Source organism: Arachis ipaensis, chromosome B9 (assembly GCF_059453495.1).
Source record: "Arachis ipaensis isolate K30076 ecotype BB chromosome B9, ASM5945349v1, whole genome shotgun sequence".
NCBI classification, from domain to species: Eukaryota; Viridiplantae; Streptophyta; class Magnoliopsida; order Fabales; family Fabaceae; genus Arachis; species Arachis ipaensis.
Window position 1 is genome coordinate 114,365,708 of NC_142444.1, and position 72,089 is coordinate 114,437,796.

General features: G+C 38.2%; 1 non-coding gene and 3 pseudogenes across 1 annotated transcript; 1 reads left to right on the forward strand and 3 right to left on the reverse strand.

Annotated features, from left to right (window-relative positions):
- Nucleotides 1–850: 850 nt before the first annotated feature.
- On the reverse strand, nucleotides 851–957 carry LOC148545977 (small nucleolar RNA R71). Its single transcript, XR_015901014.1, has one exon. It is a non-coding gene; the product is annotated as a small nucleolar RNA R71 (small nucleolar RNA).
- A 3,621-nt stretch (nucleotides 958–4,578) lies between these two features.
- Nucleotides 4,579–9,590, reverse strand: LOC148545978 (uncharacterized; annotated as a pseudogene).
- A 2,450-nt stretch (nucleotides 9,591–12,040) lies between these two features.
- LOC148545979 (uncharacterized) lies at nucleotides 12,041–13,304 on the reverse strand (annotated as a pseudogene).
- A 47,576-nt stretch (nucleotides 13,305–60,880) lies between these two features.
- Nucleotides 60,881–62,684, forward strand: LOC148545980 (1-acyl-sn-glycerol-3-phosphate acyltransferase 2-like; annotated as a pseudogene).
- Nucleotides 62,685–72,089: the final 9,405 nt, after the last annotated feature.

Consider the following 72,089-nt stretch of genomic DNA (forward strand, 5'->3'; position numbering starts at 1 on the left):
CTCATACTCCCAGTATTTTATTTCTAAAATTTGTGACAACTCTTTTCTAAATTGACAAGTGGATTTTTGCTGGTTAAGAGCTGTACTTGCAACGCCATTTTTCTTAATAATTCTTAATCTGCAAATTTTTGCCGCGTCAATTTTTGGCGCCGTTGCCGGGGAGTTGCAATAGAGTGCTAATTTATTGGTTAGAAATTTATTTATTTGCATTTTATGTTATTTTATTTTGTTACCATGAGCTGTATGTTTCTTTCATTGAATGACGCGTTCACTGCCTGATCCGAGCTTAGCCACTTTTGATCCTGAAATTGAAAGAACTCTTTCCCGTATTAGGCGAGCTCGGCGTCGGTTAGCCTCTGAGGGTGGTAAAGTGGTTGTTGCCAATTCACCAGTCTTATCTGAGAGCGAATCTGAACCGCCATTTGAGGAGGAAACAAGCTCCTCTACTACTGATTCAGTTGATTCACGTGCAGGTGACATGGCAGCACCTAGGAGGATTACCCTCCAGGAGGCAGGAGCCCCAGATTTTACCCTGCAAGCGTGTCAAGCGCGTCACCCATATCTGGCTACAGATTTTGAACTGAAGACGTCGCTAATCAACTTGATACCCAAGTTTCATGGCTTACCTGCTCAGGAGCCAATAAAGCACCTCAGGGATTTCCAGACAGCCTGTTCTACTGTTAGGCGTCATGGTGCAGATGAAACTACTATTTTGCTAATGGCCTTCCCGTTTTCTCTTGAGGGAAAGGCGAGGGAATGGTACTACACTCAACCGGAGGTAGTAGTTACCGATTGGGACGCGCTCAAGAGGGAGTTTCTGGACAAATACTTTCCAGCTGAAGTTACAGACAGACTAAGGAAAGAGATCTCCTGCATTATCCAAGGAGAATTAGAGACCCTCTATGAATATTGGGAACGTTTCAGAAACCTCTTGGACTGATGTCCCCACCACAAGATTGATGAGATGGTGTTGATCAGTTACTTTACACAAGGTATGAAGCCTCAAGATAAAACTACATTAGATGCTGCAAGTAATGGCTCTCTGAAGAAGTACAAGACGGCGACAGAAGCGTGGCAGGTGATTGGTGATCTGGCTGAATCTACCTGGAACACTAGACACAGAACCAACCATCCTAAGACTGTTGCGGAGGTGTCCTCGAGTGGTGAGACTGCTGCTTTCACTAAAGCTCTGGGAGAGGTGACCTGTAACACCCTAACTATCAAAGTTCACACTTCCGGCTGCGCGACTCTGATAGCTCGGATATTACGACGACTTTTATACTATTTAATACTAAAATATGAGCCTGTTTAAAACTTTAAACCGCAATACCGCTCCCAAAAAGTACTTTTGTTCGATAACATACATCCATAGATACCATACAACTTACAGAAACTCATAGAGAGTACATCCATATATATACATACATATATATAAATATTATTACAAACATTAACCAATACAATTCCTATCCCTCTTACAGAATATATCAAGATAAAGGCGAGGGTACAATAAACCATAACTAAAACAATACAGAGTATCTCAACAACAACTAAATAAACCCTTCGTAACTTCTGCGCCCATATCCTGAAAGGGGAAAAATGTAGGGGGGGTGAGAACATCATCCTCGAAAGGGTTCTCAGTAGAGGGTTTTTGGGAATTACTGTAATAGGATACATGAAGATAAACCGTACCAGTGATTAATAACCTTTTTATGCTTCTTTTCAAAAACACGGTTTTCAATAAAAGTAAAGTCGAAAATCTTTACTGAAAGAGAAACCATTCAATTCTCAAAACTCAAAAGCCCTTTCAAAAAGCTTTATCTATACTGAACCAAAATAGCCTTTCATATCCTTCCAAACCGGAAACACAAACAAAACCAACCATCGGTCCACCTCATTTCAACAATGGCCCTAGGCCCAAACAATCCAACCATCAACCAATCACTACAATCCAACAGAGTCCCAGTAGCAAACACAAATAGGAAGATACAAGCACAAGCAAACAGTTATTGCAAGTAGAACAATTAGCAATTAATCACATAGGCAAACCAAGTATAATATGCAGACCCAAACAATGTCACATAAATGCATATGATGCATGCCTGTCCCTAGTGGCTGATGATATCATCTGTCGGTTATATAGCCAACCCGACACGTCCTAGTAGCTAACCATGGACAGAAACACCCCTCGCGGAGCAAGTAGGTTTGAGCTACAACCCCATTGCTACTACCCGCTCAACCCAGAGCCAGTGGAACAACCGCTACTGCGGCTACTACCCAGGCGGGTGTTTAAAAGCTCAACCTGGAGCGAGTGGAATCACCACTACTACCGCTACTACCCAGGCGTCACAATCTCTGACCTGGAGCAAGTGGGACGAACCACAACCCTTGCTACTACCCAGGTATCTCAAGCATATATTCATTTAGTCCCAACCATGGATCAACGTCCATCTTAGCCATCTGGCTTAAATTCATAATTCATAGTCAGCCATACGGCCCATAACTCATTCGGCAATCAGCCATAAATCAATATCATACACAGCCATTCCGGCTCACGGTTCAATCCAGAACCAGCTAATATTCATAATCATACACAGCCATTCCGGCCCATAACAAAACAACACTTCCACCATCCAACATCATCAAATTCATGAAACCGGCATTTAAGCCATAAATCACTTTTTCTCAAATTGCTTCACTTTGAAATCAAGTTTGAACTCTTTTCAGCCTTGGCTTTAGAAATCTCGTTTCTCAAATCATCTCAGGCTCATAAGCCAAATTTACTCAAAGTGAGTTCCCTTTTTAAAACAAAGCCACTCTCGGCATTCTCTTTCCAAAACTTCCAAAACCATGGAAAGTTAAGAATTTATTTCAAAGTATTCAAAATCACCCATATAACAATGGGATTTCATAACAAAAGTTTCTCGGCAGAGTCCCAAGTCTTTAGGGGAGAATAACATAACTCATTTCGCCAAATTCATTTAAAATCATTAAAACATTGGCTTTCTGATTTGAGTAAGCAAATAGGATCTAAGCCAAACCGAGTCATGTAATCATTTACTTCTTTCAAAGACGTTTCCTTTACTTAGGCAAAACCAACTTCAACCCCCATGATAAATTCTAGAACGTTTCAACTGTTCAAAATTGTTTTAGTCTTGCAAGAATTTAGAATTCAAAGAGTACTTAAAACCGTTCTCAAAATATTTCAAAATGAAACTTGTCAATAGACATTCAGGTTCTTTCAAAGTCATTGAAACTTCTTTAATTGAAACCCCCAAGTCAAATTCAAAGGCATAGGCCCTTTTCACATCCAAACAGCTTTAAAACACAAGTTTCATCTAAATAACCTTCTCCTGAAAGAGATACAATGCCTTTCTTAAGAAGCAAGACTAAATCACAATTTCCTCTTTATTAATTCATTTCGAAAGCATGAATCATCCTTTTCTCGATAATTCAAATAAAATAGTAGAAGTCTTTAACTCATCATTTTCCAGACAACATTTCAATAAAGACTCGGATTTTATAGAAATTTCGGCAGCACCTCCCCTAAAACTTGGACTTTTGCCACCCGGTTCGGGTCCTAACTAAACCGTTTCTCATTCCTTTTCAACAGCTCAAAACCAGAAATCAATTCAAAAGCAAGCTAAATCCAACAGTCACCTCAATGGCATACCTCAATGAAACCATTTCAAAAATTAACTCAATATCAACCGATTTAACTCATTTATAAAGCTTTAAAGAATCGGTTCAGCAATAAATCATTTATCAAAACCAGAGCAATTAAAGCAACCCAGGCTGAATTTCAAGAGCATTCTATCTTTCACATCATCAAAATAATTGACTCAATTCAAACCAATCCTCAACGGATTAAACTCATTTCAAATATTTAAAGAATCAACTTCAAACATTACATTTCACAAGCCACACAACAATTCAGCCAAGCCAACATCCATAATCATTCGAGTCAATCAAATAATACATAAGGCAGATACAATCACTAATTACACCATATCTCACATGAGTATCCATATGTAATAATTTCAATAATAAACTGTAGTTTTCGGAAAGCGCCCCTACCTCAAAACGCAAATTCCATAACTCAAACGCGTCACCGAGTCCCTTCCGCATCGACCCGAAATCAACAATCAAAATCCCGGCTACCAAAACCTCAGCTCCAAACCGTTTTCTCAGCAACCACAACGACTCTAATCACAATATATAATAACCGAGATTAACTCTCATAACAACAAATGCTACAACTCCTCAACGTATAATAGAGCAGTAACTGGAGGGCTTTCAGATCGAAATGCTTACTGAACCGAAGGAACGGCTGAATCGAAACAACGGCGGTCTCCGAACCGGTTTGGCGGCAGCCCCAGGAGCCATCCTAGGCAGCAACGGTGATCAGACACCGGCGACTGAAATCAATATGCAGTGATTGTAACGTTTCCGAAAACTCAGGAGAAACGAAACCCAATACTTAAAACCTTACAGGCAGGATTCTCCGGTGACAGCAGAAACAGCCAGAGGCTTCGGCAGCGGTCCCAGAAGTCACGGAACCACTCCCGGCGGCCGGAGTCACAGAGATGCAGCTCCCTTCTCCGGTAGCGACACCTGCGGCGGCATGAATCCCTTTTTGCCGGTGGCGGTTTGGGCTTGCCATCATCAACAGCAGCGAGCTCAGATGGTGGCAGCGGTGTGAGGCGGCGGTGCACGGAACTCCTCCAGTGGCAACGAGGGTCGAGCTTCTTCTCAGTCCGTGGCTCGCAGCTCGCGGTTTCCCTCTCAACGGTGTTCTTCTTCCGTTCGCGCCTCCAACGGCACCGGCAAAAGCCGCTTCTGTGGCAACGGCAAGGAAGCTCGCGACGGTGACAGGCGGCGTCAGACCCGAGCACTGGCGGCGGCACGGCGTGAACCCTCCTCGCGAGGCCTTCCCATCAGTCTCTTCCCTTCTGATTGCAGCTCCGTTCTGGATCTCTCTTCCCTCGGTGTGCAGCAGCGACGGCACAGCGTGGAGCACAACGGCACAGCGCGACGGCGGTGGTGAAGCCCGACGCGCTGGTGCAGTTCTCCTCCCTCCCCTTGTCTTTTCCTCCTTCGGCCAACCGTGCTTTGTGGGTGTGTGTGTGTTGCGTTTCTTCCTCATTTGCAGCGTTACTGCTGCTGGGTGTTGGGGGAGGGTTTCTGGCGGCTATAGGGTTAGAGAGAATGGGTAACCAGATTAGGGTTTAGCTGGGGGGTAATTTGGTAATTTTGATAAAATTAGGGTAATAGGGTTAGTTTTGTAATTTCCAATAAAAATAGGGCCAATATAGTAATTAAAAATAGATTTTAACCCAACAATAATAAAGCATAAAAATACTATTGGCTCATCAATTTACAAATTATTTTCAATAAAATGTTCAAATCAGATAATTAGAAATAATATACTTAATTTCTTCATTTTCCAAAATACCAGTATTAATATTTAAAATATTAATTATTTAATCCAAAACATATAGAAATTCTTATTATTTCACAACTACCAATTTTAAAATTTGAATACAGGAAAATAATCCAATAATTGTAAAATTGGATAATAATCATAACTCATCTCAATTTCAATAAATCAAAACTTGCCTTAATTATCTTTAATAAAATAATTTCTGAAATTAAGGCTATAAATAACTATATGATTTGAGACTTGATCATAAAAAGACTTTTCAAAGATTCTGGGTCTTACATTCTACCCACCTTATAAAAATTTTCGCCCTCGAAAATTGATACAAAATGAAAGAAATTCCATAACAGTTCACCCTTGAACACATTTAAGAAAGAAGCAAAAAAATATCTCAATATAATCATATATACGATTTTCAAATACTTTGATTGTCATAAGCATAAGGATGTAAAGGTAGGAGTGTGATTGCAAAGCAAACGTTACAAGGTAGGCTCAATGCAAAAGATAACATGGGTCAATCATGTGATAGTAGGGCAAGACATCAAAGGCTATAAAACAGGATGGAGTTAAAGCGATGTGCTCAATATCTGCACACTAATCTCATATCAACCTCAAGGTTTCAACTTTCCAACTCCATCAAGCACTTTGCAATCCCATACTCGATCACAAGCCTTACAACTGCAAACCCGTCCGCAAGGAACAAAACACCCACAACTCATAACGTTGCACACCTACCGCTTCAACTTCCATATACACATATCACGTCTTAAAGAACTAACGCATTGCGCTACTACGTCTACAAGTCGCACGTGATATCAAAATAATTCTCGAGTCTACTCAGAAGGATACAAGACTTTAGAAAGGAGAGTCAAATGTCAAGGATAGTACTCAAAGATTTTGGGAGAATGTATCTAGATCCAGATAAACAAGGACTCTCAAGCAATGAAGTTTGCTAGACTCAACTCAATTGACAACTTCAATGATGACCCTTGGATCGAAGAAGTTCAATAGGATCAATAAGAAGAAAATCACTGCATCAGTTTGAACAAATTCAAGCTGAGTCGAAGAAGTATGAGGTTCACAAAAGAGAATATCTCAAACCCAAGGCAAAGCTCACAAAACTCAAGAGCATAATTAAAAATACTTCTGAATACATTGTTCTTAAAAGAATCGAAAACTTGCAGGAAAATCACCTCGCAGTCTAAAAGAAAAGTTAAGCAACAAATATCCTTCAAGAGAGTAACAAAAGCATAAATGTGGCTTTACTTCAATACAATTTCATGTTGAAGTAGATCATGTAGAGTTTTAAAAACAAAATGCACACAAGTTTGGCTAAGAGCTAAAATATTTTCCTCAAATATTTTAGAAGGATAGTTAGGTGCATAACTTAACCAAAAGCAGTTCATAAAAACTCGGAAGTAATCAAATGCTTGTTTAAAATTCTCAAAATTTCATATTCAAACAAGCGTGTATAACATTTATAGCAAGTACGAAAGAGGAAGTTAAACTCTTTTTAGAAAAGAAACTCCGAAGTAAAAATTTGCTTACAATTTGGTAAAGGAAATAAGTGGTGCGTTACAAACAAACCGATTCCCACTAAACAAGGAAGCTTTCCAAAACCTCATTTAAAATAGTGCATGCCACTTTAAAACAACTTTGTCAAAGTTGAACAATGGTTTCCATTACAATCAAGCAGTTGAAAAATAAATTTAGTTTAGAACTGCTTTAAAGAGAATTCAAAACTTCTTTAAAAAGTTCAAAACAAGACTCCAAAAGTGTTCTTGAAATCACCATCTCAGAAGAACATTCAAGAAGTTTAGAATGTACTTAAAAGGAGTCAAGCCATACAAGAAAGGATCTTAAATTAAAGTAGTTCAAACAAGATTCACTAGGCATGAGTCATCAAACAAGATTTCAATTGATCCAAAAGAATACAAAAGTCATAGGAAAAGACAACTCAATCATTAGTAATTTCTCAAGGATAAATCTTTAACTAAAAACTCTTGTAGAGAAAATGAGAGAATAAATAATGCACTAATTTGAAACGAATCAAACTGACTCACATACGGATGAGATTCACAAGAGAGGACAAACCAAGATCAATGGTAATTTCACAAGATGTAAAAGATTAGTTAAAAACAGGGTCACGTATGACATTCATAGAGGTGAAAAGCTTAAGAAGGAACGAGTCCGTTCATAAGAATAAAGCTGAGTCCAACATTTTCAAAAGAACAACAATGGCATAAACCATGTAGTATGCTATATCAAACTCAAATAAAAATGAATTAAGTAAAGTTTATCAAATGAAACCCAACCGGGATAAAAGTGAAAAATTCCCTTTCTTTCCAGAATTTTGAAAAATACCCCAAATACATAATCAAGTGAAGATGTGCATTGGAACCATAGTAAAATTACTAGAAAGTCAAATTGTATTTGAAGTAAATGCGGTTCCGCAAACCAGTAAAAGTACAGGTGAGGTATTAGAAATAAATAGTTGTTAAACTGTATAAGAAATTTTCGAAGTTCCACGTATAGATAAGTGTATATCTAGTCAACAGCAATTTTTATAAAAATCTTAAAATTAGCTGTAATCACTGTCAAATAAGAAGAAAACTGAATCAACAAGTTCTCTAAGAATGAACTCGGAACCCAGAGTTAAAAGTCACGGCACATTAAGACAAGTTCAAGACTATATCAAAGAATACTTGAATCAAGAAGAACTCAAACAGGGGAAGAGAGATGCAACAAGGATTTCAAACAAGCATATGCACTTAAGATCATTCAAGAAGGCATATGAATAGAGGAATAGAGTCGAGAAAATCAAACTACTTTTCAAGAGGATTAGCAAACAAGAACTTCAGGTTAGGGTATAAAAGAACAGATCGACTCGAATAAAATTCAAGACACACAACTGAATAGCCTCGAGAAATAGTTTTTAACGTTCCCAAAGCCCGCGATTCGCTTTACTCAAAACTCGTATAACATCTATGATAACCCATCAGTGCTTTCACGTACATAATTCACTAGTATTAAGCCGGCCAAACTTAATATCAGGAATTATGCAATGCAAGACTAACGGCGTTAATCAATAGATCGTCATGTGCATAAAGCTCTAATTCTCGCCATTTGACAAGACCTATTCCATGACAAACGCTCAGAGCATGCAACTGAAGCATAGTCAGTCCATTCCTCAGGCTCTACAGGAAGAACTGCTCTGATACCATAATGTAACACCCTAACTACCAAAGTTCACACTTCCGGCTGCGCGACTCTGATAGCTCGGATATTACGACGACTCTTATACTATTTAATACTAAAATATGAGCCTGTTTAAAACTTTAAACCGCAATACCGCTCCCAAAAAGTACTTTTGTTCGATAACATACATCCATAGATACCATACAACTTACAGAAACTCATAGAGAGTACATCCATATATATACATACATATATATAAATATTATTACAAACATTAACCAATACAATTCTTATCCCTCTTACAGAATATATCAAGATAAAGGCGAGGGTACAATAAACCATAACTAAAACAATACAGAGTATCTCAACAACAACTAAATAAACCCTTCGTAACTTCTACGCCCATATCCTGAAAGGGGAAAAATGTAGGGGGGGTGAGAACATCATCCTCGAAAGGGTTCTCAGTAGAGGGTTTTTGGGAATTACTGTAATAGGATACATGAAGATAAACCGTACCAGTGATTAATAACCTTTTTATGCCTCTTTTCAAAAACACGGTTTTCAATAAAAGTAAAGTCGAAAATCTTTACTGAAAGAGAAACCATTCAATTCTCAAAACTCAAAAGCCCTTTCAAAAAGCTTTATCTATACTGAACCAAAATAGCCTTTCATATCCTTCCAAACCGGAAACACAAACAAAACCAACCATCGGTCCACCTCATTTCAACCACGGCCCTAGGCCCAAACAATCCAACCATCAACCAATCACTACAATCCAACAGAGTCCCAGTAGCAAACACAAATAGGAAGATGCAAGCACAAGCAAACAGTTATTGCAAGTAGAACAATTAGCAATTAATCACATAGGCAAACCAAGTATAATATGCACACCCAAACAATGTCACATAAATGCATATGATGCATACCTGTCCCTAGTGACTGATGATATCATCTGTCGGTTATATAGCCAACCCGACACGTCCTGGTAGCTAACCATGGACAGAAACACCACTCGCGAAGCAAGCAGGTTTGAGCTACAACTCCATTGCTACTACCCGCTCAACCTAGAGCCAGTGGAACAACCACTACTACGGCTACCACCCAGGCGGGTGTTTAAAAGCTCAACCTGGAGCGAGTGGAATCACCACTACTACCGCTACTACCTAGGCATCACAATCTCTGACCTGGAGCAAGTGGGAGGAACCACAACCCTTGCTACTACCCAGGTATCTCAAGCATATATTCATTCAGTCCCAACCATGGATCAACGTCCATCTTAGCCATCCGGCTTAAATTCATAATTCATAGTCAGCCATACGGCCCATAACTCATTCGGCAATCAGCCATAAATCAATATCATACACAGCCATTCCGGCTCACGGTTCAATCCAGAACCAGCCAATATTCATAATCATACACAGCCATTCTGGCCCATAACAAAACAGCACTTCCACCATCCAACATCATCAAATTCATGAAACCGGCATTTAAGCCATAAATCACTTTTTCTCAAATCGCTTCACTTTGAAATCAAGTTTGAACTCTTTTCAGCCTTGGCTTTAGAAATCTCGTTTCTCAAATCATCTCAGGCTCATAAGCCAAATTTACTCAAAGTGAGTTCCCTTTTTAAAACAAAGCCACTCTCGGCATTCTCTTTCCAAAACTTTCAAAACCATGGCAAGTTAAGGATTTATTTCAAAGTATTCAAAATCACCCATACAACAATGGGATTTCATAACAAAAGTTTCTTGGCAGAGTCCCAAGTCTCTAGGGGAGAATAACATAACTCATTTCGCCAAATTCATTTAAAATCATTAAAACATTGGCTTTCTGATTTGAGTAAGCAAATAGGATCTAAGCCAAACCGAGTCATGTAATCATTTACTTCTTTCAAAGACGTTTCCTTTACTTAGGCAAAACCAACTTCAACCCCCATGATAAATTCTAGAACGTTTCAACTGTTCAAAATTGTTTTAGTCTTGCAAGAATTTAGAATTCAAAGAGTACTTAAAACCGTTCTCAAAATATTTCAAAATGAAACTTGTCAATAGACATTCAGGTTCTTTCAAAGTCATTGAAACTTCTTTAATTGAAACCCCCAAGTCAAATTCAAAGGCATAAGCCCTTTTCACATCCAAACAGCTTTAAAACACAAGTTTCATCTAAATAACCTTCTCCTGAAAGAGATACAATGCCTTTCTTAAGAAGCAAGACTAAATCACAATTTCCTCTTTATTAATTCATTTCGAAAGCATGAATCATCCTTTTCTCGATAATTCAAATAAAATAGTAGAAGTCTTTAACTCATCATTTTCCAGACAACATTTCAATAAAGACTCAGATTTTATAGAAATTTCGGCAGCACCTCCCCTAAAACTTGGACTTTTGCCACCCGGTTCGGGTCCTAACTAAACCGTTTCTCATTCCTTTTCAATAGCTCAAAACCAGAAATCAATTCAAAAGCAAGCTAAATCCAACAGTCGCTTCAATGGCATACCTCAATGAAACCATTTCAAAAATCAACTCAATATCAACCGATTTAACTCATTTATAAAGCTTTAAAGAATCGGTTCAGCAATAAATCATTTATCAAAACCAGAGCAATTAAAGCAACCCAGGCTGAATTTCAAGAGCATTCTATCTTTCACATCATCAAAATAATTGACTCAATTCAAACCAATCCTCAACGGATTAAACTCATTTCAAATATTTAAAGAATCAACTTCAAACATTACATTTCACAAGCCACACAACAATTCAGCCAAGCCAACATCCATAATCATTCGAGTCAATCAAATAATACATAAGGCTGATACAATCACTAATTACACCATATCTCACATGAGTATCCATATGTAATAATTTCAATAATAAACTGTAGTTTTTGGAAAGCGCCCCTACCTCAAAACGCAAATTCCATAACTCAAACGCGTCACCGAGTCCCTTCCGCATCGACCCGAAATCAACAATCAAAATCCCGGCTACCAAAACCTCATCTCCAAACCGTTTTCTCAGCAACCACAACGACTCTAATCACAATATATAATAACCGAGATTAACTCTCATAACAACAAATGCTACAACTCCTCAACGTATAATAGAGCAGTAACTGGAGGGCTTTCAGATCGAAATGCTTACCGAACCGAAGGAACGGCTGAATCGAAACAACGGCGGTCTCCGAACCGGTTTGGCGGCAGCCCCAGGAGCCATCCTAGGCAGCAACGGTGATCAGACACCGGCGACTGAAATCAATATGCAGTGATTGTAACGTTTCCGAAAACTCAGGAGAAACGAAACCCAATACTTAAAACCTTACCGGCAGGATTCTCCGGTGACAGCAGAAACAGCCAGAGGCTTCGGCAGCGGTCCCAGAAGTCACGGAACCACTCCCGGCGGCCGGAGTCACAGAGATGCAGCTCCCTTCTCCGGCAGCGACACCTGCGGTGGCATGAATCCCTTTTTGCCGGCGGCAGTTTGGGCTTGCCATCATCAACAGCAGCGAGCTCAGATGGTGGCAGCGGTGTGAGGCGGCGGTGCACGGAACTCCTCCAGTGGCAACGAGGGTCGAGCTTCTTCTCAGTCCGTGGCTCGCAGCTCGCGGTTTCCCTCTCAACGGTGTTCTTCTTCCGTTCGCGCCTCCAACGGCACCAGCAAAAGCCGCTTCTGTGGCAACGGCAAGGAAGCTCGCGACGGTGACAGGCGGCGTCAGACCCCAGCACTGGCGGCGGCACGGCGTGAACCCTCCTCGCGAGGCCTTCCCATCAGTCTCTTCCCTTCTGATTGCAGCTTCGTTCTGGATCTCTCTTCCCTCGGTGTGCAGCAGCGACGGCACAGCGTGGAGCACAACGGCACAGCGCGACGGCGGTGGTGAAGCCCGACGCGCTGGTGCGGTTCTCCTCCCTCCCCTTGTCTTCTCCTCCTTCGGCCAACCGTGCTTTGTGGGTGTGTGTGTGTTGCGTTTCTTCCTCATTTGCAGCGTTACTGCTGCTGGGTGTTGGGGGAGGGTTTCTGGCGGCTGTAGGGTTAGAGAGAATGGGTAACCAGATTAGGGTTTAGCTGGGGGGTAATTTGGTAATTTTGACAAAATTAGGGTAATAGGGTTAGTTTTGTAATTTCCAATAAAAATAGGGCCAATATAGTAATTAAAAATAGATTTTAACCCAACAATAATAAAGCATAAAAATACTATTGGCTCATCAATTTACAAATTATTTTCAATAAAATGTTCAAATCAGATAATTAGAAATAATATACTTAATTTCTTCATTTTCCAAAATACCAGTATTAATATTTAAAATATTAATTATTTAATCCAAAACATATAGAAATTCTTATTATTTCACAACTACCAACTTTAAAATTTGAATACAGGAAAATAATCCAATAATTGTAAAATTGGATAATAATCATAACTCATCTCAATTTCAATAAATCAAAACTTGCCTTAATTATCTTTAATAAAATAATTTCTGAAATTAAGGCTATAAATAACTATATGATTTGAGACTTGATCATAAAAAGACTTTTCAAAGATTCTGGGTCTTACATGACCAATCTACTAAAGCAGATAAACCTGAATCAACAACAGTCTCAACCTCCCTCACCCCAACATAGTCAACAACTGGTTCCTCAGAGGGTATGCGGGATATGCGCTGATTATAGTCATTATACTGATGAGTGTCCACAGCTCCAACAAGAGGACAACACCTTGGCAGCCACTCACAATTTCTATGACCGCCCAAATCAAAGCTCCTACCAACAAGGCGACAACTACAACCAAGGTGGGAACTATAACCAGAATTGGCAAGACAACTCCAACCATAGCTGGAGTGATAATTCCAACCATGCTGGAGGGACAACTCTAACAGAGGAGGCAGAGACAACCAGGGAAATCAGAGGTGGAATAATAACAACAACAGACAGCAAAACCAGAACCAGCCTTACAGAGCACCTCACCTAAGGCAAGCCCAAGCACCTCAGAATAACCAACAGCAGGTCCCTCAAATCACTTACCCCTCCTCTTCCAATGACGAGTTGCTTCAGTCCATTGCACAAGGACAAAAGAACATGGAAGGTACACTCAACGGTCTAACATCTGCTATACAAGCTCTCGTCTCTCAGATGGGATCATCCAGCACTTCTAACACTCAACCTGCAAGCTCCAGTGGAATTCCTTCTCAACCCTTACCCAATCTAAAGGGTGGCATCAATGCCATCACCCTAAGGTCCGGAACCACACTGCAAGAGAGGAATCAGGAGGAGCCAAGCCCACAGGAACACGCCCCAGATGCAGACATGGTTGAAGTGGAGGATGTGGAAGAGGAAGATGAAATACAAGACATGGTTGAAGAAGAAGCAGTTCAACCAAGGAATGAAGAACCAAAAGATGCAGAAGTCGTAAGAGATGCTATTCCTATCCCATTTCCACTTTGCAAGGAAATCCAGGAAACAGATGGAACTTGACCCTAAAATAGTAGAAATCTTCAAAAAGGTTGAGGTAACTGTTTCCCTTTTTTATGTTATTCAGCCCTAAATATGCAAAATTTCTAAAGGATCTGTGCATACATAAGGATAAGATTAATGAATTAGAAACTATTCCTTTAGGTAGTTCCATATCTGCTTTAATGGGGGATATACCTGAAAAATGTAGTGACCTAGGACCATGCATAGTTAACTTAACCATTGGGGTGTAATATTTTTTGACTGCATATGTGATTTAGGCGCGTGTGTTAGTATAATGCCTTTGTCCATATATGATGCTTTGAGGATCCCTCCTTTAAAAAGGTCGGCAACTCGTTTTGTGTTAGCAGATAAGAGCATTATTACAGTGGTTAGAATTGCTGAAGATGTATTAGTGAGCATTAAGGGGCTCACATTTCCCATTGACTTTTATATCCTGGAGATGCCCCAAAATGACTCAGGGAAGCCGTTATCAATCTTGCTTGGAAGACCATTCATGAAGACTTCAAAGTTCAAGCTGGATGCCTTTTCAGGAACCTACTCTTTTGAAATAGACGGCCGAGCAGTAAGCTTCAATCTGAATGAAGCCATGAAGCACCCTCCGGAAGATCATTCTGTCTTCTAATGCAACATCATTGATGAGACTGTAGTTGCAGTTCATCAGGAAGAGATAGAAGAGATGCACATGGAGCAAGGTTCAAGTGTGGGGAAACCCACTGAACACAATGAGGACACCTTGCCATTTTCACCAGCTCCAGAAGACCCAGTGCTCGATCAGGAGCAGAAATTGGAATTAAAGCCTCTACCACCCCACCTCAAGTATGCTTACCTTGAGGATGATCAGAAGCTCCCAGTAATCATTGCAAGGGAACTCACTTCCCAACAAGAGGAGCAGTTACTTAGTGTGCTGAGGAGACACAAGAAGGCAATTGGGTGGAGCTTGGCAGACATAGTAGGCATCAACCCTCAAGTTTGTGAGCACAGAATATTTTTAGAAGAGGGAGCAAGGCCTGTTCGTCAACCCCAGAGAAGACTGAATCCCACTATCTTAGAGGTTGTCAAAAAGGAAGTGACCAGACTACTTGAGGCAGATATCATCTACCCTATCTCAGACAGTGAATGGGTAAGCCCAGTACAAGTGGTGCCCAAGAAGTCTGGAGTCACTACAGTGAAGAATAAGCATGGAGAGCTCATAGCAACCAGAGTACAGAATGCCTGGAGGGTCTGCATTGATTACAGGCGCCTCAACCAGGCCACTCGTAAGGATCACTACACCCTGCCATTCATTGATCAAATGCTGGATCGCCTGTCAGGTAAATCACATTATTGCTTTTTAGATGGTTACATAGGCTATTTCCAGATTCATATAGCTCCTGAAGATCAGGAAAAGACTACTTTTACATGTCCTTTTAGGACTTATGCTTATAAGAGAATGCCCTTCGGCTTGTGCAATGCACCAACTACTTTCCAAAGGTGTATGATGAATCTTTTCTCTAATCTTATTAAGAACTGTATGGAGGTTTTTATGGATGATTTTAGCATATACGGTGATTCCTTTAATCTTTGCTTGGATATTCTATCTAGAGTGTTAGACAGGTGTGTTAGTTCAAACCTTGTTTTAAATTTTGAAAAGTGCCATTTTATGGTCAAACAAAGTATTGTACTAGGACATGTTGTCTCTAACACTGGTATTTCTGTAGATCCGGCAAAGGTAAATGTCATTTCTAGTCTGCCTTACCCCTCCTCTGTGAGGGAAGTTCGTTCGTTCCTTGGCCATGCAGGTTTTTACTGGCGGTTCATCAAGGACTTTAGTAAGGTAGCACTGCCCTTATCCAGACTTCTACAGAAAGATATTGAGTTCGAGTTCAGTAAGGATTGTATAGAGGCGTTCGACAAGCTGAAGATCGCCTTAACTCAAGATCCAATTGTGAGAGGACTAGACTGGAGCCAGCCCTTTGAGATTATGTGTGATGCTTCCAACCATGCTGTGGGAGCAGCGCTAGCCCAGCACGCAGGTAAGGATCCTTTCGTAATTGCTTATGCTTCCAAGACATTAGATGCTGCTCAGTCTAATTACACTACTACTGAGAAAGAGCTTTTGGCTATTGTTTTTGCTCTGGATAAATTCCGAGCCTATTTACTTGGTACTAAGGTGGTAGTGTACTCAGACCATGCAGCTCTAAAGTATTTATTAGCCAAAAAAGAGTCAAAACCAAGGCTAATACGATGGATATTGCTGCTACAAGAATTTGATTTAGAAATTAAGGATAGGAGTGGTTCTCAGAATTTAGTAGCAGACCACTTGAGTCGCCTTGAGCACATTAAGGATGACTCCACTCCTATCAATGATGCTTTTCCTTTTGACAGCTTGCATGCAATATCTGAAGTAGTTCCTTGGTATGCACCTGTAGCTAATTATCTAGTTAGCCATACTTTTCCTCCAAATTTTACTAAGCACGAGAGGGACAAGCTGAAAAGCGAGTCCAAATATTATATATGGGATGACCCCTATCTATGGAGGTATGGTGCTGACCAGATAATTAGGAGATGTGTGCCTCAATCAGAATTCCAGTCCATTTTAGAGGCCTGCCACTCATCTGAGAGTGGTGGACATTTTGGTCCTCAAAGGACAGCTAGAAAAATCCTAGACTGTGGATTCTAGTGGCCCACTCTTTTTAAAGATTTTACTGCTTTTTGTAAATCTTGTTCCCCGTGCCAAAGGTTTGGTAACATATCCAAGAGGGATGAGATGCCCCAACAAATTATGTTTTTTTGTGAGATTTTTGATGTTTGGGGCATTGACTTCATGGGACCGTTTCCAAACTCAAGCGGTTTTACATACATATTGTTAGCTGTGGATTATGTTTCTAAATGGGTGGAAGCAAATCCTACCCATGCCGATGATGCTAACAATGTTGTCTCTTTTGTTAGAAACCATATTATTTGCCGCTTTGGATCACCACGAGCAATCGTGAGCGATCAAGGTACCCATTTCTGTAACAGGAGACTAAGAACCCTATTGAAGAAGCATGGCGTTATTCACAAAGTAGCCACAGCATACCACCTGCAGATTAATGGACAAGCGGAAGTGTCAAATAGAGAAATAAAGCGTATCTTGGAGAAAATAGTCAAGTCTCATAGGAAGGACTGGAGCGTCAGGCTACAAGACGCGCTTTGGGCATATCAGACTGCATACAAGACATCTATAGGAATGAGTCCCTTTCGCTTGCTTTACGGAAAATCTTGTCACCTCCCAGTAGAGATAGAACACAAAGCATTCTGGGCGGTGAGAGAGATCAACATAGATTATGAGAAAGCCGGAGCTGAACGAAAGTTGCAACTGCAAGAATTAGAGAACCTTCACCTAGAAGCTTATGAAAATTCCAGGCTGTATAAAGAAAAGGTGAAAGCTGTGCATAATAAGAATATCAAGAGAAGAGAGTTTCAACCTGGGGACTTAGTCCTCCTTTACAACTCCAGATTGCGGCTCATGCCAGGCAAGCTGAGATCCAGATGGGACGGTCCCTATCAAGTAGAGAGAGCGGAGCCATACGAAGTCTTTCACTTGAGCCATCCTTCAAGTTCTGAACTTATAAAGGTAAATGGACATCGCTTAAAGTTATTTCATCACGAAAAGATGGCGAAAAGCCAGGAGCTAGAGATCTTCCTCTTGGAAGATCCACCCACAGTAGAAGACTGAGCTAGTGGAGCGTCCAACTTAAGGACTGACATGGCGGAAATTGGCTAATTAAGAATTGTTATAAGATATGCGTTGCAAGTATAGTTCTTAACCGACCAGAAATCTGCTTATCAATTTAAAAAGGGTTGTCACAAAATTAAAATTAAAATACTGGGAGTATGAATCCCAGGTCGTCTCCCAACGAGTTGCAGAAAGGTGTGCTATTTTATTAATCAGATGTTTTCAAAAAGAGTTTGAGTTGAATAAACAGGAAATTAACTTAGAGAAATTAAGTAATTTAAATAAAAGCCTTGACTGGGAGTAGATTAGTTGGAAGCCCTATTCTTGTTGCAGTACTCTCAAGATTAATTGATGATTGAAGGTTGTTCTGTTCAGTTATCCCTTACTAGGTAAGGGAAAGTCAAACAAGTTGGAATGCTGTTTCTATTCACAAGTCCCAATCCGCTTACTTGGAAGGACTGGCGTTAGCGACTAGAGAGCAATCCAACAATAAACCTAATTACAATTTCTCTTTTGAGCATTCCAACTCAAGGGTTCCTTTCAATCAACTCCCCATCAAGTTAGGGAACTACTCGCTCATTGTGAATGTGGAATTCATAACATAGAAAAGAAAATTAAAGAAAGACATGATAAATAAAACTCAAAGGAATCAATTAAAAATAAAAGTAACTCTTGTATTAATAAATTCTAAAATAATCCAATACTAAAATTGAGTAAAATAAAGGACATCGAAGAGTAAAGCCAAGTAAAGAAAACGAACTAGAATGACGAAGTCTTGATGAGGTAATAACTCTTCTCAATATCCCAATGCAAAGAACAATAGAAATTAAAATCCTAAGAACTATGAATATGTAGAGAGAAAACCTAGAAGAGGAGTAAAACTATATCTAAAAACTAAAAACTGTGTAGAATGAATGTTGTTCTAGGTCTCTGCATGTTCCCTGGCTCTAGTCTGCTTTTCTGGGCCAAAAACTGGGTCAAAACATAGCCCAAAATTGCCCCCAGCGATTCTGCAGATTATGCAGATCGCGCACGTCACGCGATCGCGTCATTCATGCGGACGCGTCATTCGGCGTTCTGCTTTGCCATGCGGGCGCGTCGTCCACGCCTCCGCGTCACTTGTGCTGTTCCAATCCGCACGGTTGCGTGAGCCATGCGGCCGCGTCACTGCGATTTCCTCTCTTTCGCGCGGTCGCATGAGCCATGTGGCCGCGTCACTTCTCGCTGGTCATCTCCTCAATTTCTTGTGTTCCTTCCATTTTTGCAAGCTTTGATGAATGGATTTTTTGATGGTTTAGAATTTCACAAATGAATTCTCGTTGCAAGTATAGTTCCTAAACCAAACAATAATCCTTTCATACAAAAAGTTGTTTGTCACTAGTACAAACCCCTAAAATTTATAAACCGAAGTATTGGACCTCGGGTCGTTCTCCCTAGGAATTACAATAAAGTGTCTTGTTATTGGTTATGAGTTATTTTGGGGTTTTGGATAAGAAGCATGAAAAGTAAATGGCAATGAAAATAAACTAAAAACTATAAAAGGCTCTTGGCAAGGTGTGAGAACTAGAAGTCCTATCCTAGTTATCCTTCTCAATTGTGATGAGAATTGTTCATTGCTACCACTTAGTTAACCTCTAATAATGGAGGAAAGTCAAGTGGATGAATCAACTTGATTCCATAAGTCCTAGCCAACTCCCAAGGGAAAGACTAGCTTTAGTGGTATCTAAATCAATTAGCAACTTCTAATTATCAATCAACAAAGACATTAGATAACTCAAGCGTCACTAATTACTCTACCATAGCCAAGAGGAACAAAATCTATACTAAAATCCAACCAAGCATTTCATCAAACACTTGGAAGGCATAAAAGAAAAGCAAAGTAAATTGATAACAAAAATAGAATCTAACAACAATTATGGCAATGAATTAACAACAACAATCAAAAGGAACACAATTATTATGAATTACCTCTAATTGAATTGAAAGAAAATAGAAGGAGCAAAAGTAGATCTACAACAAAATATAAGAACAACATAAAGGAAATTACAACTAAAGAATAGAAGAAGAATCAATGTAACAACAAAGAATTGAAAGGTAGAAGTAGAAGAAAGCAAAGATTAAAACCTAGATCTAAGAACTAAACCTAATCCTAATCCTAATTCTAGAGAGAAGAGAGAGCTTCTCTCTCTAGAAACTAACTCTCACTACTAAACTAAGCTAAAACTATGACTAATGATGACAAGTATGTAAAGTATGAAAAGTATCTTCATTCCCCCTTCAATCCTTGGCTTAAATAGCATCAGAAATGAGTTGGATTGGGCCCACAAGGCTTTAGAATTCGCTGGCCACGTTTTGTTTTAAGTGAACCAGGTGGCAGCAACGGCGCGTGCGCGTACTATGCGCGTACGCGTCACCATGCGCGGTTCAACCATAGCAAATCTTATATCGTTTCGAAGCCCCGAATGTTAGCTTTCCAACCCAACTGGAACCGCATCATTTGGACCTCTGTAGCTCAAGTTATGGCCGATTAAGTGCAAAGAGGTCGGCTTGACAGCTTTCCGGTTCTTCCATTTCTTCATGAGTTCTCCAACTTTTCATGCTTTCTTTCTTCATTCCCTTGATCCAATCTTTGCCTCCTAAACCTTAAATCACTTAACAAACATATCAAGGCATCTAATAGAATCAAGGTGAATTAAATTTAGCTATTTTGAGTCCTAAAAAGCATGTTTTCACATTCAAGCACAATTAAAGGAGAATATACAAAACCATGCTATTTCTTGAATAAATATGGGTAAAAGGTGATAAAATCCCTAAAAATCAATACAAAACAAACCGTCAAAATGGGGTTTGTCAACCTCCCCACACTTAAACCAAGCATGTCCTCATGCTTAAACCAAGAATGAAGTAAGGGTATGGCATTTATTCAATGGAAACTAACTAAATGCAATCTACCTATATGCAACTGTCTAAATGAATGCAAGTGCTTGGTCAAAATAAATCAATTCCCAAGAAACATATATGCACAAGGGCTAAGGACTAGCAAGTCTAATCCACAATTGAATTGAGTTATTAAATATTTTCACAAATTTGCATGAAAATTATGATCATAGGTGAAAACATGTAATTGAGCATCAAACCCTCACCGGTAGTGTTTGCACTCTATTCACTCAAGTGTTTAGGGTTGATTCACTCAATTCTCCTCTATTTCATGCTTTCCAAGATTTGTTTTTCTTCTAACAATCAACATTTATTTCATGCATGCATACAAGTATCATGAGGTCTTTTCATTGGTTGTAATGGGGTTAGGGTCAAGGTAGGATGCATATTTGGTCAAGTGAGCTTGAAATTTGAATCTTTGATAAGCTTAAACTTCCCACCTAACCTATGACATCCTATACAATTAAGTTCTAATCTAGCTACCCATTTTTCACCTTTTCACATACTCATGCATTTTCTTTTCATTTCACAACTCATATGCATTGATCTTATTGAGCTTCACCTTGGGGCATTTTGTCCCCTTTTTATTTCTTTCTTTTTCGTTTTCTTTCTTTTTCCATTTTTTTCTATACTTTTCATATATTTTTTTTTTGTTTTTCTCATTTTTTCTTTCTTTCAAACTATATACAAGAGTACCAATGCATAAGGTCTATACATTTAATCAATACATGAGCATGTACCCAATTCCCAATATTTACAATAATAATACAAAACTACCCTTTTATTCACCCAATGTCCCAAGGTTCCCACACTTAAATGATACACACACTCTAGCCTAAGCTAATCAAAGATCCAAATAAGGACATTTATTGTTTTTCGCTTTAAGGCTTGTAATGTGCTAAATTAAGAACAAGTGGGTTAATCGTAGGCTCAAATTTGGCTAACAATGGAAGATAAAAGGTAGGCTATTTGGGTAAGTGAGCTAAATGAAATGATGGCCTCAATCACATAAATGCATGAATACACAAAATAATGGACATAAAGAATCAAACAAATCAAAGATTACAATCATAGAAAGAGAATAATGCACACAAGAAGGAAAAATAAGTGGTTATAAGATGTAACCACATTATTAGGCTCAAGTCTCACAAGCTTGTGTTCTTAGCTCAAAACATGATCCATAATATATATAATTCAAGCAAGTTCTATGAAAAGTTTTCACTCAAATCAATTGACATGCCCTATAGATAGAAATATTGAAAAAATCTCATTATTTTGACTAAGCTTATTGTGTATACATATGCAAAAATAAGAAAATGCAAGTAAAAATCCTAAAATCCTAAAATGAAATGCAAAAGTGTTGGGATTAGAAATTTGTCACCCAAAATCGCCGACCGGTCGGACGACCTCCCCACACTTAAAAGTTTGCACCGTCCTCGGTGCACTCAAAGATGAGCAAGGGGGTACGGCGACTCTCCGGATTGCTATGTGTTCTTTCTTCCGCCTCCATGGTTGCTTGTGGTGCATTCATTATGAAAAACAAAAATATAACACCATAAGATGAGAAGATATAAAAGCAAGGAAGCATACATTGTTGGAATGAGGTAAATCACTAGAATGAGGTGAGTGAATTAGTGTGACATTAAGAAATATTAGGTGTGTGAATTCTAAATTGCGCGGTTTAGAATACACATTAGCATAAAAGCTATGTCACAAAAGAAGCATGCACTTTACTTATCCTAGTGTGCTTGAGATGCTTTAAGTAAGCTTGTAAGGTAAGACAAGCATTAGAGAAGCATGAAAGCATTCAAGTCAAACATATGGATGGATATAATCATGAAATACAATGCATTAAGGTAAATGCTTAACATTATCCATCAAGAGATTGCCTAATCAAAGAATACGGTTCAAATCACATGGTGGCTAGCTACAACATGCAATTCAAAAGAGTTATAAGCTCGAAGACAATTCTCATCACTTGGTATTTTTCAAAAGGTAAGCATGAAGAACTCAAAACCAAGTAACAAAATATAACCTCAATCATAGAATCCAACAAAGATTATCTAAAAACATTCATGCTAAAATAGCATTTAGGCAATAAGGGATATAGCAATGTATAGTAAACAAAGTCAATACTCCAACACTTATGATGAAAAGAGAGAAAATAAAATGAAAACTAAACTAAAACTAACTAATCAACTAACTAACTAACAACCAACTAAAATAAATGGTTATCGATGGTGTTTGGAAGTGTTGGATGAGGGGTAGGAGAAGGGAAGAAGAAAGGAGAAGGAAAGAATTGGAAAGAGGAAAAGAAAAGAAGTGGATGGAAGAAAGGGCATCCACGCGTACGCACGCATGGCGCGCGCGCGTCGTTGGCTTATTTCGAGAGTGGCGCGTACGCGTCATGTGCGCGTGTGCGCAAGTGGGGTTTGTGCCAGAGGCACAACGTTGGCGCGGCGCAGGCACAACTCTCTGGAAAATGTATGGAGGTTGGAACTTCTTAATCCACGCGTATGCACGCATGGCGCGCGCGCGTGGATGGACGAAAATACTGGAAGTGCACATACGCGCCATGTACGCGTACGCGTAGATGGTGCTCTGTTTTTCAAAAATTTTTTTCTATGTTTTTGCACCAATCCAAGCATTCCAAACCTCCAAACAGCTACCAAAACACCACAAAACCTTATTTAACATACTTAAACTACCAAACATACTCAACTAACTAAACAAAACATGAAATTAAACTAATTCTACCAATATATACAAAAGAGAAAATGAAAGGATTTTACCATGGTGGGTTGTCTCCCACCTAGCACTTTTGTTTATTGTCCTTAAGTTGGACTTATGGGGAGCTCCTCATCAAGGTGGCTTGTGCTTGTATTCATCTTGGAACTCCCACCAATGCTTGGTTCTCCATTGTGCCCCAAGATTCTTCATGGATTGAGCCAAGTCTTGATGGAGTTCTTCACAAGCTTGGGGCTCCCAAAGTTGATCCTCTTCTTGTAATCCGAGATCCCACACTTTGTTTTCATACCCGTCTTGAGGTTGATCATCATTATTAGTCCAACCGGGTGGTGAGTAAGGTGAATTCTCTATATAGTGGCCAACAATCCTCCTAGACCCATCTATTTGAGCACTACTCCAACCTTTATATCTCATGTTTGATGCATCAACCATAATGAGCCTTGATTTGCAACGCCAACCACAAAACCTTTTTCGTTTACGCTTCATCCCACAAAGCTCCCTAAGTTGGCCATCCGTTTCAAGCAAACCATATTCAAGTGGGATAATAAAGCTAATAGAAATAAATTTCACCCACTCAAATGAAGGAGTAGATGGCAACCTAGGCAAAGACAACTCCAAGAGTTTTGATAAAGCGTATTCAATTCCCATCCTCCTTTTTCTAAGGATTTCCACCTCTTCACAAGACTTCTCAATTATAATCCTTTGTTCAACAATTTTATATAAACCTTTTCTCCTACTCAAGTCATAAATGGGAGGGTAAGAAAAATTTACCTCCACATTGCTTTCCATCTTGTTGGGAGAAGGTTCTTCATGCTCAAAGGATTCTTCACCACTAAGGTTTGATGCTTGATCTTCATCACCAAGGGAACTCACTTCTTGCTCTATCCCATCCAAATCTTCATATGGAATATGTCTTGGAAGGTGTGCACTTTCCTTCCTAGCATCAATTTCAATCATCTTGGAGGGGTTTTCTTCAATTCTAGATTCCCATGGAGGCTCCGCATCTCCTAAGTCTTCAACCAATTCTTCCCTTTCTTCAATAATCATAGCTTCCTCCAATTGTTCCAATACAAAGCAACTTCCCTCATTCTCCACCAATCTCTCTTTTATGTTATGCTCTTCATTTGATTCCCCACATGTAGCCATGGGAGTTCCTTGAGAGTTCAAGCATTGGGATGCTAACCGGTTTACCACCTCATCCAAGGCGGCCGTGAATTGTTGCACATCCCTTTTCATTTTCCCTTGTCCTTGAACAAGAACATCAAGGATGTCATCCATTGGAGGTTGGGGTGGATGGAAGGGTTCATCAATTTGGGGGAAGGGTTCATAGTAGGAAGGTGGTTCTTCTTGGTAGAGTTGTGGTGGTTCTACGTTTTCCTTTCTTTCCACTTGTTGCACAACACACTCCATGGTTGCTTGAAATTGATCCAATGCTTCCTTGAGACGATCCCTTGACTCTTGTTCCGCTTGGATATCATGATAGGGATCATGTGGCTCTTGGATTGAAGGACATGAGTATTCTTCCATGGGAGGTTGTGGTGGAAAGTAGTATTCATCTTGTGGTTGAAAATTTTCATATATTGGAGGTGGTTCATCTTGGTAATAATGTGGAGGAGGTGGCTCTTGAAAATATTGATGTTGGAATTGTGATGGCTCTATATGTGGTTCATATGGCTCATATGGTTGTTGGTAGGATGGATATAGATTAGGGTCATATGAAGGTGGTTGGTAAGAAGGGGCTTGTGAGTATGGTTGAGAGTTATGTTGAGGATATACTTCATAGGCATATGGTGGTGGTTCTTGAAAGTCACAAGGTGAGTCACCATAACCATTGGATTGATATGCATCATAGAATGGCTCTTCTTCATAGTGCATTGGTGGGGGTTGTTGCCATGAAGATTGATCATATGCATATGGCTCCTCCCACCTTTGGTCATCCCATTCTTAATACACATCTTCATTATAGTCCTCATCCCCTACAACATGTTGATAACCAAACTCATAGCCACGGTGAGAATTCATGATAGCAAGAAGAAAATGAAAACAAAATCAAATAAGAAGCAAGAAAATTAAATCCTAAAACTAGCAAGAGCTAACAAAAGCAAACATATTCACACTATTCACATATATACAATAACCAATAACATAACACCATTGCAATTCCCCGGCAACGGCGCCATTTTGATGAATGGATTTTTTGATGGTTTAGAATTTCACAAATGAATTCTCGTTGCAAGTATAGTTCCTAAACCAAACAATAATCCTTTCATACAAAAAGTTGTTTGTCACTAGTACAAACCCCTAAAATTTATAAACCGAAGTATTGGACCTCGGGTCGTTCTCCCTAGGAATTACAATAAAGTGTCTTGTTATTGGTTATGAGTTATTTTGGGGTTTTGGATAAGAAGCATGAAAAGTAAATGGCAATGAAAATAAACTAAAAACTATAAAAGGCTCTTGGCAAGGTGTGAGAACTAGAAGTCCTATCCTAGTTATCCTTCTCAATTGTGATGAGAATTGTTCATTGCTACCACTTAGTTAACCTCTAATAATGGAGGAAAGTCAAGTGGATGAATCAACTTGATTCCATAAGTCCTAGCCAACTCCCAAGGGAAAGACTAGCTTTAGTGGTATCTAAATCAATTAGCAACTTCTAATTATCAATCAACAAAGACATTAGATAACTCAAGCGTCACTAATTACTCTACCATAGCCAAGAGGAACAAAATCTATACTAAAATCCAACCAAGCATTTCATCAAACACTTGGAAGGCATAAAAGAAAAGCAAAGTAAATTGATAACAAAAATAGAATCTAACAACAATTATGGCAATGAATTAACAACAAAAATCAAAAGGAACACAATTATTATGAATTACCTCTAATTGAATTGAAAGAAAATAGAAGGAGCAAAAGTAGATCTACAACAAAATATAAGAACAACATAAAGGAAATTACAACTAAAGAATAGAAGAAGAATCAATGTAACAACAAAGAATTGAAAGGTAGAAGTAGAAGAAAGCAAAGATTAAAACCTAGATCTAAGAACTAAACCTAATCCTAATCCTAATTCTAGAGAGAAGAGAGAGCTTCTCTCTCTAGAAACTAACTCTCACTACTAAACTAAGCTAAAACTATGACTAATGATGACAAGTATGTAAAGTATGAAAAGTATCTTCATTCCCACTTCAATCCTTGGCTTAAATAGCATCAGAAATGAGTTGGATTGGGCCCACAAGGCTTTAGAATTCGCTGGCCACGTTTTGTTTTAAGTGAACCAGGTGGCAACAACGGCGCGTGCGCGTACTATGCGCGTACGCGTCACCATGCACGGTTCAACCATAGCAAATATTATATCGTTTCGAAGCCCCGGATGTTAGCTTTCCAACCCAACTGGAACCGCATCATTTGGACCTCTGTAGCTCAAGTTATGGCCGATTAAGTGCGAAGAGGTCGGCTTGACAGCTTTCCGGTTCTTCCATTTCTTCATGAGTTCTCCAACTTTTCATGCTTTCTTTCTTCATTCCCTTGATCCAATCTTTGCCTCCTAAACCTTAAATCACTTAACAAACATATCAAGGCATCTAATAGAATCAAGGTGAATTAAATTTAGCTATTTTGAGTCCTAAAAAGCATGTTTTCACATTCAAGCACAATTAAAGGAGAATATACAAAACCATGCTATTTCTTGAATAAATATGGGTAAAAGGTGATAAAATCCCCAAAAATCAATACAAAACAAACCGTCAAATTGGGGTTTGTCAAGCTTCCTTTCCAATCTCCAACTCATTCATGCCCTATAAAGCCTGAAACACTTAACACACAGATCACAGCATCGAATGGAATAAAGGAGAATTAAAATACGTAATTAAAAGTCTCTAGGAAGCAAGTTTTCAGTCATAAAGCATCTTTAGGAAGGAAATATAAATGCATGCTTATTTAATGAATAAGTGGGTAGAGATCATGATAAAACCACACAATTAAACACAATATAAACCATAAAATAGTGGTTTATCAACCTCCCCACACTCAAACATTAGCATGTCCTCATGCTTAGTTGAAGGAGATAAAATGAATGAGTAGGAACATGTAAAACTCATGCAATGCAATGCAACCTATATATATGAATGCAACTATATGATTCTTGTCCACTTGATCAATAGTAAATAAGCTCTTCAAAACAATTACAAATCAAATTCTACTAATTCAATTCTTATACAGCAAGAACAGATAAAAATGCAAGAAGATAGCTCATGAAAGCAGGGAACATAGAATTTCAAGCATTGAACCCTCACTAATGATGTATGTATACTCTAGTCTCTCTTAGTGTATAGGGTAATTACTCTATTCTTCTCTAATCATGCTTTCTAATTTTTGTTCTTCTCCTAACCAATCAACAACCATTAATATACCAATGCAAACATCATGAGGTCTTTTCAAGGTTGTAATGGGGCCAAGGTAAGGGTAAGGATACATATATGGCTAAGTAAGCTTATAAATTGAATCTTTAATTAACCCAAGCTTTCACCTAACCTCTATATATATTCTATATAACTTCAGAATGCACACCTAGCTACCCAGAAATTCCTTTCACATTCCATACTCATGTATCAACTTTTTATTTTAATTTTATCATACATGCAATGATCTTTTAATTCTTAACTTAGCATTGGGGTAATTTTGTCCCCTTATTTATTTATTGAAATTTTTTTTAAATAAACATAAAAAATAAACATAGCTTATCAATGCACATAGATTTTGAATTCTTATAAGTTCACATGAGTAGGTATCCAAATTCCCATTATATTATCATGACACATTCCCTTATTATCTTTTGTTCTCACAATTTCCCATACTTAAATAACACACACAATTCTATCTTAAGCTAACCAAAGATTCAATTTGGGATATATAATTGTTTTTCCGCTTAAGGCTAGTAATGTGGTAAAATATAGAACTAATGGGATTTAAAGGCTCAAAGTGGCTAACAAAAGTAATTGAAAGGGTAGGATTAATTTGGATAAGTGGGCTAAACTAATAATGGTCTCAATCATATGCAAACATATAAATATAATAAACATTGGACATATAGGATGGAACAAAATATAGATCACAATCATAGAGAAGTAATCACACAAGAATAAAATAATTATGATTAAATAATGTAACCATGCATAAAGGCTCAAATCTCACAGGTTGTGTGTTCTTTAGCTCAAAAATTATGTTCCAAATACAACTTCAAGCAAATTTAACATAGAAGTTTTGATTAAAATTAGTGAAATTTTGTTCCAAAGATAGGGTCTTAGAAGAAACTTATTGTCTTTTCAATCAAGTAGAACATGCATGCAACTAATCTATTACTATGCAATTTATCCTATTCTATAAAAGAAAAACAAACTAAATATCCTAATTTATTGGTGTTTAGGGAAGAGAAATTACCTCTGGAAGTCAGGTACTGACCGACCTCCCCACACTCAAGGCTTTGCACCGTCCTCGGTGCCGTCTGTCAGGAACAGGGGTGGGCTGGTAGCAGTATCTCCACAATCGGGACCATTATAGCTCCCGGTGCTGGTAAAAAAAGTGGAGTCTGGGGTGTCTGAGTCCTTGAATTTTCCCTTAAGTAGCTCCTTGAGGTGTTTGAATCGGCGCTCGTTACGGCGCTCCCTTAGTTTCGCTTTCTGTTCTTGCCGATCCAACCTTTCAAGTATCTGATAGAGCAGTTGAGTTGTTGTAGGTGCTTGTGGTGTGGAAGGAGGAATGTCTGCAGCCGGTTCAATAGGCTGGCTTGTAGTGGCTGCTAAAAGTATGATGTATTTCCCATTAGGGACATATTGATCATCCCGTGGAAGCATGGCTTTGGTGTCCCCAGCTCTGAAGGAGACTCCGGCTGCTGAGACAAGATCTGAGACCAAGGCGGGATAGGGAACATCTGCCAGGATAGGGAATATCTGCTCACAGTAGCGGTTGAGAAATCGCGCAGTGTCCTTTGCTGGGAAGGCTCTTTCTTTATCATTATCCTTTATAATCCTCTTAGTTCTTTTTGTTGAGGGTTTAACCGCAGTTGAAGAGGGCTCTGCCACTAGTGCTCTCTTTGTTCCTCTTCTTGCTGTTGATTTGGGAGTAGCTTTCTCTTTGCCCTTCTTGGTAGCCATTCTGAAAAAGGGAAGAGAAAGTAAATTAAATTCAAAGAGATAGAGCAAGGGAGAGAATGGAGGAGGGTGGTGATGAATGCACAGTAAAAGGTAAATGATGTTAACACATGGTCATGACTACATGTGAAAAGTCATCAATGGAAAATAGTTAGTGCATATGATGACAAGTGAATGCAAGGTTTTTATTGGCATGCTGGCAAAGGCATGAGTAGCATAGATCAAGCATCACTCGTAACAAACCATCACGTTTGTATTGACAATTAATTTTCAATTAATACAATAGTAAAGGGAATTTGTGAAAGGCGAGCATTGAATAGTAGAGTAACGTAGAAAAGTGCATAATGTCATATGGGCTTTTTCACAAACACATAGCATGCATGATAATTAGGGTATAGAAAGTATTAAATTGAACATGCAAGCAACCCTTTAAAAATTAATATATAATTGCCAAACAAATTTAGAACAATCTACAAGCATATAATGAGAAAAAATGACTCAAATAAATTTCTAACACCAAGTAAAAAGGAAAAATAAAGAAAAAAAAATATGAATAATGAAAGTAAAAAGAAAAGAAAAGAAGATAACATATAAAAATAAGAAGAAAAATAGAAAAGTAAGGAGAGAAGAAGAAAAGAAAACCTTGTTAATGGGGGTGAGAGAGAGAGTAGAAAGTGAGAAAGAAGGAAGAAGGTAGAAAGAAGAAAGAAGGAATAAAGAGGGAAAAGAGAAAAAAGGATTTGGGGAGAAAAAGACAAGATAGTTGGTAAATTAGGGAAGCTGTGCGGCGCAAGCGACGCGGTCGCGTGAGGCACGCGGTCGCGCGACTTGCGCTGATACTGATTGACGCGGTCGCGTGACCCGTTTTATGCCACTAGCGCGGGGGCAGCCTTGCACTCGCACAACTCTCTGTTCAAAACCATTAATTGCCAAATATTGGGTGACGCGATCGCGTGGGGCATGCGATCGCGTGAGTGGTCTTGTGAAGGATATGACGCAGTCGCGTCAGTCACGCGGCCGCGTGGGAAGGATTGTGCGTTCAGCACCAATCTAGCACAACTTTCGGTCGTGCACCCTTTTTACGTCGAATTCCAGGGCACGCGGCCGCGTGGGTGACGCGGTCACGTGGGAGGCCAATATTCCCTAGTGACGCGGATGCGTCAGCGACGCGGTCGCGTGGGGCGAATTGTGCCATTGGCACGCCTCCAGCCACACTCCTACGTGACTCTCTGTTCGTTTATTATTTTCACCCATCTCCTTGCGACGCGGATGCGTCAATGATGCGGTCGCGTCGCGTGAAAATTTTTTTTTTATATAAAAGTATGTAAATACAGATGCACGAAATGTACTAATAAAGAGAAGAGTTATTGAATAGGAAAATTAAAAATAAAGAAAAGAACGATCATACCATGGTGGGTTGTCTCCCACCTAGCACTTTGCTTTAACGTTCGTAAGTTGGACGCTCCACTAGCTCAGTTTTCGGCTATGTGGGAATCTTCCAATAGGAAGATCTCGAGCTCCTTATTTTTCTTCAGCTGCTCATCATGGTACAGCTTTAAACGATGTCCATTGACTTTGATAAGTTCAGAGCTTGAAGGATGGCTTAGGTGATAAACTCCGTACGGTTCGGCCTTCTCTACTCTGTATGGACCTTCCCATCTTGATCTCAACTTGCCTGGCATGAGCCTCAGTCGAGATTTGTAAAGGAGGACTAAATCCCCAGGTTGGAACTCTTTTCTCTTGATGTGCTGATCATGTATAGCCTTCATCTTCTCCTTGTATAGTCTTGAGTTCTCATAAGCTTCTAGGCGAAGGCTTTCCAGTTCTTGCAGTTGCAATTTCCTTTTAGCTCCGGCTTCCTCAATTCCCATGTTGCACTCCTTTACTGTCCAAAAGGCTTTGTGCTCTACTTCAACAGGGAGATGACAAGCCTTTCCATAGACTAAGTGGAAAGGACTCATCCCAATGGGCGTCTTGTATGCGGTTCTGTACGCCCAAAGTGCATCTCGTAGCCTGGTGCTCCAGTCTCTTCTATGAGGTTTGACTATCTTCTGCAAGATACACTTTATCTCTCTGTTTGACACCTCGGCTTGCCCATTAGTCTGAGGATGGTATGCTGTTGCAACCTTATGAATGATTCCATGCTTCTTCATTAATCCTGTTAGTCTCTTGTTACAAAAATGGGTGCCTTGATCGCTCACGATTGCTCGTGGTGATCCAAAGTGACAAATAATGTAGTTTCTCACAAAGGAAACAACAGTGTTAGCATCATCAGTGCGGGTAGGAATTGCTTCCACCCATTTGGAAACGTAATCCATAGCTAACAATATATAAAAATAACCATTAGAATTTGAAAATGGACCCATGAAGTCAATGCCCCAGACGTCAAAAATTTCATAGAAAAGCATAATTTGTTGAGACATCTCATCCCTCCTGGATATATTACCAAATTTTTGGCATGGGAAACAAGATTTACAAAATTCAGCAGCGTCTCTAAAACGTGTAGGCCACCAGAATCCATAGTCTAAGATTTTTCTAGCTGTTCTTTGAGGGCCAAAATGTCCTCCACTTTCAGATGAGTGACAGGCCTCTAAGATGGACTGGAATTCTGATTGAGGCACACACCGTCTAATTACCTGGTCAGCGCCACATCTCCATAAATATGGGTCATTGATAAACCACTATTTTATGGTTTATCTTGTGCTTAATTGAGTGGATTTTATCAACTCTTTACCCACTTATTCATACTATTTGCATGGTTTTACATTTGCCTTCCTAATTATGTGCTTTGATTGAAAACATGCTTCTTTGATCCTATATTTGCTTATTATTAATCCTCTCTTATTACCATTAGATGCATTGATATGTGTGTTAAGTGATTTCAGAGATTACAGGGCAGGAATGGCTCAGAGGAGGGAAAGGAAGCATGCAAAAGTGGAAGGAATACAAGAAGTTGGAGAAACTGTTAAGCTGTCCAGCCTGACCTCTTTGCACTTAAACGTCTATAACTTTAGCTACAGAGGTCCAAACGACGCGGTTCTAGTTGCGTTGGAAAGCTAACGTCCGGGGCTTCGATTTGATATATAATATGCCATAGTTGCCCTGATGCTAGGTGACGCGACCGCGTGACCCATGCGGCCGCGTCGCAGTGACGAAAATCAGCGTGTTTGAATTCGCAACCAGCGAATTCTGGGCTGTTTCTGACCCAGTTTGCGGCCCATAAAACACAGATTAGAGGCTATAAAGTGGGAGAATGCATCCATTTATCGGGAGGCTCTCATAATTCACTTCTCATGATTTAGATTAGTTTTGAGAGAGGTTCTCTCCTCTCTCTCTTAGGATTTAGGACTTCTCTTAGTTTTAGGAGTGACTCTCAATCCCAGATTCTTTATTTTTATATAATTTATGAACTCTTCCATGTTACATATAATTTTCTTAATTAATGTTATTTGAGGTATTTCAATTCATGACTGCTTTCTTTTATTTACATGATTACTGCTTCCCATCTGAAGATATTTTTATTCCAGTAGATTTACTCTTTTCCTTTTGGTTTTGGTTAAGAAATCAGTAACTCAGGAGTTATCCAATTCAACAGCATAATTGTTAATTGTTATCTTGCCAATTGAATTGATCTTTAATAATCCCAATCTTTTCTTAGGAATTAACTAGGATTCAAAGATCTAACTAATTAGTCACTTGACCTTCCCTTGTTATAGCAAAGGTTAACTAAGTGGAATTAAGATTCAACTTTCATTATTGTTGATAAGGATAACTAAATCTGGACTTCCAATTTCTCATACCTTGCCAAGAGTCTATTTTATTATTATTATTTTATTTTATTTGTCATATAACATATTCCCACCTTACTTCCTAAACCCCAATTTACAAACTCATAACCAATAATAAGAACATACCTCCCTGCAATTCCTTGAGAAGACGACCCGAGATTTGAATACTCGGTTATCAATTTCAAAGGGGTTTGTTACTTGTGACAACCAAAACGTTTGTACGAAGGGATTTCTGTCGGTTTAGAGACTATATCTACAACGCGACTGTTTTTATGAACTTCTTTACTGGCAAAAATCCTAACGTCAGTCATCCCATATATAATATCTAGACTCGCTTTTCAGCTTGTCTCTTTGATGCTTAGAAAAGTTTGGAGGAAAGGTGCGGCTAACTAGATAATTAGCTACAGGTGCATACCAAGGGACTATCTCAGATACTGCTTGCAGGTTATCAAATGAGAAATTATCAGCTATAGGAGTGGGGTCATCTGTAATGTGCTCAAGGCGACTCAAGTGGTCTGCCACTAAATTCTGGTTACCACTCCTATCCTTAATTTCTAAATCAAATTCTTGTAATAGCAGTATCCAGCGTATAAGCCTTGGTTTGGACTCTTTTTTAGCTAATAGATACTTTAGAGCTGCGTGGTCTGAGTACTCTACTACCTTCGTACCAAGTAAATAGGCTCTGAATTTATCCAGAGCAAAAACAATAGCAAGAAGCTCTTTCTCAGTAGTAGTGTAATTGGACTGTGCGGCATCTAGAGTTTTAGACGCATAAGCAATAACAAAAGGATCCTTACCTTCACGCTGAGCCAGTGCTGCTCCTACTGCATGTCGGTTTAGAAACTATATCTACAACGCGACTGTTTTTATGAACTTCTTTACTGGCAAAAATCCTAACGTCAAAATGGCACCGTTGCCGGAGAATTGCAAACGTGTGCCTTATTATTGGTTATTGTAAATATTTTATTTTTGCTTGTTTATTTATTTTTATTTTTGCTTTTTCTTAAGTTAAGAGGTTATTGGTTTTTATTTTAAAATTTTTATTTTATCTTATCTTATTTCAAAAATCAATTTTCAAAATTCAAATTTAAAAATTTTCAATTTTCAAATTTCAAAAATTCAAAATTCAAAAATTTAAAATTCAAAATTTCAAAATTTAATTTTCAAATTCAAAATTTAAATAACCTTTTAATTTAAATTTGTTTTTATTTTTCATTTTTAATTTTTATTTGCTACTATGAACTCTCACCCCTTTAGCTATGAGTCTGGTTATAATTATGTTGCAGGAAGAGGAAATTACAAGGAGAACAGGCATCAAGGTTGGAACAATCAAAGATGGGAGGAGCCACAAGGATTTGATCAACCCTCATGGCAACAACCACCTCCAATGGACTATCAACAACCACCACCATATGCCTATAAACCCTCTCCTCAATACAGCTTTGAACCACCATACTCATAAGCCACCTACAACCATTCACCTCCATATGACCCTAACCCGTATCCACTATACCAACCACCCTATGAACCAAATGAACCCTCCTATCCACCCGAAACCTCCATGGAGAAAGCACTTGCTGATCTAAACTCTACTATACAAGCTCTCGTCGCCCAAATCAGACCACCAAATACCTTCAACAATCAACCCTCAAGCTCTAGTGCACTTCCTTTTCAATCACAGAATGATCTCTCCATCCCATCACCACCATCCATGGAAGAGCACCCACATCCATCAATCCAAAAGCAACATGATCCTAATGATGCTATTGACATGGAACAAAAGAGAAGGGATCATCTTCGCGAATCCATACTTCATAAAGAGCTAGAGGAGGCCCTACGGGTAAAGGTAGGAGAGACCCTTAAAGATGAAAGAGTAGTTGAAAGGAGTTGTCATGGAGAGAAAATCATCAAGGATGAGTACGATTTTATATTAAAATTACTGGACAAAGCAATAATTATTGAAGAGGAAAAAGTGGTCGAAGATTTAGGAGATGCAGAACCTCCATGGGAAGGTCAAGTTATCAAGTCTCCTTCAAAGACATTTGAAATTGATGTTGAGGAGGGTGTACAACCTCTAAGGCATATCATGGCTAAAGACTTTGAAGAGGTTGATCAAGGGATGGAGATTAAAGAAGAAGAAGAAGCTTGCAAAGAGGTGGAAGTTGTCAAAGAGCACAAGGGAGTGGAGCTTGGAATCACCTTGCCAAAGTTATTGGAGACCCCTCCCCCTAAGTTGCCATCGCCCTTCACAACATTCAAGTGGGTAAAATTCATACCCCTTAGCTCTCTAATCCCACTTGAATATGGGCTACTGGAGACGGATGGTCAACTTAGAGCTCTTTGTGGCATTAAGAGTAAGAGGAAGATGGTCAGTGGTAAGAATTGTCCTGCAAGGTTCATTATGGTTGGAAGCTTTAAGTTTAAACGCAAAGGTTGGTATAAAGCTCAACTGAATGGGTCTAGGAAGCTGTTTGGATGTCTCAGTGAGAATTCCGACTGTTCACCACCCACGTGGAAAAATGATGATCAACAAGAAGATGGGTGCAAAGGCAAGGTCTGGGACCCCGAAATTCAATCTAGAAATCAGCACTCTTGGGGCCTTGTCACTTGCTTTAACTTACTTGAAGGCTTTCTGTGCCTAGTTTGGGATCCCGGAGGATACTGGAATTACAAACATTGGTGGAGATTCCTGGATGAATACAAGCATAAGCCACCATAACAGGGAGCTCACCAAATGTCCAACTTAAGGACTCTAACTAAAAGTGCTAGGTGGGAGACAACCCACCATGGTATAATCGTTCCTTTTTCATTTTTTTTATTTAGTTTTATTTGTTTTCTAGTTTTATTTTATTTTATTTTATTATATTGAACCTGGAGTTTTGCATCAAATTCATATTAACACTGCATTCTTCATTTTTCAGATTATAAAAAAAAAGGGGATTTTTCGCACGCGACGCGACAGCGTCGCTGACGCGTCCGCGTTGTGTGTGCGTTGGGAAGAAAAGAATTGAACAGAGAGTCATGCGAAAGCGTGGCTGGAGGCGCGCTAATGGCACAAATTGATCCACGCGATCGCGTCACCCACGCGACCACGTGGCTCTGAGAAGTCGACGTAAATGGGTGCATGGCAGAAAGTTGAGCTGGAGTTGGGCTGGACTCGTGCTGGAAGCCCAAGCCCTCCCACGCGAACGCGTGCCCCACGCGTTCGCGTCATTTTCAAAAGATGGCCACCCACGCGACCGCATCACCCAGATTTTTGGCAAAAAGAGTTTTGAACAGAGAGTTGCGCGACCGCAAGGCTGCACTTGCGCCAATCGCACAAAACAGGCCACGCGATCGCGTGACCCACGCGTCCGCGTCACCTGACCTTATCGCGCACCACGCGACCGCGTCACTCACGCGTCCGCGTCACAAGCGGCCCACAGAATATCCAGATCATCCAATTTTCTTATCTTTTCTTCTCTAATCTTTATTTTTCTTATCTTTTCTTATTTCTTTCTTCTTCCTTTCTTATTTTCTTTCACCTCCATTCTATTTTATTTGCATATTTCATTCATTGCATCTTAATTTTGTGCATATTTTTATTTTCTTTTCTAAATTAATTATTTTTTCTTTGGTGTTAAAATTTTCATATTTAACTGTTGCATCTTCCCTTGAATTATTTTTGGGTGCTTAGTAACTTGTTTTATTCTGGATAGGTTATATTATTTATATCAATGCCAATCTTTTATACCTGTATTACTTTTTGCATTGACATGAATTTACATTACCTCTCCTTACCCACACTCTCTTCCCTATTGTTGCAAATTTTTTGCACTCTTGAATTGCCATGTGCTTTTATTTGTTTTCTCACGTACATGTTGAAGCTTCCATGTAAATGAGATCTTTATCATTTGGCATTAACCCAACCATACTTCATTTATTTTCTTATCTCTATTATTGGGTTACCTTTCTTCCCTTTTTCTTTCAGGATGGCCACCAGGAAGAGAACCGGAAGACGCTTAAAAAGGGGAGACAAACAAGTCCATCTGCACAATCCTTGAAGAAAAGCATCAGTTGGAACAGCCCGTCCACTTGTACATCTTAGCATGCACCGAGGACGGTGCAACCTTTAAATGTGGGGAGGTCGATACCGATCTCCGTGGGTTAGTACTTTCTTTTCAACACCAATAATCTTATTTTCTTTATTTGTTCATTGTTGCATCTGCATATTTGATTGCATATTTATTTGATTTTGTGCATTTAGTTATTACTTGGTTAAAATAATAAATCTCTTTTTAAGATCCTATTTTTGAAAAAATTTCACTAATTTAAATAAAAAAAATTTTTTTCACTAATTCAAATAAAAAAATTTTAAAAATTTTTATGTGTTAAACTTGTTTGAAGTTGTATTTGGAACATGGTTTTTGAGTCAAAGAACACACAACCTGTGAGATTTTGAGCTTATTTACATGGTTACATTATTTAACCATAAATATTTTATTCTTGTGTGTTTACTTCTCTATGATTGCAATCTTAGCTTTGTTCCATTCTATATGTCCAATATTTAGTGTATTTACATGCTTGCATATGATTGAGGCCATTATTTGATTTTAGCTCACTTATCCCAAATAAGCCTACCCTTTAAATCACCCTTGTCAGCCACTTTGAGCCTTTTTAATCTCCATCTGTTCTGTATTTTACCACATCACTAGCCTTAAAACAGAAAAACAATTAAATATCCCAATTGAATCTTTGGTTAGCTTAAGATAGGGATTGTGTAACAATTAAGTGTGGGAAAACTGTGGGAACATGGGTTAATAAGGGAATGTATCATATTTCTAATTTATTTGAATATTGGAAATTTGGGAACCTACTCATGAAAAATCAAAATAGAAAAATAATGAAAAATCCATGTGCATTGATAAGTTATGTTTGCTTTTATGATTCAAAGAAAAAGGAAAAAAAAAGAAAAAAAAGAAAGAAAGAAAAGAAAAAGAAAAAGAAAAAGAAAAAAATATTCAATAAATAAGCAAATAAATAAGGGGACAAAATTACCCCAATGTTAAGTTAATGAAAAATCAATGCACATGTGATAAAAACTAAAGAGAATTTGGTACATGAGTATGGGAATTATACAAAAGTGAGAATTATGGGTAGCTAGGTATGATTTTAAAGTTATATAGAGTATATCTATATTAGGTGAGAGTTTAGGTTAATTAAAGATTCATATCATACCTCACTTAACCATATATATATCCTCACCTTTACCTTAGCCCCATTACAACCTTGAAAAGACCTCATGATGTTTGCATTGGTACATTAAATAATGTTGATTGGTTAGGTGAAGAACAAAGTTTAGAAAGCATGATTAGGGAAGAGTAGAGTGATTGACCCTAGACACTTGAGAGTTAGAGTGATATACACTACCAGTAAGGGTTCAGTGCTTAATTCTATGTTCCCTGCTTTCATGAGCTATCTTCCTACAAGTTTACTGGCTTTTTATTGTACGATTTGAATTAGTGGAAATTGGTTTGTATTTGTCTTGGAGAATTTGATTTACTTCTAACCAAGTAGGTAGAAACATTTTTTGCATGTAGTTACATTCATAGGTTGCATTTCATACATTCTATCATTTCTCTCCATCTTTATAGCTTCTCTTGAGCTTAGCATGAGGACATGCTAATGTTTAAGTGTGGGGAGGTTGATAAACCACTATTTTATGGTTTATCTTGTGCTTAATTGAGTGGATTTTATCAACTCTTTACCCACTTATTCATACTATTTGCATGGTTTTACATTTGCCTTCCTAATTATGTGCTTTGATTGAAAACATGCTTCTTTGATCCAATATTTGCTTATTATTAATCCTCTCTTATTACTATTAGATGCCTTGATATGTGTGTTAAGTGATTTCAGAGATTACAGGGCAGGAATGGCTCAGAGGAGGGAAAGGAAGCATGCAAAAGTGGAAGGAATACAAGAAGTTGGAGAAACTGCTAAGCTGTCCAACTTGACCTCTTCGCACTTAAACGTCTATAACTTTAGCTACAGAGGTCCAAAGGACGCGGTTCTAGTTGCGTTGGAAAGCTAACGTCCGAGGCTTTGATTTGATATATAATATACCATAGTTGCCCTGACGCTAGGCGACGCGACTACGTGACCCATGCGGCCGCGTCGCAGTGACCCAGTTTGCGGCCCATAAAACACAGATTAGAGGCTATAAAGTGGGGGAATGCATCCATTTATCGGGAGGCTCTCATAATTCACTTCTCATGATTTAGATTAGTTTTGAGAGAGGTTCTCTCCTCTCTCTCTTAGGATTTAGGACTTCTCTTAGTTTTAGGAGTGACTCTCAATCCCAGATTCTTTATTTTTATATAATTTATGAACTCTTCCATGTTACATATAATTTTCTTAATTAATGTTATTTGAGGTATTTCAATTCATGACTGCTTTCTTTTATTTACATGATTACTGCTTCCCATCTGAAGATATTTTTATTCCAGTAGATTTACTCTTTTCCTTTTGGTTTTGGTTAAGAAATCAGTAACTCAGGAGTTATCCAATTCAACAGCATAATTGTTAATTGTTATCTTGCCAATTGAATTGATCTTTAATAATCCCAATCTTTTCTTAGGAATTAACTAGGATTCAAAGATCTAACTAATTAGTCACTTGACCTTCCCTTGTTATAGCAAAGGTTAACTAAGTGGAATTAAGATTCAACTTTCATTATTGTTGATAAGGATAACTAAATCTGGACTTCCAATTTCTCATACCTTGCCAAGAGTCTATTTTATTATTATTATTTTATTTTATTTGTCATATAACATATTCCCACCTTACTTCCTAAACCCCAATTTACAAACTCATAACCAATAATAAGAACATACCTCCCTGCAATTCCTTGAGAAGACGACCCGAGGTTTGAATACTCGGTTATCAATTTCAAAGGAGTTTGTTACTTGTGACAACCAAAACGTTTGTACGAAGGGATTTCTGTCGGTTTAGAGACTATATCTACAACGCGACTGTTTTTATGAACTTCTTTACTGGCAAAAATCCTAACGTCAGTCATCCCATATATAATATTTAGACTCACTTTTCAGCTTGTCTCTTTGATGCTTAGAAAAGTTTGGAGAAAAGGTGTGGCTAACTAGATAATTAGCTACAGGTGCATACCAAGGGACTACCTCAGATACTGCTTGCAGGTTATCAAATGGGAAATTATCAGCTATAGGAGTGGGGTCATCTGTAATGTGCTCAAGGCGACTCAAGTGGTCTGCCACTAAATTCTGGTTACCACTCCTATCCTTAATTTCTAAATCAAATTCTTGTAATAGCAGTATCCAGCGTATAAGCCTTGGTTTGGACTCCTTTTTAGCTAATAGATACTTTAGAGCTGCGTGGTCTGAGTACACTACTACCTTCGTACCAAGTAAATAGGCTCTGAATTTATCCAGAGCAAAAACAATAGCAAGAAGCTCTTTCTCAGTAGTAGTGTAATTGGACTGTGCGGCATCTAGAGTTTTAGACGCATAAGCAATAACAAAAGGATCCTTACCTTCACGCTGAGCCAGTGCTGCTCCTACTGCATGGTTGGAAGCGTCGCACATTATTTCAAATGGCTGGCTCCAGTCTGGTCCTCTCACAATTGGAGCTTGAGTCAGGGCGGTCTTCAGCTTATCAAACGCTTGTTTGCAATCCTCACTGAACTCGAACTCAATATCCTTCTGCAGTAGTCTGGATAAGGGAAGTGCTACCTTATTGAAGTCCTTAATGAATCTCCTGTAAAAACCTGCATGGCCAAGGAACGAACGGACTTCCCTCATAGAAGAGGGGTAAGGTAAACTAGAAATAACATCCACCTTTGCTGGATCTACAGAAATGCCAGTATGAGACACAATATGTCCTAGTACAATACCCTATTTTACCATAAAGTGACATTTTTCAAAATTTAATACAAAGTTTGTACTGACACATCTATCTAATACTCTAGATAATCCATCTAAGCAAAGGCTAAAGGAATCGCCATAAACACTAAAATTATCCATAAAAACTTCCATACAGTCCTCAATAAGATCAGAGAAAAGACTCATCATGCACCTTTGGAAGGTAGCTGGTGCATTGCACAAGCCAAAGGGCATTCTCTTGTAAGCATAAGTCCCAAAAGGACATGTAAAAGTAGTCTTTTCCTGATCCTCAAAAGCTATATGAATCTGGAAATAACTTGTGTAACCATCTAAAAAATAATAATGTGATTTACCTGACAGGCGATCCAGCATTTGATCAATGAATGAAAGAGGATAGTGATCCTTACAGGTTGCTTGGTTGAGGCGTCTGTAGTCAATGCAGACCCTCCAAGCGTTCTGTACTCTGGTTGCTATGAGCTCTCCATGCTCATTCTTCACTGTAGTGACTCCAGACTTCTTTGGCTCTACTTGTACTGGGCTTACCCATTTACTGTCTGAGATAGGATAGATGATATCTGCCTCCAGTAGTCTGGTCACTTCCTTTTTGACAACCTCTAAGATAGTGGCGTTCAGTCTTCTCTGGGGTTGACGAACGGGCCTTGCTCCCTCTTCTAAAAATATTCTGTGCTCACATACTTGAGGGTTGATGCCTACTATATCCGCCAAACTCTACCCAATTGCCTTCTTGTGCCTCCTCAGCACACTAAGTAACTGCTCTTCTTATTGAGAAGTGAGTTCCCTTGCAATGATAACTGGACACTTTTGCTTGTCCTCAAGGTAAGCATATTTAAAGTGTGGAGGAAGGGGTTTTAATTCTAACTTCGGATCATGGTCAGGCTCTGGGTTGTCTGGAGCTGGTAACAGTGGTAAAGCACTATCATTGTCTTCTGAGAATGTCCCCACACTTGGACCTTGTCCTACATACTTCTCCTCAAACTCCTCCTGGTGAACTTCAGCCACTGTTTCATCTATAATGTCACACTGGAAGATAGAATGATCTTCTGGAGAGTGCTTCATAACTCCATTCAGATTGAAACTTACTAATCGGCCATCTATTTCAAAAGAGTATGTTCTTGAAAAAGCATCCAATTTGAACTTTGATGTCTTCAGGAATGGTCTTCCAAGTAGGATTGATGATGGCTTCTCTGAGTCATTTTGGGGCATCTCCAGAATATAAAAATCAGTGGGGAATGTGAGTCCCTTAATGCCCACTAATACATCTTCAGCAACTCCAACCACTGTAATAATGCTTTTATCTGCTAACACAAAACGAGCTGCCGACCTTTTTAAGGGAGGGAGCCTCAAAATATCATATATAGACAAAGGCATTATACTCACACATGCTCCTAAATCACACATGCAGTCAGAAATTATCACACCACCAATAGTACAATTAACCATACAAGGACCTGGGTCACTACACTTTTCAGGTAAACCTCCCATTAAAGCAGATATGGAACTACCTAAAAGAATAGTTTCTAATTCATTAATTTTGTCTTTATGTATACATAAATCTTTTAGAAACTTTGCATATTTAGGTACTTGTTGAATGACATCAAATAGAGGAACAGTTATCTCAACCTTTTTGAATATCTCTACCATTTTGGGATCAGGTTCCAGCTGCTTCCTGGGCTTCCTTGCAAGTTGTGGAAATGGAATGGGAGTGGTGTCTTCTGCAATATCTGCCCCCTGTGGTGCTTCCTCTTGTGGTTGAACTTCTTCTTTTTCAGCTATGTCCTGTATGTCCTCTTCCTCTTCAACATCTTCTACTTCCACTACCTCTTTAGCTGAGGCGTGTTCTGGTGGGCTTGGCTCTTCCTGGTTCCTCTCCTGCAGTGTGGTTCTGGACCTTAGGGTAATGGCGTTAATGCCACCCTTGGGATTGGGTAATGGTTGAGAGGGAATTCCACTGGAGCTCAAAGGATGGTTATTGGAGTTATTCATTGATCCAATCTGTGAGACAAGAGCTTACAAAGTAGCGTTCAGACCATTTAGAGTGGCATTAATGTTATTTTCCATGGTCTGTTATCTCCGATCAATAGATTGTAGTAAGTCATCATTAGCAGATGAAGAAGGATAGGTAATTTGAGAGGTCTGCTGTTGGGTATTCTGTGGTCCTTGGGATTGCCTCAGGTGAGGTGCTCTGTAAGGCTAGTACTGGTTCTGTTGCCTGTTGTTGTTATTATTCTACCTCTGATTTCCCTGATTGTCTCTACCTCCTCTGTTGTTGTTGTCCCTCTAATTCTGGTTAGAATTGTCCTGCCATCCATGGCTGTAATTGCCACTTTGATTGTACCCTTGGTTGGGGTGGTCATAGAAGTTATGAGTGGCTGCCACGGTGTTGTCTTCCTGCTGGAGCTACGGATATTCATCAGTATAGTGGCTATAATCAGCACAAATTTCGCAAACTCTCTGTGGGACTAACTGTTGGTTTTGCTGTGGTGGAGAAGGTTGAGCTTGCTGAACTTGTTGTTGATTCAATTGCATCTGCTTCAGCAAGTTTGTCATTTCACAGATACTCTGAGTTAGAGCAGCAGTCTCTCTGCTAGAGGATACTTCTGCAATGGCTTTTGCACGGCCTTGTTTCTGCCTGTGATTTTAAGTAGATTCAGCTAAGTCACTGATCAATTGCCATGCCTCATCAGTGGTCTTGTACTTTTTCATAGACCCATTGCTAGCACTTTCCAATGTGGACTTATCTTGGGGCCTCATGCCCTATGTAACGTAACCGAGTAACACTATCTTGTCAATCATATAGTGGGGGCAAGCTTCCAGAAGATTATTGAAGCGCTCTCAGTATTCATAGAGAGTCTCGAATTCATCCTGAACAATCATGGAAATGTCTTTCCTCAGTTTATCAGTAACTTCAGCTGGAAAGAATTTTTCCAAGAATTCTCTTCTCAGTGTATCCCAGTTGGATACAGTTGCTGCGGGTTAAGTGTAGTACCACTCTCTTGCCTTTCTCTCAAGAGAAAACAGGAAGGCTTTTAGCAAAATTGAAGTTTCATCTGCACCATCACGCCTGACAGTAGAACATGCTGCTTGAAAATCTCTCAGGTGCTTGATAGGCTCTTGAGCAGGTAAGCCATGAAACTTGGGCATCAAATTGAGTAGTGCGGTCTTTATTTCAAAGTCTGTAGCCACCGTTGGGTGATGCGCTTGAAATGGTTGCATTGTAAAATCAGGGGCTCCAGCCTCCTGGATAGTAACTCTCCTAGCTGCTGCCATGTTACCTGCACGTAAATCAACAAAATCAGTAGAACGGGAGCTGGTTTCTTTCTCAAGTGACGTTTCAGATCCGCCCTCAGAGAGGACTAACCGACGCTGAGCTTGCCTTATTCGTGAAATAGTTCTTTCAATCTCAGGATCGAATACTAGCAAGTTTGGATCAGGAAATAAACGCGTCATCTAACGAAAGAAACAAGCAGCTCATAGTAGCAAGATAAAATAAAATGCAAATAAATAAAATCCAATCAATAACTTTAGAACTCTATTGCAACTCCCCGACAACGGCGCCAAAAATTGACGTGGCAGAAATTGGCTAATTAAGAATTGTTATAAGATATGCGTTGCAAGTATAATTCTTAACCGACCAGAAATCCGCTTATCAATTTAAAAAGGGTTGTCACAAAAATTAAAATTAAAATACTGGGAGTATGAATCCCAGGTCGTCTCCCAACGAGTTGCAGAAAGGTGTGCTATTTTATTAATCAGATGTTTTCAAAAAGAGTTTGAGTTGAATAAACAGGAAATTAACTTAGAGAAATTAAGTAATTTAAATAAAAGCCTTGACTGGGAGCAGATTAGTTGGAAGCCCTATTTTTGTTGTAGTACTCTCAAGATTAATTGATAATTGAAGGTTGTTCTGTTCAGTTATCACTTACTAGGTAAGGGAAAGTCAAACAAGTTGGAATGCTATTTCTATTCACAAGTCCCAATCCGCTTACTTGGAAGGACTGGCGCTAGTGACTAGAGAGCAATCCAACAATAAACCCAATTACAATTTCTCTTTTGAGCATTCCAACTCAAGGGTTCCTTTCAATCAACTCCCTATCAAGTTAGGGAACTACTCGCTCATTGTGAATGTGAAATTCATAACATAGAAAAGAAAATTAAAGAAAGACATGATAAATAAAACTCAAAGGAATCAATTAAAAATAAAAGTAACTCTTGTATTAATAAATTCTAAAATAATCCAATAGAAAAATTGAGTAAATTAAAGGACATGGAAGAGTAAATCCAAGTAAAGAAAACGAACTAGAATGGCAAAGTCTTGATGAGGTAATAACTCTTCTCAATATCCCAATGCAAAGAACAATAGAAATTAAAATCCTAAGAACTATGAATGTGCAGAGAGAAAACCTAGAAGAGGAGTAAAACTAGATCTAAAAACTAAAAACTGTGTAGAATGAATGTTGTTCTAGGTCTCTGTATGTTCCCTGGCTCTAGTCTACTTTTCTGGGCCAAAAACTGGGTCAAAACATTGCCCGCGATTCTGCAGATTATGCAGATCGCGCACGTCACACGATCGCGTCATTCATGCGGACGCGTCATTCGGCGTTCTGCTTTGCCATGAGGGCGCGTCATCCACGCCTCCGCATCACTTGTGCTGTTCCAATCCGCGCGGTCCCATGAGCCATGCGGCCGCGTCACTGCGATTTCCTCTCTTTCGCGCGGTCGCGTGAGTCATGCGGCCGCATCACTTCTCGCTGGTCATCTTCTCAATTTCTTGTGTTCCTTCCATTTTTGCAAGCTTCCTTTCCAATCTCCAACTCATTCATGCCCTATAAAGCCTGAAACACTTAACACACAGATCACGGCATCGAATGGAATAAAGGAGAATTAAAATACATAATTAAAAGTCTCTAGGAAGCAAGTTTTCAATCATAAAGCATCTTTAGGAAGGAAATATAAATGCATGCTTATTTAATGAATAAGTGGGTAGAGATCATGATAAAACCACACAGTTAAACACAATATAAACCATAAAATAGTGGTTTATCAAGGACGTTAAAGCAAAGTGCTGGGTGGGAGACAACCCACCATGGTATGATCGTTCCTCCCCCTCTCCTTAATTTCCTTTTTCAATAACTCTTCTCAGTACCAGTGCCTATAGTTTACATCTGCATTTGCATATTGCATAAAAAAAAAAAGAGGGGCACGTGACGCGACAGCGTCGCCAATGCGTCCGCGTCATATGTACCTCGAGAAAGAAAAGAGATTTTACAGAGAGTCATGCGAGAGCATGGCTGGAGGCGTGTCTTTGGCACAATTTGATCCACGCGACCGCATCACCCGCGCGTCCGCGCCATGTGGAAAAAAAGGCCTCCCATATCGACGTAAAAAGGGTGTATGTCAAAGAGTTGAGCTGGAGTTGGGCTGGACTCATGCTAGAAGCACAAGCCCTACCACGCGAACGCGTGCCCCACGCGTCTGCGTCGCTTTTCTACGTATGGCCATTCACGCGATCACGTCAACCACGCGACCGCTTCACCCTAGAATTTGGCAAAATGAGGTTCACACAGAGAGTTGTGCGAATGCGAGGCTGCCCTCACGCCACCAGCACAATCCATGTCACGCGTCCACGTGACCGACGCTTCCGTGTCACTTCACCTAAGCGCTATTTGCGCGCACGCGTGACCCACGCGTCCGCGTCACATGCGCCGCACAACTCATCTAAATCTGCCAAATATCTTATTTTTTTCCCCAAATCCTACTTTTTCTTTTCACTTCTTCTTTCTTCCCCCATTCTTCCTTCTTCCTTCTTTTTCACATCCATTATCAAGGTTTATTTCTTCTTCCTTCTTTACCTTTTCATTATTATTTTTCTTTTTCTTTTATTCATGTTTTCTTATTTAGTTTTCTTTTTTACTTTCATTATCTATATTTTCTTTTTCTTTCTTTTTCTTTGTTCCTTTAATTGGTGTTGGAAATTTAATTAAGTATCTGTTTTCTTCTACATTTTGCTTGTGAATTATTAAGAAATTGTTTGACAATTAAATATTACTTCTTAAAGGGTTGCTTGCATGTTCAATTTAATACTTTCTATACCTTATTTACCATGCATGCTAAGTGTTTGTGAAAAAGCCCATATGGCATTGTGCACTATTTTCAGATTTCTTTTAATCTACTACTCTGAATGCTTGCTTTTCACAAAACCATTTTTCTATTTTATTAATTATATATAATTGTTAATACAAAAGATTTTTAGTTTGGAAGACTTGGTAATCTCCCTCGGACATTGAATGCTTGATCTATGCTACTCATGCCTTTACCGGCATGCCAATAAACACCTTGCATTTAACTGTCATCCCATGCACTTGCTATATTTCCATTGATGACTTTTCACATGTAGTCATGACCATGTGTTAACGTCATTCTTCTTTGCTGTGCACTGATTACCACCTTTCCCGTTCTCTTCCTTGCTCTAACCCTTGACATTTTAACGTACTTTCTCTTTTTTTAAGGATGGCCACCAAGAAAGGCAAGGAGAAAGCTACTCCCAAATCAACAGCAAGGAAAGGAACAAAAAGAGCATTAGTGGCAGAGCCATCTTCAACTGCAGTTAAGCCCTCAACAAAAAGAATTAAGAGGATTATAAAGATCGATGAAAAAGAGAAAGTCTTCCCAGCAAAGGACACTGCGCGATTTACCAACCGCTACTGTGAGCAGATGTTCCCCATCCTGGCAGAAAGGAGTTACAACAACGAATACCTTCTTATCCTCCCGAACCGTATTGCTGAATTTGTTGAGCCGCGAATTGAGCGACGACAATGGGAATTCCTATAGATACAGCCACGGCAGGTTAATCTTTCCTGGGTAGTCGAGTTTTACTCTAATTTCTACCTGCCAACCCTGCAGTCTGTCTATGTCCATCAGAAGCAAGTCCCCATTACAGAAGAGGTCATTCAACGAGCTCTAGATCTTCCCCCTACTCCAGAAGGACTGGACGCATTTCAAGAGGCCACACTCAAGTGCCAGATGTACAAATTTGACTGGGACGCTGTTCTCAGAGTTATTGCACAACCTGACAGCAGATGGATTTTTGGATACCATCGTTCCCGCCCTAAGGGAATATCGGCTTCAGGACTTACCTTGGAGCCTCGAGTATGGGCACAGATCATGTCCCATTACGTCTTTCCGAGCACTCATGAGTCCTCCTTCACTGCAGACATGGCCGTTCTACTATGGTGCATCCTCACAGACCAGCCTTTGACTCTACCAAGACACATTCGGAATGCTATGGGACACGTACAGATTGCGGGCAACTTACCTTTCCCCGCCTTGGTTTCAGATCTTGTCTCAGCAGCTGGAGTCTCCTACAGAGCTGGGGACACCAAAGCCATGCTTCCACGGGATGATCAGTACGTCCCTAACGGGAAATATCTCAGGCCACCAACATCCACTACCAGCCAGTCCGCAGAATAAGCTGCAGACATTCCTCCTTCAACACCACAAGCACCTTCAACAAGTCAGCTGCTGCATCAAATACTGGAGAGGTTGGACCGGCAAGACCAGAAAGTGAAGCTACGAGAGCGCCGCAATCAGCGCCGATTCAATTACCTCAAGGAGCTATTCACAGGCAACCACAGACCTGACAAAGACCCTGACACTCCGGACTCTACTTCCTTTACCAGCACAGGGAGCCATGATAGTCCCGACTGTGGAGATACTGCTACCAGCCCCCCTTTGTTCTTGACAGATGGCACCGAAGATGGTGCAAAGCCTTAAGTGTGGGGAGGTCGGTCAGTATCTGACTTTCGGAGGTAATTTCTCTTCCTTAACACCAATAAAATAGGATATTTAGTTAGTTTTTCTTTTGTAAAATAGGATAGATTGCATAGTAATAGGTTAATTGCATGCATGTTCTACTTGATTGAAAAAAATAATAAGTTTCTCCTAAGACCCGAATTTTGAAAATTTTCACTAATTTAAATAAAAATTTTTATGTTAAATTTGTTTGAAGTTGTATTTGGAACATAATTTAAAAAGCTAAGAACACACAACCCGTGAGATTTTGAGCATAAGTACATGGTTACATTATTTAACCATAAATATTTTTTTCTTGTGTTTACTTCTCTATGATTGTAATTTGAAATTTGTTTTATCCTATATGTCCAATGTTAATGTGTTATATGCATGCATATGATTGAGGCCATTATTTGTTTAGCTCACTTATTCCAAATAAGCCTACCCTTTTAATTACCTTTGTTAACCACTTTAAGCCATTTTAACCCCATTTGTTCTACATTTTACCACATTACTAGCCTTAAGCAGAAAAATAATTAAATATCCCTATTGAATCTTTGGTTAGCTTAAGATAGAAATGGTGTGTTAATTGAGTTTGGGAAGACTGTGGGAACAAATGTTAATAAGAGAATATGTCATGATAATATAATGGGAATTTGGATACCTACTCATGTGAAACTATAAAAATTAAAATTCATGTGCATCGATAAGCTGTGTTTATTTTCATATTAAAAAAAATAAAAAATCAATGCATATGTGATACAAGTAAGAGAAAAAGTTAATACACGAGTATGGAATGTGAAAAGGAAATTCTGGGTAGCTAGGTATGAAATTTGAAATTATATAGAATACACATATATGATTAGGTGAAAGCTTGGGTTAATTAAAGATTCAATTTATAAGCTCACTTAGCCATATATACTTTCACCCTTACCTTAGCCCCATTACAATCCTGAAAAGAACTCATGATGTTTGCATTGGTACATTAAATGTTGTTGATTGGTTAGGAGAAGAACAAAAATTAGAAAGCATGATTAGAGAAGGATAGAGTGATTGCCCTATATACTAGAGAGATTAGAGTACACACACATCATCAGTGAGGGTTCAATGCTTGATTCTATGTCCCCTGCTTTCACGAGCTGTCTTCTTACAAATTTACTTGCTTTTACTGTATGATTTGAATTAGTGGAATATGTTCTATGCTCTGTCTTAGAGAACTTATTTATTTTTAATCAGATAGACAAAATCATATAGTTGCATTCATATATATAGGTTGCATTGCATTGCATGAGTCTTACATGTCCCTATTCATTCATATTTATCTCCTTCAACTAAGCATGAGGACATGCTAATGTTTAAGTGTGGGGAGGTTGATAAACCACTATTTTATGATTTATATTGTGTTTAATTATGTGGTTTTATCAAGTCTTCACCCACTTATTCATATGATTTGCATGTATTTACAAATCCTTCCTAAAAATGTTCTATGATTGAAAACTTGCTTCCTAAAAATCTTTTAATTGTATATTTTTTTATTTTATCCTCCTTTATACCATTCGATGTCGTGATCCATGTGTTAAGTGTTTCAGGTTTCATAGGGCAGGAATGGCTTAGAGAATGAAGAGGAAGCTTGCAAAGATGGAAGGAACACAAGAAGTTGAGGAGATGACCAGCGAGAAGTGACGCGGGCGCATGGCTCACGCGACCGCGCGAATTGGAGAAAATCGCAGTGACGCGCTCGCATGCCTGACGCGACCGCGTGGATTGGAAGCTGCACAAGTGACGCGAATGTGTGGACAACGCGCACGCGCGGCACGGAAAAATGCCGGATGACGCGAACGCGTGGACGACGCGGTCGCGCAGCGTGCGCGATCTGCAGAATTTATAGAAGTCACTGGCGTGAATTCTGGGCCGCGTTCTAACCCAGTTTTTGGCCCAGAAACGCAGATTAGAGCCAGAGAACATGCAGAGACAAAGGACGACATTCATTCCACATAATTTTTAGTTTTTTAGATCTGATTTTCACTCTTCCCCTAGGTTTTTTTCCATATACTCATAATTGAGGATTTGAAGATTTTGGCTTTGGTTATTAAGAAGAGTCTACCTCTGGACTTGGTCATTCTAGTTTGTTTACTTACTTTTTACTTACTCTTTCATATCCTTAATCTGTCCAGAGTTAACATTGGATTACTTTTAGAGTTCTTTAATGCAAGACTATTTTTATTTTAATTGATCTCTTTGATTATTGTTTATCATGTCTCTTTTTATTTCTCCTTTTTATTTTGTAAAGTCTACATTTATGATAATGGAGTAGTTTCCCAACTTGATTGGGAGTTGATTAAAAGGAGAACCTTGAGTTGGAATACTCAAGAGTTCAATTATAATTGGTTCGTTGTTGGTTGGTTTGTTAGTCACTAACTCTAATCCTTCCCAAGGGAGAGGATTAGGACTTGTGAATAGAAGTTGACTTTTAAATTGACTTTCCCTCATTCGTTGAGGGTTAACTAAGTGGAAACAACTACTAATTATTGATTGATCTTGAGAAAATTCCAACAAGGATAGAACTTCCGATTAATCTTCTTCCGGTCGAGATTTTATTTAAATTACATAAATTCTCTAATTTAATTTCCTGTTTATCAAACTAAAAAAAAGCATTTTGGAAAACCTCTGATTAGTAAAATAGCACATCTTCCTGCAACTCGTTGGGAGACGACCTGGGACTCATACTCCCAGTATTTTATTTCTAAAATTTGTGACAACTCTTTTCTAAATTGACAAGTGGATTTTTGCTGGTTAAGAGCTGTACTTGCAATGCCATTTTTCTTAATAATTCTTAATCTGCAAATTTTTGCCACGTCAATAACATCATCAATTTGTTCTCCCTTATTAATTAGTACATCACTCTTAACATTTCCTTCTCATGATACCTTTTTTATTTTTGGGTGGTAACAACTTTTCTTATCATTTGTTCACATGAAGATAATGTTTAAACAATTCAAACTTCCCTCTCCTAATTCCTGCGAATACTTAGGAAAATTGGCTAATAAGTATTGAACATGTGCTAATAATCCTCCTACTCTGACCCAGTCAACAACAGTTGCACAAAACTAGAAGGATCTAAGAAATTACCATTTTACATTAATCACTTTGTTGTTTTACAACGTCCCTTAAGTTCCTTTACAGTTAAGCTATATCCAGCAACCTGTAAAACTTTTCTTTTCTATTTTTTTTCCCAACAAATTTTGTCTATACTCATGTACTCATTACTAGGGGTGGACAAAAAAAATCTAAATTTTGGATTTCAAACCAAATCCAAACCAAACCATTAAAAAAAACCAGTTTTAAACAAAAAAAATCCAAACCAAATTAAATTTATTTTATAGTTTAGTTTTTAATCCAATCTATTTAAACAGTTTTAAATCCGGATCTAGATCCAGATCTAAACTAAGATCCAAATCTCAAAAAAACTCTAACTCTAATTCGGTGAACCAGTTCACACTTAACTCGCACAAATCCTGAAATCCAGTCCTCTTCTCCTTCGCTTCTTCTCCTTCGATCGGGTAGTCTCTGCCGTAGCCGGCACCGGAGCAGGCAACTGGCACTGACACCTTGTTGTCTCCTTCAACATTGAATGGGCCTCATCTCTGTTTCTCTTCTTCTGCCTTTGATCTTCTCTACCGTCGTCTTCACCGTCGCCGACTCGCCGTCACAAGTGTGGGCTTCCGGTTCTTTTGCTTTCTATTTGCCTCTGCTCGTGCTTCTTACCTCTGGGTCACAGCCTCACAGGGTTAGTACCACCCATTTCTCCTTATTCTTACTTCGCCTCTGCCCATGTTTAGTTGTTGTGCCATCATTTCAAAAGAATAATATAAACTTACCTAGAAACCCTTATTTTAGTTTATCACTGTAGTGTGGCCTAAGAGGTATAATTTTCCCCTCTTTTTCTTTTTGACTGTAAAACTGTAATAAACTTAAGTTTGGTTCATTTTGTTCCTGTAAGTTTCCAATTGCACAGTTCTGTATGCAATGTATCAATAAACATAGCCAAAATTTCCTTTTTCTATTATGTTAAGAACATCTGTTGATAGATCATGGACAATACACTTAGAAGTGTTTCTACTTTTTTTCTGACTAAACATGAATTAAGTTTTAAAATTAGACGAATTTTTTTTGTGTGGAATTTGATATTAAGTGCTAATCCTTTCATAAATTAAGTGCTAACTAGGCAAGATGATTGTTTATATGTAATTATGTTCATGAACTTGTGGTTAAGTTTATTCTTTTGTTTCTATATGTTCTTAGATCAAATGAACTGTGCTTGAATATAATGCTCTGTAGCTATATAGCTTTCAAAATTTATCAGTTCTTCTTTTAACTTCAGCAACCTTTTCTTGCTTCAGGTACTTGCCTTACCACTGAAGAGTGTCTCTTGAACAAGAACAGAAATCCTCATATGAGTAAGAACCAAATAGAGGATCAACTTAAGACATATCTTGGAGTCAGCAAGATTATATGGTTGCCCCGTGGATTGTATAGTATATAAACTTGATGCTGATCTTTTAGACTAAGAATCTTCCTATGAATTGATATTGTAATGATCAGAATTTTGAATTTGGTGTAGTCAAAGATTTTTGTAAAGACCATTTATCATGAGGTGCAGTATATGTTCTGATATGGATTGGTGTTTGGATAATAATAACTTCATTTATGAATAAAAGCCTCTTTTCATTTGTAAAAAAAAAAATGGCCAATCTACTATGCAGCTTAGTATGCAATATAGCTTAAGAACAAGTTGTACACCCATTTAATGATACCACTCTGGTTCAATAAGTTTAAATCTGAATGTGTGTGTTTTCTAATGCACATTCTATCTGGAAATTAGTATCCTGTTGTTTTGAATATGTTTTTTCCGGTAAACTAAAGACTCCAAAGCTTCACTATTATTGTCTACACATTAGTACATTTTTTTTCTGCAATGTAATGTTATTATTACATTTATACTAATTAAAGCAATTTCTGGGCAGCTTCAAAATGTGTATCTATTCTTCTTTCCATTACTCTGTTCAAATAATATATTTGGAAATTGGATTTTAAAAAACTAGTTTTAAAACTGGATTTTCAAAAACTGGTTTTAAAATTGGATTTTTGGTTAAAAAATTTGGTTTTAAAATTGGATTATCGAAAAAAAAATGAATTTTAGATTTGGATTTTAAGAAACCGGATTTAAAACCAGTTTGAAGTAAAACCGAATTTAAATTCTAAAATCGGTTTAAAATTGGTTTTTATTTTTTCAAACCGGTTTAGAACTGATTTCTCTCTTCAATCCAGTTTGAGTTTGGTTTTATGAACCATAAAACTGGTTCTGAAGTGGATCCAGTTTGAATTTTTAAAAATCCAAACCATGCCCACCCTTACTCATTACAATAAGCTGACAGTGTGTAAGACTATAGTCAACAATAAGCTACAAATCCATTGCATTCAAATCTAGTCAACAATCATATACCTACTTATCATCATCACATCAAAAGGTTAAAAAGCTGACGGTGTGTAAGAATATAGTCAACAATAAGCTACAAATCCATTGCATTCAAATCTAGTCAACAATCATATACCTACTTATCATCATCACATCAAAAGGTTAAAAAAAATAGCAAACTCATCAACAAAAATTACCCACACACTCCAAATTAGAAAAGATAGTAAGTTTTTACTCTTCAATCAACCCAAAACTAAACTTCCTAATTCATAACTTAAAATATCCATAAGAGAATATAAACCCTAAAATATTGATGATGACAAGACTCAATAAATTGGGAAAAGAATAGTAATTGAAAAAAGAAAATACCAGCACAATCAAAGTGGCGATAACCAATTTTGATGGAATTAAGGATGAGATCCTTGACTTGTTGAGATTCCATGCGCCACACACCAAGTCCAATGATAGGCATCTTGAAGCCGCTGTTGAGTGTTATCGCCATTTTCTTCATTGCTTCAAGCTTCACAACACCTCTACACATTAGCTTTTATATATCCACAACCTTCGAAAAAGAAAGTAACCATAAATTTAACAAAAGCCAAAAATAAAGAAAAGCATTGAGAAATATACAAAAACATAAATAACTTGCTTAGTTTAATGTTAAAAATATAGTAAAACTTAAAAAAGGAAAATATTAGGCTATATCTAAATATCATCTAATAATAATACACACATGCACACATAAATGGATTGATGGACTTCTAATATAAACTTATTACCTTTCAACATTTTGTTCCTCACAGTAGCTTTTAAAGGAGATACAGACTCTTAATCAAAATAGCTTACTGAAGGTGCCTTGTTAACACTGCTTCTGTGTGTCTAGTCACTTGAGCTGTGCAAGAATGATCAGCAAACTTTGTAAGAGACTAACAGAAAGAAATGATCAGTAAACTTTGTATATAACTCACATGTCCTTTATGCAGAAGCTTAAAGTGTCTCTAATGTCACTAGTAAAAAGCGTTGCAAGACACTAAAGTTCTTTACAGATTTCTTCAGCATAAAATGAGGTTACATATAGTTGATCCGCACATTGAATCTAACATAATAAAAAATTAGAGAACTAACATCGGAAATAGAGAAGAATCCTATAAATCCATGTCAGTCATGAAGAAAGAATACAAAATTGCAGGATAACATAAAAAAATGAACAAAAGTAGTGATAACACTCGCAATGCCTTTCTTCCTTCATCAATCTTTGAATTGAAGACCTATATGATTGCGAAAAGTAGTGAATCATCTACAAATGCTGGGCAAATTTTTTATTGATGAAAAAAAATCAATTGAAGAACGAAAGAGAGAGAGTAACTGATTTTGATTGAGCACGGTCAATTGAAGGCAGCAGCAACAACGGCACAGAGAGACGAAGCGATTGATGAAATGTGATGAATTGATTATGCTAACTGGGTTTCAGTAATATTGATACAATTGTTATTAACAAATGCAAGTTCAGAATTTCATTATGAAAATAGTAGATACAACAACTGTAAAAATAAATATAATAATCAGAGAGACTGAGAGGAACTTACACGAAGAGGATGGCACGGCGGGAGGCTCGGCGGAGGAGAAGAAGAAGAAGAAGAAGAAGATCTGCTCTCTGGTGAAGGACAACGGGTTTTCTCAGGCATCGAAAAAGAAGAAGCTCTACTGATCTGCTCTCTGTCTCTCTCCGTGACGGTGACTCTGTCTCTAGTCTCTACTCTCAGGCGTTAGAGAAGAAGAAGAAGCAGCCTCACTCTGAACTTTGATTCTCTGGAGGTTTGGGGTTAATATTTGGGAAATTGAGCGAAACGAAGCACGTGGATAATAAACGCGGGCATAATTTTTTGTTGATAAAGATCGACGGTAACTTCATCGATTTTAGTTAAAACAAAAATCAACATTTTAGCCGTCTATTTTATATAATAAATTTATATCGTTCATCTAATTTTAAAAGAAGATATCCATCGTTTAAATTTATCGACGGCAAAAACTGTTGATATTATAATTATTAAAATAGACAACTAATCCGTCGATTTTAAAGAAAAAACAATTATCACCCATTATCTCGTCGGCAATGTGATGATAATAACAAAGTATTGAAAGTTGCTAAAATAATAGACGGCATTGTCATCGATTTTAATATTTTATTTTTAATAATTTCTTTTTCATTTTATTGACGCCAAGCCGTCAAAAAATATCGATGGAAAATTTGGCCGTCAATTTTTGGCGTCGATAATTACATTGTTTCTTGTAATGTATGTATATATCTCACATTGTCACTATACATATATATATTTTGGATCTTTATGATCTTACTATATTTCTACTTATTGGACAAGGTATATTACTATATTATAATAACTTTGTTCTCCATATCATGCATTTAAATACAGTCAATTTCAAAATTTAATTAGTGAAATTATGAGTGTGTTTAGCTTTGATTATTTGACAGACTCTGTTTCTTTCCAAAGTTAGGAGTGAGATTCGAACTCGAAATTTTTAGGTGAGGATGGAGAGATTGTGCCATTTGAGTTATAGTTCGTTGGCATTCGAAAAATAAGTTACAATTTGATTTTTCTTTAAAGATATATTTTTATAACAATAAAAAATTTAAAATTTTGATATATTTAATGTATTAAAAATATAAAATGAAAATTTCAATATGTTTTAGAAAAACATTTTATTTTATAATGTTTTTGAAATATATATTTAAAATAAGTGTTAGCAAAACTTCTATAAAAAATAAAGAAAAATAGAAAAAATACTGTGTTATGAAAATAAAGATTAGGGTTTGAAAAGGGAAGAAAGATGAAAGAGAATAGAGAGAATAAGAATGACCTTATTAATGATTGGTATGTACACAAAACTTCAAAAGGGGGCTATTTATAGCCAACGGTCTAACGCCTAGCTGACTCTGCTAGCACTGATTGTATCTATTTGAAATTTAAAATATAGTTACAGTCTAGGACATCCATAACAGATATATTTATAACACTCCCCTTGGATGTCCCTAGTGGTAATACGTTAGGTAGCCGTCTCGTTAAAAACTTTACCAAGAAAAATTCAATGGGATAAAAATCATGGTTGAGAAAAAGAGTACAGTCCGTACTACTCCCCCTAATAATTACATCACTTGATATATCTTAGTTGGGCATCCCAATCTTGTATACTAGCTTCTTAAATATTGAGGTAGGTAGTGTTTTAGTGAGCAAATCTACTAAATTATCATTGGAACAAATTTGCTGAACGTCTATATCAGCACTTTGTTGTAGATCATGAGAGTAGAAGAGCTTTGGTGAGATACATTTTGTTCTATCTCCTTTGATTTATCCTTCCTTTAGTTGATATATGCAAGCAGAGTTATCTTTGTATATAACTGTAGGTATTTTTTCATTGGTAAACCACACATATCTTGAACATGTTGGGTGATTGACCTAAGCCAAATATATTCTCGAGTTGCTTCATGATTTAAGGAGGCTGTAGCTATAGTTTGTTTTGTTGAGCACCAAGATATAGTTGTTCCTCCACTTGTGAATAGATAACTTGTTTGTGACCTGCCTTTATGCGGATCAGAAAGAAAATCTGCATCTGCATATCCAACTAATTGAAATGTTGTTTCATTAGAGTAAAATAAACCTTATCAATAAATCCTTGAAGGTATCTTAATATATGTTTGACACCATTCCAATATCTTCTAGTCGGACAAGAGCTAAATCTCGATAACAAGTTTACTGAAAATGGTATATCTGGTATTGTATTGTTAGCGAGATACATTAATGCACCAATAGCACTAAGATAAGGTACGTCAGAACCCAGGAGCTCTTCATTACTTTCACAAGGTCGAAATAGATCTTTATCTACATCTAATAATCTCACTTCCATTGGAGTACTCAATAGGTGTGCCTTGTCCATGTAAAATTTTTTCAAATTTTTTTCCGTATAAGTTGACTGATGGATAAATATACCATCTTTCAAGTGTTCAATTTGTAAACCAAGGCAAAATTTTGTTTTGCTAAGATCTTTTAATTCAAATTCTCCCTTTAAATAATCCACAGTTTTGAAATCTCTTCGAGTGATCCAATGATGTTTAAATCATTAACATATATTGCAATAATAACAATTTTTTATTCAAATTTCTTTATGAACACACATGGGCATACATGGTCATATTTGTATTCATCTTTCAATAAGTATTCACTGAGACGTTTATACCATATAAGCCCTGATTGTTTTAATCCATACAACAATTTTTGAAGTGTTACTAAACAAATTTCTAGAAAATTATTATATGCTTCAGGCACTTTGAATCCTTCAGGGACTTTCATATAAATTTCTTTGTCAATTGAGTCATATAAATAGGCTGTAATAACATCCATTAGATGCATGTCAAGCTTTTCATGCACCGTCAGACTAAAACATATCTTAATGCAATTAAATCCACCACAGGAGAATATGTTTCCATATAGTCAATATAAGGTTTTTGTGAGAATCCTTGTGCTACTAATCGTGCTTTATATCTTTCTATTTTATTTTTTCATTGCGTTTGCGAATAAAAACCTACTTGTATCCCACTGGTTCTATACTTTCAAGTGTTTTGACTATAGGACTAAAAAACTTCACGTTTTCAAAGAGAAGTTAATTCAGCTTGAATTGCATCTTTCCATTTTGGCCAATCATCTATCTGTTTACATTGTTTGATAGATTTTAGTTCATGATTCTCATCTTGTTTTACTAATTCAACAGCAATATTATAAGCAAAAATATTGTCAACAATAGTATTCTTTTGGTCCCATATGTTTCCAATAGTGACATAACTTATTGAGATCCCTTTATTTTCAGGTACCTAAACCTCTTCAGAGGTCTCGTCAATATTTATGTCTCCGAATTTTCTTTGAGTACTTCCCTCCATATTATGACCATCATGATTAACTATCTCTCTCTATTTCCGAGGATTTTTTATCTTAGAACCGATTGGTCTTTCATGCTTTTGGCGTAGATTGCTTTCATTTGCACTAACAACTTGTCCTTCTGAGACACTTATTTTTACTGGTGTATTTGCAGATGGAATGTGAGATTTGGTTACTCTCTTTAGGTCAGTAAATGCATCTTACAATTGATTTGCAACATTTAGCATATGAATTAAATTTTTTACTTCTAGTTCACATTGTCTAGTGCGAGGATCTAAATAGAATAATGACAATGTATTTCAAGTAATCTCTTTTTCCAACAGCTTATTTTCTCCCCCTAATTTTGAAAAAATATTTTCATCAAAGTGACAATCAGAAAATCTTGCTTTAAATAAATCACCTGTCGTGGGTTTAAGGTATTTTATAATTGAACGGTGATTCATAACCAACATATATCCATAATCTTCTTTGGAGTCCCATCTTTATGCGTTGTGGTAGAGTAATTAGGATATAAATTGCACATCTAAATATTTTAAGATGAGAAATATTTGGCTCCTGACCACAAGCCAATTATAATGGGGAGGATTTAAGATAACTTGTTGGTTTGAGGCATATAAGTACTACAGCATGCAAAATAGCATGCCCCTACGCTGAAATAGGCAGCTTAGTTCTCATAAGTAATGGTCTAGCTATTAACTGAAGGCGCTTAATTAATAATTCTGCTAGACTATTTTGAGTGTGTACATGAGCAACAAGTTCTTCTATCGTAGTTTCAGTTGACACACAATAATCATTAAATGCTTGAGATCTAAATTTACATGCATTATCAAGACGTATTATCTGTATAACATAGTTTGAAAAATGAGTTTTTAATTTAATTATTTGAGCTAGCAATCTTGCAAACGCCATGTTGCAATGTTGCGAGTTGATAGTAAACAAACATGGAATCATCGTGAAGATTCATCTATTAAAATCATGAAATATTTAAACGGTCTACATGGGAGTGAATGGCACTACAAGAATAATTAGTTTTGGCAACAAACTTTTAGCGGCAATAATATAATGGCTGCTATTTTTTTAATTTTAGTTATGTTTTTGTGGCTATTATATATTTGTCATTAATACTATATATTATAATGGCAATTATTATTATTGCCACTAAAAATATGAGAAAAATTATTTATTAGTGAAACATTTTTAGTGGCTAAAGTACTATGGCCAGTATTAGTTTTATTAAAATATATATTTTTAATAGTTGTTGGTCAATTGAGTGCGAGAAAGTGAGAAACAGATGCAGAGGGAAGGGAGAGTTCATTGCAGAAACCCAAAGCTCAATGTTGCCGTCGTCACCGCCATTGCCGCTTAGGTCATCTCCACCCTCTGAATCGGCGCCTCTGCCTCCCCTAACATCTTCCTTCACCTTCTCCCTTCCTGCTTCTCCAATCTCTGCAACCTCCACATCGACGAGCCCCTCTCCATTCCCCTTCCCCTCACTCTTCCCGTTCTCCGCCGGAAGGCGCTCTCTCAAGATGCATTGTGTTACCGACAACACCTCTTCCGTTGAGACCAATCCTGATTCGGTATGCTTATCCAATGCCAAAATTAGCGTTGTTTTTCTTCAATTCAATTAACGCTGATTTGATCTCCCTTATTAATGTAGTTTATAATTTGCTGAGAATTTTTTAGGGTTGTTTTCTTGGAGATCAAGGTCTGGCTGCTATTGGATAGTGTTGCAAGAGTAACTTGAAGATTTGAATCTTTGATTAAAGGAAATGGTGCTACCGGTCTTGCAATTTCGCTCCTCGGTGCTTTGGTTATGCCATGAGTTCTTTTTTTGTGTCTTCTAGAAGCTTCTGTTAATGTTAGTTTTAAAATGTAAGGTTATGATATGTTCTTTTATGCATTTGCTTTTTGAGACATAATCTCTTCCTCCACTCTGCATTGGTGCTTTCGAGGAAAATACCTCGATCTGTTTGTGGAATCAAAGTAAACATTTAACATTCTAGAATGGATTCTACTTTTGTCAGAAGGAATCTTCATGGTTATGATTTTTCCATTTCATTATTTGATAGGAACCTTGCAGATTTTACATGATAGAAAGTGAATTTGCTCTTATGGTGGCCTTCCTCATAAATATTCTTATTTTTCAATGTTTTCTTCTTGTCTTTTTATAATCATCTTATGTTGAGCTTGTTATATTGTAATTCAGTCAGGCATACAACGACTTCAGGATTATGCTCTTCCCTTTTGGTTGGCTCTCTTTGTGGAAGGAACAAGATTTACATAGGCCAAACTTTTAGTTGCTCAGAAATATGCAACCACAACTGGATTGCCTGTTCCTAGAAAAGTTTTTATTCCAAGAACTAAGGTGAAATCATCTTGTTTTCCCTTGTTTGAATTGCTAGTAACTCAATAATATCTTTTGTATTCAATGTCCTACTAAATTAAAAGCCTAGTCTTGTTACCTATTTAGGTGCATGTTCATATTAAATGACATTTGATGATTGAATTACCCAAGGATGATGAAGGTGTTGCTTAATGGTGTCGAGATGTATTTGTGGCTAAGGTGGGTTCAATTTGATTTCTTATAATTTCTATGTATATTATAAAGAATCTGTTAGGCATACTTTCAAAAAGTTCCTTGTATTTCATGATTTTCTTATTCAATTAGGAGTAAATAGTTTATTTTTTCTAAAGTTTGTGCATACACACTCTTTGCAAAAGTTTTTTGGTATATTGTTTTGCTTTGTGTCTATAGATTTTCATTTTATGACTTTTTTTAATTATTTTATATTCTTTTTCCCTCGCCTTCTTTTCTCCATTGCGCACACCAGGATGCATTGTTAGACAAACATAAATATGAAGATAAATTTAGTGACAAAGAATCTCATGATGCTGGTAAACCAATCAAGTCTCTATTGGTGAGATACTCTCTCAATATGTATGACTTTTGCATTTTTTTATCTTCTTTTTCTTGCATCTCATTATATAGAGTAAAATAATTTTAGAGCAAAACTACAATTCTTTGATGGTGCTTTGGGAGTTGTTACTATCCTAATACAAATTTTGATTCGGTTCTCACAATCTGAGCATTCAACACCAACAAAAGTTGTCCCTATAAAAATAAATAGAGGATAACAGTTACAAGCAAAGACTAGGGGTAACAAACAAGACTAGATGAAGTTACTTGTTTGCTAAATTAATTCATTACACTAGAATTCTTTTGAGCACCATTTTGGTGAACTTTATTTGCATTTTTGTGTATTTAGATTCTTCTTCCTTTTTATCTTTTGTGCTACCAAAATCCACCTAGGGTATGTATTCAATTCTTCTTTGATGTATGATGTGTGCATATGGATTACTTATTTTATTTTTAATTTGGTTAAATATGTACAAACAATAGGGTGGAGTAGATAAATTATACAATTTGTATCACCTTTTTAATATCAGGTAGTTGTACATGTTCAAATCTTAAATATTATTAATAACAAGAAAGTGGATTTGCTCTTATGGTGGCCTTCCTCATAAATATTTCTATTATTTCTGTAAGTGTTGCAGTTTGCAATTCTTCAAATTTGAGAGAGGATGATCAGAAGAGCTGTGAGGATTTGGATTTGAACAAAGCCTCATTTCTACTAAGAGTATGTAATGCCATACTACTTTGTCATCCTGCATGCAAGGAACTCACTACCTGAGTGATTGTTATAAAAGCAATCTCTTCTGTGGAGGAATTAACATCATCAAGAATCCCCTCCTTTACACTTCTCTACTGCTTTCTAGCTTGGACCTTGCTTAGCCATGGTAAATACTAAATACTGCACATCATGTTCTACACTACATTTAACTTTCTCTTGGTCTGATTGAACCACTGATATTTGGATTCTGTTATCATAAATCTAATCAAATTGCAGTTGGGTGAAGCATTTGATTTTAATTAGTCATAAAAGGGTTCATTATTTCATTTTGTTGCTTGGCTAATTCTAATAATTGAGAAATCATTGATGAGCGGATATTTTATACACTTTTTGGGGATAATTTCATATAGTTTTGAGTATGTTTTAGTTAGTTTTTAGTCTATTTCTATTAGTTTTTAGGAAAAATTCATATTTCTGGACTTTACTATGAGTTGTGTGTTTTTCTGTAATTTCAGGTATTTTTCTGGCTGAAATTGAAGGAGCTGAGCAAAAATCTGATTCAGGCTGAAAAAGGACTGCTGATGCTGTTGGATTCTGACCTCCCTGCACTCAAAGTGGATTTTCTGGAGCTACAGAACTCGAAATGGCGTGCTTCCAATTGCGTTGGAAAGTAGACATCCAGGGCTTTCCAGCAATATATAATAGTCCATACTTTGCACAAGAATAGACGACGTAAACTGGCGTTCAATGCCAGTTCTCTACCCAATTCTGGCGTCCAGCGCCAGAAAAGGATCAAAAACTGGAGTTGAACGCCCAAACTGGCACAAAAACTGGCGTTCAACTCCACAAATGGCCTCTGCACGTGACTCACTCAATTCTCAGCCCCAGCACACACCAAGTGGGCCCCAGAAGTGGATCTCTGCATCACCCATCATAATCCACTCATATTTTGTAACCCTAGGCTACTAGTTTAGTATTTAAACAACTTTTAGAGACTTATTTGGTATCTCATGACATTTCAGATCTAAACTTTGTATTCTCTAACGGCATGAGTCTCTAAACCCCATTGTTGGGGGTGAGGAGCTCTGCTGTGTCTCGATGAATTAATGCAAGTATTTCTGTTTTCCATTCAAACACGCTTGTTCCTATCTAAGATGTTCATTCGCGCTTAATTGTGATGAAGGTGATGATCCGTGACATTCATCACCTTCCTCAAATCATGAACGTGTGCCTGACAACCACCTCCGTTCTATATACGATTGAATGAGTATCTCTTAGATTCCTTAATCAGAATCTCCGTGGTATAAGCTAGAACTGATGGCAGCATTCATGAGAATCCGGAAAGTCTAAACCTTGTCTGTGGTATTCCGAGTAGGATTCAAGGATTGAATGACTGTGATGAGCTTCAAACTCTTGAAGGATGGGCGTTAGTGACAGACGCAAAAGGATAGTAAATCCTATTCCAACCGGATCAAGAACCAACCGGTGATTAGCCGTGCTGTGACAGAGCACGTGAGCGTAGTTTTCACTGGAAGGATGGAAGGTAGCCATTGACAACGGTGATCCACCAACACAGCTTGCCATAGGAGGACGTGCGTGCGTGAATCAGAAGACAGAGGAAAGCAGAGATTCAGAAGACAAAGCATCTCCAAAACTCCAACATATTCTCCATCACTGCACAACAAGTAACCTTTAATTTATGCTCTCTTGGTTATTCACAATTCAACTGATAAACATAATTGACTTCCTGACTAAGATTTTCAAGATAACCATAGATTGCTTCAAACCAACAATCTCCGTGGGATTCGACCCTTACTCACGTAAGGTATTACTTGGACGACCCAGTGCACTTGCTGGTTAGTGGTACGAGTTGTGAAAAGTGTGATTCACAATTCGTGCACCAAGTTTTTGGCGCCGTTGCCGGGGATTGTTCGTGTTTGGACAACTAACGGTTTATTTTGTTGCTTAGATTAGGAAAAATTTTCTCTTTTTGGTTTAGAGTCTTTTATTATTTATCCCTTGTTAAAACACTTTAAATTTATAGCTCAGTTAATTAGAACGTGGTGTTTATGTTCATGGTAATTGGCTATCATATTTTTTAAAAAAAAAACCTTTTTCAAAAATAATTTTTCTGCTAAATCCTGTGCCAAACTTTAAGTTTGGTGTTTTCAAAAATAATCTTTCTTAAAATTTTCGAAAATTTTCATAACTCATTTGGCTAGAGCGTTAATCTGTGTTCTTGGTAATTGGGTTAGAGTCTTTTATATTCTTTTCAAAACCTTCTTTTTCATAAATAATATTTTTTCTATTAAATCTTGTGCCAAACTTTAAGTTTGGTGTTTTCTTGTTGATTTCCCTTTGGTTTTCGAAAATCTTGGTTTGGTTTTCTAAAAATTTTAAGTTGGGTGTTCTTTCTTCATGTTCTTGTGTTCTTGTGAGTCTTCAAAGTGTTCTTGAGTTTCCCTTGTGTCTTGATCTTAAAATTTTTAAGTTTGGTGTTCCTTGGTGTTCTCCCTCCAAAATTTTCAAAAACAAGGAGCATTAGATCTAAAAATTTTAAATCTTGTACTATCTTATTGTTTTTCTCTCTCCTCACTAAATTCAAAAATATCTTTTCAAAATATCTCTTCTAACTTCCTAACTTCTTATCTTTTCAAAATTTGTTTCAACTAACCAACTAACTTTTTGTTTGTTTCTTAACTTTTTCAAAACTACCTAACTAACTCTCTCTCTCTCTAATTTTCGAAAATATCTTCCCTCTTTTTCAAAAATTTCTTTTTTTTAACTAATTAATTTTTATTTTCTTTTACGAAAAAAAAAATTTTAATTTCAAAATTCAAATTCTTTTTAGTTATTTTATTTTATTTAAGTATTTACTTCTTATAAAATAAAATAAATAAAAAGATAAATCAGTCCAAGTTATATCCATATATCCATCATGGACATAAGTGGAAATGAACAGTCCAGGAGGACTTTGGGGTCATATTCTAACCCCTCTACTGCTTCATATGGGAGTAGCATATGCATACCCTCCATTGGAGTTAGTAGCTTTGAGTAGAATCCTCAGCTCATTATCATGGTGCAGCAAAGTTGCCAGTATTCCGGTCTTCCACAGGAAGAACCTACAGAGTTTCTGGCACAATTTTTACAAATTGCTGACACAGTACATGATAAGGAAATAGATCAGGATGTCTACAGACTATTACTGTTTCCATTTGCTGTAAAAGATCAAGCTAAGAGGTGGTTAAATAACCAACCTAAGGCCAGCATAAGAACATGGAAACAGCTGACAGAAAAATTCCTGAATCAGTATTTTCCTCCAAAAAGGATGACACAGCTAAGGCTGGACATCCAAGGCTTTAAACAAGGAGATAATGAATCTCTTTATGATGCCTGGGAGAGATACAGAGAGATGCTATGAAAATGCCCCTCTGAAATGTTTTCAGAGTGGGTTCAGTTAGACATCTTCTACTATGGGCTTGCAGAAGGAGCTCAGATGTCTCTAGATTACTCAGCTGGTGGATCTATCCATATAAGAAAGACAATTGAAGAGGCTCAAGAGCTCATTGATACAGTTGCCAGGAATCAGCATCTGTATCTAAGCAGCAACCCTTCCATGAATGAAGAGGTTAAAACAGTAACTGCTGAATTCAGTACTGTAAAACAAGCTGCTGAATTCAATCAGCAATTGGATTTTCTAACAAAGCAGCTAGCTGAATTCAAGGACAGGCTACAGGAGACAAGGATAGCTAATATACATATGGACGAACAGTTTAAGCAAACAAAGCAGCAGCTATCAAGGCAAATAGCAGAAGAATGCCAAGCAGTTCAATTAAGAAGTGGGAAAACATTAAATACCCCACCTCAAGGCATCAAAAATTCAAGAAATGAGCGACCCACCAAAGATTCACCTGAGGACAGTAAGAGCCCAGGGAAAAATAATTCTGGCACTAAAACGCCAGAAAATGGGTGGAAGGCTGGCGCTGAACGCCCAGACCATGCCCAAAACTGGCGTTCAGCGCCAGAAACAAGGCAGGATTGGCGTTCAACGCCAGAAATGGGCAAGAATCTGGCGTTGAACGCCCAAATGAGGCAGAATCCAGCGTTGAACGCCCAAAATGGGCATATTTCTGGCGTTCAGGCGCCAGGAACAGACAGTGAGTTGGCGTCTAGCGTCACTCCAGCTTCTGACTCTGGTACTCAATTGCCAGTGAGGGATCAGACACACACAAGTGCTGATAACAACCCCTCTAAAAAGGCTTCTTTAACCACTAAGGTTGAGGAATATAAAGCCAAGATACCTTATCCTCAAAAACTCCGGAAAGAGGAGCAGGATAAGCAATTTGCTCGCTTTGCAGATTATCTAAGGACTCTTGAAATAAAGATTCCATTTGCAGAGGCACTTGAGCAAATACCTTCTTATGCCAAGTTCATGAAAGAGATCTTGAGTCATAAAAAGGAGTGGAGAGAAACAGAAAGAGTTCTCCTCACTGAAGAATGCAGTGCAGTCATTCTGAAAAGCTTTCCTGAAAAGCTTAAAGACCCTGGGAGTTTTCTGATACCATGCATATTAGAAGGTGACTGCACCAAGACAGCTTTATGCGATCTTGGGGCAAGCATCAACCTAATACCTGCATCCACTATCAGAAAGCTTGGCTTAACTGAAGAAGTTAAACCAACCCGGATATGTCTCCAACTTGCTGATGGTTCCACTAAATACCCATCAGGCGTGATTGAGGACATGATTGTCAGAGTTGGGCCATTCGCCTTTCCCACTGACTTTGTTGTGCTGGAAATGGAGGAGCACAAGAGTGCTACTCTCATTCTAGGAAGACCCTTCCTAGCAACTGGACGATCCCTCATTGACGTCCAACAGGGGGAAATAACCCTGAGAGTCAACGATGACGAGTTCAAGTTGAACGCTGTCAAAGCCATGCAGCATCCAGACACATCAACAGACTGCATGAAAGTTGACCTTATTGACTCTTTGGTAGAAGAGATCAACATGGTTGAGAGTCTCGAATCAGAGTTGGAAAACATCTTTAAAGATGTTCAGCCTGATTTGGAGGATTCAGGGGACATGAAAGAGCCTCTGAACTTTCTTCTGAAAGAGGAAAAACCTCCTAAACCAGAACTCAAGCCACTGCCACCATCCTTGAAATATGCATTTCTAGGAGAAGGTGACACTTTTCCAGTGATCATAAGCTCTGCTTTAAATTCACAGGAAGAGGAAGCACTTATTCAAGTGCTAAGGACACACAAGACAGCTCTTGGGTGGTCCATAGGTGACCTTAAGGGCATAAGCCCAGCTAGATGCATGCACAAAATCCTATTGGAGGATAATGCCAAACCAGTGGTTCAACCACAGAGGCGGCTAAATCCAGCCATGAAGGAAGTGGTGCAGAAAGAGGTCACCAAATTACTAGAGGCTGGGATTATTTATCCCATTTCTGATAGCCCCTGGGTGAGCCCTGTTCAAGTCGTCCCAAAAAAGGGAGGCATGACAGTGATTCATAATGAAAAAAATGAACTGATTCCTACAAGAACAGTTACAGGGTGGCGCATGTGTATTGACTACAGAAGGCTCAATACAGCCACCAGAAAGGATCATTTTCCTTTACCATTCATAGATCAGATGCTAGAAAGACTAGCAGGTCATGATTATTACTGCTTTTTGGATGGCTACTCAGGCTATAACCAGATTGCAGTAGATCCCCAGGATCAAGAGAAAACAGCATTCACATGTCCATCCGGAGTGTTTGCTTATAGAAGGATGCCATTTGGGCTATGTAATGCGCCTGCAACCTTCTAGAGATGCATGCTCTCTATTTTCTCTGACATGGTGGAAAAATTTCTGGAAGTCTTCATGGATGACTTCTTAGTATATGGAGACTCATTCAGCTCCTGTCTTGATCACCTGAAACTTGTTCTGAAAAGATGCCAAGAAACCAACCTAGTTTTAAACTGGGAAAAGTGTCACTTCATGGTGACTGAAGGAATTGTTCTTGGGCATAAAATCTCAAACAAGGGAATAGAGGTGGATCAAGCAAAAATAGAGGTAATTGAAAAATTACCACCACCTGCCAATGTTAAGGCAATCAGAAGCTTTCTGGGGCATGCAGGATTCTATAGGAGGTTTATAAAGGATTTTTCAAAAATCGCAAAACCTCTAAGCAATCTGCTAGCTGCTGACACGCCATTTGTGTTTGACACAGCATGCCTGCAGGCGTTTGAAACGCTGAAAGCTAAGCTGGTCACAGCACCAGTCATTTCTGCACCAGACTGGACATTGCCATTTGAGTTAATGTGTGATGCCAGTGATCATGCCATTGGTGCAGTATTGGGACAGAGGCATGACAAGCTTCTGCATGTCAATTATTATGCCAGTCGCGTTCTAAATGATGCCCAGAAAAATTACACAACCACAGAAAAAGAACTACTTGCAGTGGTTTACGCCATTGACAAGTTCAGATCATACTTAGTAGGATCAAAAGTGATTGTGTATACTGACCATGCTGCTCTTAAATATCTACTCACAAAGCAGGATTCAAAACCCAGGCTCATCAGATGGGTATTGCTTCTGCAAGAGTTTGATATAGAAATAAGAGACAGAAAAGGGACAGAGAACCAAGTGGCTGATCATCTGTCCCGGATAGAGCCAGTGGAAGGGACGTCCCTCCCCTTTCTTGAGATCTCTGAGACGTTCCCTGATGAGCATCTACTTGCCATTCAGGAAGCACCATGGTTTGCCGATATTGCAAACTATAAAGCTGCAAGGTTCATACCCAAGGAGTACAATAGAATACAAAAGAAGAAATTAGTTACTGATGCAAAGTACTACTTGTGGGATGAGCCCTATCTCTTTAAGAGATGTGCAGACGGAATTATCCGTAGGTGTGTCCCCAGAGAGGAAGCACAGAGAATCCTATGGCATTGCCATGGATCTCAATATGGAGGCCATTTCGGAGGTGAGCGAACAGCCACCAAGGTCCTCCAATGTGGCTTCTATTGGCCCACACTCTATAAAGATTCCCGAGAGTTTGTCCGTAATTGTGACAGTTGCCAAAGAGCGGGTAATCTGCCTCATGGTTACGCCATGCCTCAACAAGGAATCTTGGAAATAGAGCTGTTTGATGTATGGGGAATTGACTTCATGGGACCTTTCCCACCATCATACTCAAACACTTATATTCTGGTGGCAGTTGACTATGTATCAAAATGGGTTGAGGCTATTGCCACACCCAACAATGATACTAAAACAGTGCTGAAATTCCTCCAGAAACATATCTTTAGCAGGTTTGGTGTCCCTAGAGTACTAATCAGTGATGGGGGCACTCACTTCTGCAATAAACAGCTTTACTCTGCCATGGTTCGATATGGAATTCGCCACAAGATAGCCACTCCATATCATCCACAAACCAATGGGCAAGCTGAAGTCTCTAATAGAGAATTAAAGAGAATCCTGGAACGGACAGTAAGTACCCGTAGAAAGGATTGGGCACGGAGCTTGGATGATGCTCTGTGGGCTTACAGAACAGCATTCAAGACCCCTATAGGGACCTCTCCATACCAACTTGTGTATGGTAAGGCATGTCACCTGCCCGTGGAACTGGAACATAAAGCCTATTGGGCAACCAGATTCCTAAACTTAGATGCCAAATTAGCAGGAGAAAAACGATTGCTCCAGCTAAATGAGCTAGAGGAATTCAGATTCACAGCTTTCAAAAATGCCAAGCTTTATAAAGAAAAATAAAAAAAATGGCATGACAGAAAGCTGTCATCTAGAATCTTTGAACCAGGACAGAAGGTCCTGTTGTTTAACTCTAGACTCAGGCTATTCCCCGGGAAACTGAAATCCCGGTGGAGGGGACCATACGTGATTACAAGTGTGTCACCATATGGTTATGTGGAGCTTCAGGATATTGATTCTGATAAGAAGTTCATTGTCAATGGGCAAAGAATCAAGCATTATCTTGAAGGCAACATTGAGCAAGAATGCTCAAGGCTGAAGCTAGATTAAAAGCTCAGCAAGGTCCAGCTAAAGACAATAAAGAAGCGCTTGCTGGGAGGCAACCCAGCCATGGGGCAATAATCCTCTAAGCATTTTGCCCTATTTCTATTTTTATTTTTATTTGTTTATATAGAGTTCATTGACAACAAGGTAAATAATCATTTACAGAAGACCTCGGCACACAAAACAGAGTAAAAGAGCTCAATGGCAAGAAAACGCCAGTAAAGGGGCATTTTGGGCGTTCAGCACCCAAAATGGGCATCCACTGGGCGCTGAACGCCAGTAATGGCAGCATTTGGGCGTTCAACGCCAGAAATGGCCACCCACTGGGCGTTGAACGCCAGTAATGGCAGCAACTGGGCACTGAACGCCCAGGAGATCAGCATTTGGGCGCTGAACGCCCAAAACAGGCAGTGTTTGGGCGTTCAAACGCCAGGAGGACAGGGAGGAGCCAAATCCAGTTATCCCACACGTATTTCCATTTTAATTTTAAAATTTTGTGCTTCAATGCATGATTTTTACATGAACATATCAAGAACCCTGATTTCTAAAATCCTTAATTTCTAAAAATCCATCTTTCCAAATTCAATCCAACTCTTTTCAAAATCTTTTCTGAAAACAAATCTATCTTTTTCACTCAAAAATCTTTTCAACTAATCCATATCTTTTTCAATATCTTTTTCATATTATCTTTTTCAAAATCCAGATTTATCTTTTTCAAAAATCTATCCTATCCTTTCAAAATTAAACTATATCTTCTATCTTATCTTTTTCAACTCAATCTTTTTATCTTATCTCTTCTAATTTTTCGAAAATCCACCCCTCCACCCCTTTAAATTGGGTTCGGCCTCCCCCTCCTTCATCAACAAGTGCTACTCAATCTCCTTCTATCCCTCT